The sequence below is a fragment of the Phlebotomus papatasi genome, chromosome 4, assembly GCF_024763615.1.
Source record: "Phlebotomus papatasi isolate M1 chromosome 4, Ppap_2.1, whole genome shotgun sequence".
Lineage (NCBI taxonomy): Eukaryota > Metazoa > Arthropoda > Insecta > Diptera > Psychodidae > Phlebotomus > Phlebotomus papatasi.
The window spans coordinates 4,878,881-4,950,969 of record NC_077225.1 but is presented as its reverse complement, the minus strand read 5'-3'; the positions used below and the strand labels follow the sequence as shown (position 1 = coordinate 4,950,969).

General features: G+C 39.7%; 5 protein-coding genes across 5 annotated transcripts; 4 read left to right on the top strand and 1 right to left on the bottom strand.

The window, feature by feature from the left end:
• Nucleotides 1–7,714: 7,714 nt before the first annotated feature.
• Nucleotides 7,715–10,537, top strand: LOC129808591 (uncharacterized). The gene has a single exon (XM_055858373.1). The coding sequence runs from the start codon at nucleotides 7,715–7,717 to the stop codon at nucleotides 10,535–10,537; it is 2,823 nt and encodes a 940-aa protein (XP_055714348.1).
• A 3,798-nt stretch (nucleotides 10,538–14,335) lies between these two features.
• LOC129808590 (uncharacterized) lies at nucleotides 14,336–17,158 on the top strand. Its single transcript, XM_055858372.1, has one exon. The coding sequence runs from the start codon at nucleotides 14,336–14,338 to the stop codon at nucleotides 17,156–17,158; it is 2,823 nt and encodes a 940-aa protein (XP_055714347.1).
• A 3,799-nt stretch (nucleotides 17,159–20,957) lies between these two features.
• Nucleotides 20,958–23,780, top strand: LOC129808589 (uncharacterized). The gene has a single exon (XM_055858371.1). The coding sequence runs from the start codon at nucleotides 20,958–20,960 to the stop codon at nucleotides 23,778–23,780; it is 2,823 nt and encodes a 940-aa protein (XP_055714346.1).
• A 17,812-nt stretch (nucleotides 23,781–41,592) lies between these two features.
• LOC129808588 (uncharacterized) lies at nucleotides 41,593–47,085 on the bottom strand. The gene is made up of 3 exons (XM_055858370.1): nucleotides 46,949–47,085; nucleotides 45,982–46,718; nucleotides 41,593–45,629 (listed from the first exon to the last, which is right to left on the bottom strand). Exons 1-3 carry the CDS (start codon nucleotides 47,083–47,085, stop codon nucleotides 41,593–41,595), a joined length of 4,911 nt encoding a protein of 1,636 aa, XP_055714345.1.
• LOC129808587 (uncharacterized protein K02A2.6-like) lies at nucleotides 47,084–58,034 on the top strand. Its single transcript, XM_055858369.1, has 4 exons — nucleotides 47,084–47,141; nucleotides 54,753–54,971; nucleotides 55,067–55,389; nucleotides 55,464–58,034. Exons 1-4 carry the CDS (start codon nucleotides 47,084–47,086, stop codon nucleotides 58,032–58,034), a joined length of 3,171 nt encoding a protein of 1,056 aa, XP_055714344.1.
• The last annotated feature ends 14,055 nt before the right edge of the window (nucleotides 58,035–72,089 follow it).

The following is a 72,089-nucleotide window of genomic DNA, read 5'->3' as shown; positions in this document are numbered from 1 at the left end:
CAATTGAACTCAGCAAACTTCTATACCCAAGGTTATGCTGATGACGTCTGCATTGTCATACAGGGTAAATTCCTATCTACACTGTGTGATCTTATGCAGAGAGCACTAAACATCGTTGAAAGATGGTGTGGTACCCGCGGTTTCAAGATTAATCCCGCAAAGACCGGCCTCACTGCTTTCACGAAGAGATACAAGCTGGAGGGGTATAAAGCACCCAAATTCTTTGGGAAAGATCTTACCCTTCAGAAAGAAGTAAAATACCTTGGTATTCTACTTGACCAGAGATTCACTTGGAAGAAACATTTGGATGGCCGTATTACTTCTGCCACTAGATCGTTCTTCTCTTGTCGACGTTTATTCGGCAGATCTTGAGGTCTATCGCCGAAAGTTACACTATGGATGTATCAAGCCATAGTTAGACCTCTGATCTCATGCTGAGCTGTGGTGTGGTGGCCTAGAGTCGAATTTAAAAATTCGGCGCAGGCTCTACAGCAGCTTCAGAGATTAGATTGTTTTGCAATCACAGGATCCATCCGGACAGCTCCTACGGCTGCACTGGAGATCTTATTAAACTTGCCTCCGCTTCCGCTTTTTATAAAGGCTGAGGCGGGTATGGCAGCATTCAGACTGCGATCAGCGGGTACATGGAAGGTCGGGTGTCATCCAGTAGGACATGTTAGGATCTTGGACGAACTGGTAAGAAGACACCCTGACCTTCTAATGAGGGACGATTTCCATCTCGAGGAAAGACAACCTCAAAAGAACCTAAAACCTATAATTCGCACGAGGGCTGAGTGGGGGAGCGCGTGGGGGACACTTTTGAATCCGACACGCTGGCTCTCTTCACTGACGGCTCAGGGCTGGACGGTTCCTCAGGGGCTGGATACCACTGTCCAGAGCTCGGAATTGACGAGTCGGTGCCCCTCGGTCGGTATACCACTGTATTCCAGGCCGAGGTCACGGCAATCATAATGGAGATTCGGCGTCTGACCGAACTTGAAGTCTCTGGCAGGAAAATCAACATATTCTCTGATAGCAGAGCGGCTATACTGCCCATATCAGGACACAACTCCCGCTCCTCGCTAGTGCTCGAGTGCCAGAAAATGTTAGAAATGGTCTCACTCAAATGTTATATCGCTCTACATTGGGTGCCTGGGCACAGCGGCATTGCGGGTAATGAGGAGGCTGACCGCCTCGCGGTGGCAGGAGCGACGGCTGAATTCATCGGCCCTGAGCCTGCCGTTGGAGTGTCCTCCAGAATGAGGAAAACCATCATTAAGGAGGACTTATTCACGCAAAACCAAACAGTCTGGACAGCTACAGATAACTGTCGAGTTTCCAAACTGTTCGTGCCACAAGTGGACAAGAAAAAGACGGAGTACCTTGTAGGTAGCAACCGTTGTAAAGCGCGGCAGGTAGCTAACCTTCTTACAGGACACTGTCTAAATAAACACCTCAACAGAATGGGTGTAGCCCAATCTGTAGAGGATGCAACAATGCTGAGGAAACAGTCCTACATAATGTTTGTGACTGTCCCAGCCTTTATAAGATCAGACGAGTACTGCTACTCTGAAAAAAATGTTTTGTAAAACGAACAAATGGATTTTGTTGAAATTTTGTCAAAAGGATGTTATTTACCAATTTGACAAAACTTTTTCTTGCATTTTATATGAAAAAACACCTTTTTGACAAACTTTTAACAAGATCCAGTTGGCCGTCGATTTGACAAAACTTTTCCATATTCTGTATGGAAGAACATCCTTTTTACAAACTTGTCTTGTTAATTTGACAAAACATTTTTTTCAGAGTAGGTAAGGCGGTTCTTGGCTGGAATGACCTACCAAAACTAAAGCCGGCCTGTCTAATGGAATTCGTCCGTAAGACCGGCTGGCTCGATACATAATACCCTTCAACAAGGGATAACCACGAAAAGGGATGCATAATGGGCCCAAACGAAGGCCTGGATGCAGCGGACGGATTGGTAAGGACGCAATACACGAGGAGGGTGGAGGCTGATGCGGAGGTTTAGGCTGTAGCCTGATACGGCTGCCGATGAAGTAGAGGCTGGAACCGAGAGAAGAGCTGAGAGTGCATGGATGGAGGCCACCGGCTGCCCTCGAGATCCATCTCTCTATCTATTTTAGCAAAAAAACTTATGTCTAATTTCAAGAAGAATGCCGATTTATAGTAATCTGACTAACGTAAATTAATTTCTTTAGTTATATTTATTTTCGTCTTATTTTATATATTTTGTTTTAATTTAAAAAAAAAATAGAAAAAAACAAAAATGTGAATTTTGGAAGCGAAAAGAATATCAAAAAAAATGCGTCTAATGTAAAAGAGGTAATAATTAACGAATTATGTTTTTTTGAGTTTACTCGATTGTCATTGTCATTGAAAACATTGTCTCATTACTTTTTAACAGTTCGAACTCTCATGGTCTCTACACATTAAAAGAAATTTCTTTAAAAAAATCATTTTTAAAGACAATCTCCCTTATCCCTTGTAGTGAGAAACGTCAAAATTATTCAAAGAAGACAATTTTTGACGAAAATTACTTCTAGTGTGTAGACGCCATAAGAGACAACAGTTTTCACAATTTTCACATATTAACAAAAACGCTGTTAGCAAATTAAGCAATAGGGAAGACCGGGGAGGTTTGGGACACTTTTTCACGTTTTGACTTTGAGACACTACTCCAAAAAGGGGTGGCAAAGCGTCCGAGTCTTTGCGAGCTGCTCGAACTCCCGAGAAAGAGCTCTGCCTTATATACCTTTTCGCAAGCATTCTGATGTATAGAAAATTATTGTCGAATTAAATTTCACTATAAATCACCACAAAACCATCTTGAAGTTGAAAATTGTTCAAGAAGAGGGCTTCACAAAATCATTAATGTTTTAATTAATTAATTGAACAAATCGGGTGAAAATTAAGCTTCAACCTTGAATAATTCAAGATGGCGATTTTTCCGGTGATAGGTGTCTAAGGACGAAATGTTCAGATGGACTACCTCCATAACATATCCAAAAATGAAGGAAATCGTCAGGGCCAATTTTTTTTTAAATTAGAAAAACCTCATTTTTTGCCTATTTTTGGGGGACAGGGAGCGCATGAAGGGGGAGGGGGTAAAACCAAAGAGATTACTTTCGAGATAATGTCATTTGAGATGGGGTCACCGAAGACCGGAAGTTGATATCTCTTACCGTTTAAATTTTATATGGGTCAAAAGACTAAAAAAGTGCGAAAAACAGTATTTTTAAAATAAATATATTACCGTTACTTTCCCGATCCATCACCGATTGTTACCGATGCAGTCGGGTTCAGAATTAAAAGATCTTTCAAAAATGTCCAAATTTGTCCAAATCCGTTGAAAATTAGGCCCTCTAGGGTAGTTGACCTTTGACCTTGAATAATTCAAGATGGCGATTTTTCCGGTGATAGGTGTCTAAGGACGAAATGTTCAGCTGGACTACCTCCATAACATATCCAAAAATGAAGGAAATCGTCAGGGCCAATTTTTTTTAAAATTAGAAAAACCTCATTTTTTGCTTATTTTTGGGGGATAGGGAGCGCATGAAGGGGGAGGGGGTAAAACCAAAGAGATTACTTTCGAGATAATGTCATTTGAGATGGGGTCACCGAAGACCGGAAGTTGATATCTCTTACCGTTTAAATTTTACATGGGTCAAAAGACTGAAAAAGTGCGAAAAACAGTATTTTTAAAATAAATATATTACCGTTACTTTCCCGATCCATCACCGGTTGTGACCGACGCAGTCGGGTTCAGAATTAAAAGATCTTTCAAAAATGTCCAAATTTGTCCAAATCCGTTAAAAATTAGGCCCTCTAGGGTAGTTGACCTTTGACCTTGAATAATTCAAGATGGCGATTTTTCCGGTGATAGGTGTTGTATAGAATTTCCATTCTATAAGACCTCTTAACAATAAGAGACAAAAGACGGTTGGATTTTGAACATGCATGGAGGGAGAGAGAAAGAGGAAAAAGTGGTGAATAGTATCAGCTGGAAAGAAAGTAGGGGAATGAGCGGGAACTTGTCAGGGCATTACGTAAGACTTGATTTTTGCAAAGAGACGTGAGGAGAGAAAATTAGAAGTTTATTTTGTGAATTATTATAAAAATATTAAATTAAAATACAGAAAAACGACAGTGACGTAGAGTTAAACTGTGTTCAGTCTAGTAGTGGAGAAATTGGTGGAAATAAATAATTGGTGAAGGTGATAATTGTGTTTCACTGCCTCAGTGGATTTGGTGAAGGGCATTTGGCGGTCTTTGAGGGAACATCTTCTGGAAAATCCAGCCGCCTACGTTCCGGATCACTGTTAAAGACATTTAGTAAAGGAATATATATTTCCAGGTACGTGAATATCACAAACGGTAGAAGGAAGCCCAAGAAACACACAGTCCCTGACAGATTTATAACACCACAATATATTTGTAGGTAAACTGGGCAGGAAGAAGAGGGTATTAAATATCACAGAATCCTATCACAGAGAAATTATTGTTTACCACAGGTAATTCTCCACATCAGTGGGCCTACGTTCCGGATCACTGTTAAAGACATTTAGTAAAGGAATATATATTTCCAGGTACGTGAATATCACAAACGGTAGAAGGAAGCCCAAGAAACACACAGTCCCTGACAGATTTATAACACCACAATATATTTATAGGTAAACTGGGCAGGAAGAAGAGGGTATTAAATATCACAGAATCCTATCACAGAGAAATTATTGTTTACCACAGGTAATTCTCCACATCAGTGGGCCTACGTTCCGGATCACTGTTAAAGACATTTAGTAAAGGAATATATATTTCCAGGTACGTGAATATCACAAACGGTAGAAGGAAGCCCAAGAAACACACAGTCCCTGACAGATTTATAACACCACAATATATTTATAGGTAAACTGGGCAGGAAGAAGAGGGTATTAAATATCACAGAATCCTATCACAGAGAAATTATTGTTTACCACAGGTAATTCTCCACATCAGTGGTCCTTCGAAGGAAAAGAGACCCCAACGAGGAGGCTTCAGTCACACGGCATCAGCCACGAGAACCTCGCAGTTTCGCCTGTTGACATTCGCACTCTGAAGACAATTGCCTTGTAGAAAAATCTTGGATATCTGCAGAAAATCTTTGGCCATTCACTGGGTATCCAGCAGAATTGAAAAGGAACTCCACGAAGAAGAGGACAAAGAAGCAGCTCCAAAGATGGCGAATATCAAGAGTCGAAGCGCATATAAAGGGCAACTTACCAGTGTAAAGACAGCCATATCCCGCTACCATGAAGATGAAAGTCTGTTGAGTAGAGACGGTGCTCGAGCGTACCTTGAGACGAATTTGGAGATTTGTGACAGAATCAGGGTTCGATACAATAGGGTACAGGATGAAATCATTAACCAAGCTGAATCAGAAGAAGAGCGCGAAAGGGAAATTGAGGAGCAAAATAATTTCCTATTGGAAATTGATGAAGCGGAAGAGAAACTGACTGAACTGATTGTCAACATCAAGGTCAATGAATCTGCAAAGAAAGATCTTTTCCATTCAACCGTCATTGAAGATGAACGAATTGACAAACTTCTCGATGGCTTCTCAAAACTCGTAGAGCGTATGGATGGTAGTGAGAATTCCAAGTATTCGAAACTCGAACCAGTGAAAATCCCCACATTCAGCGGAGAGCATGCGCAGTGGCGTTCATTCAAAGAGATGTTCATCAGTCTGGTGGACAGCAACAAGAAACTGTCAAAGACGCAAAAGCTGCACCATCTCAAGACGAAGTTGACAGGAAAGGCCTTTGATGCCATTGATCATCTCGATATGTGTGATGAAAGCTACGACATAGCGTGGGAAACCATCACAAACCGATTTGAGTGCAAGAAAAAGGTCATAAACGGTCACATCGAACGCATCAAGAGCCTACCTACTCTGAAGAATCCTATCGTCGATGATCTCAGGAATATCTACGATGTCTCCACGACGACTATCAACGCAATGGACGCTTTGAAGGTCAACACTCGAGATCCGTGGATCATCTACGAAGTCCTGAGCAAACTCGATCACGAGACACAGACGCTATGGTCGCAGGAGCAGTCAGACGTGCCAACATGGGACGAGTTTAAGGTATTTCTAAATAAACGTTGTAAAGCTTTAGATTTATGTCCATCCACGTACACTAGTAATGTAAATAGTTCAGGTTCAAAAGTTCAAATTCAGAAACAAAAAATTGTAAAGTCCCTCACGATCTCTAAAGAAAATTCAAGTCAAAAGCATGAGTCATGTAGCGTTTGCAAGAAATCCGCACATAAGTTGTGGAAATGCGGTAAATTCAAGTCATTTCCTGCAGCCAAAAGGCTCGAAACTGTTAACAATTTAAATCTTTGCATGAATTGTATATCAGAAAGTAGATCCCAGCATGCTGTAGACAAATGCCCTTATCCTCCTTGCAAGCATTGCAATAAGTCTCATAATTATTGGGTTCACGATGCTCTCTCCCACCCCCCGTCAAAGGTTACTCAAGACAATCCTCAATCAGTTTCCGAGGATCAGAAGAAGCCAGCCGTGCTGAGTAGCTTTCTTCCGTCAAACAAGAGTGCCAATGGTGAGATTCATCGCTCTATTTTGAAGACAGCATGTGTAAGAATTCTGGATTCCCAACAAAATGTCCATGTGTGTCGCGCCCTTTTGGATTTTGGATCCGAGATTTCTGTGATGACAACCGAATTGTGCCAGAGATTGAGATTGAAGTTGCAAAAGTCCCCTTACACTCAAGTTGAAGGATTTCAAGGACAAGTAAGCAGCCTCAAGCATCAAGTGAATGCAATCCTCATCCCTCAGGAAGGAACGCAAATTTCTTTGCAATGTCAGGTTTCACAAAAGATTTCCACCAATTTGCCTACATCTCAGATAAACCCTCGGGATGTAAGGGTTCCCACGGGATTCGTGCTCGCTGACTCAGAGTGGCATGTGTCTAGGCCAATTGACCTACTCATCGGAGCAGCACACGAAGACGAAATTATGCTGGACGAAGTTTACAAAATGGGCCCAGGAATTCCATCACTCAGAAATACCGTCTTCGGTTGGGTAGTTTGCGGAAAATGGCAGCCTAATGGCGCACAATCAGCAGACACTCCCCCCGTTTGCCACACAATATCCCTGAAAACCATCGATGAGACCCTCAGGAAATTCTGGGAACTCGAAGAACTCTCAGAAGAATGTCCACAAACGGTCGAGTATAGGGAAGTGGAAGAATTATATTCAAGTACGACAAAAAGATCGGAAAACGGTCAGTACAATGTTCGTCTACCTTTGAAGGGAAACTTCGGTGAACTCGGATCTAACCGAAAGCGAGCTTCAAGGCAACTGAACTTCCTAGAGAGAAGGCTCTCACAGAATCCTCAACTATACAAGGAGTACTCTAATATCTTTGAAGAGTATCTGAGTTTGGGAATCATAGAGAGAGTGCCTCTGATCGAGCTTCAAGCTAAGTCATATTACATGACACATCACTGTGTTGTTTGAGAAAACGCGTCATCTACCAAAGTCAGGATCGTTTTCAACTGCGGATCTGTTTCTGAGACCGGCATAAGTCTCAACGATGTTATCAAAGTGGGGCCTGTCGTTCAACCGGAGTTGATAGAGATCTTGTGGAGATTTAGACGATTCCCGATTGCACTATCCTGTGACATTGTCAAAATGTATTTGCAGGTACAACTCAATGAGGATCACAGAGATTTGCAACGTTTTCTTTGGCGAACATCACCAAGTGAACCAATCATGGACTACAGGTTCAAGACCTTGTGTTTTGGCAATGCTGCGTCACCCTATCTTGCCACAAAGACGTTGATCAAACTTGCAGAAGATGAAGGAGAAAATTACCCACGAGCAGCAGAAGTTCTTCGGAACAATTTTTACGTGGATGACTGTCTATTGTCAGTGGAGACCACAAAGGAAGCGATCGAGGTGCAGAAAGATCTCATTAGTCTTCTCGGCAAAGCTCAAATGAAGCTATCCAAGTGGCAATCCAACTCTCCGACAGTACTTCAAACATTGCAAGAAGGCAACACAGAGGCAAAGGAAGTCTCAATCTCTGATGGCTGCGTGAAAGCGCTAGGATTGATGTGGAATCCGTCAAACGACACCTTTTCATTTCAAGTCGATACAATGGTCGAGAATTTAGTTACAACCAAGAGAAATATCCTGAGAGTGGTGGCAAGGATTTATGATCCGCTAGGACTACTAGCCCCCATCACAATCAACGCGAAGTTAATCTTGCAGAATCTTTGGAAGAATGAGATTGACTGGGATACCGAGGTTGAGGGAGATATTTTGCGAGAGTGGAAAAAATTTATTGCCTCACTACAACACATTCCGTCTATGAGAATATCTCGATGGACATCGAAAAACGAAAATGTTTGTGAAGAGCAGCTCCACATGTTCTCGGATGCCTCCAACCTAGCCTACGGAGCCGCAGTGTACCATGTCACCAAGGATGTCTCAGGACGAATTTCAAGTCAGATGTTGACGGCGAAGTCGAAAGTTGCGCCAATCAAAACTAATACAATCCCGAAGCTAGAACTTTGTGCAGCAACACTTGGGGCCAAACTGTTAGCAAAGGTCGCAAAAAGTCTGAAAATCAACAAGGTTTATTGTTGGGTAGACGCCAAGGTAGTTCTTGCGCAAATTGCATCCGCTTCAAACAAACAAGACGTTTTTACCAAAAATAGAGTGACAACGATCAGAGAGTTGACAGCTGTTGAATGTTGGAGACACGTTCCCACAAAAGAAAACCCGGCAGACCTCATTTCAAGAGGAACCACAGCCATGGAGTTGGATAACTCATCATTGTATTGGGAAGGCCCTCATTGGTTAAAGGAGAGTGATTTAGCTTGGGAAAGCAAGGAAAGTGTTCCACCAGCAGTCGAGGAGTCACAAGACATTTCAGTCGCTACACTCACTGTCAACAAGTCAGAAGGAAATTACATTTTCACTATCCTCATGTCAAAAATAAGCAACTTATCCAGAATGAAGAGAGTTCTTTTGGTAATTTGCAAAGTTGGCCAACTCTTGAGATTCAGAGCATTGAGGACTAAAGGTCATGCAGGAGCTCATCCGAATCAACCCACAAGTCATAGTGCAGCAGACTTAGTCTGGGCAGAGAATCAGTTGATAAAATGGGACCAAGAATCTCATTTTCCGGAGCTCATTCAAGATCTCATGAACAACAAAGCAGTGACCATCAACAGCGCAGCAATGAAAAAGTTGCCCCCGTTTCTGGATGAGGAGAGAATTTTAAGGGTCGGTGGCAGATTGGGACATCTGGATGATGACTACAACACCAAATATCCAAAAATTCTCCCACGCAGTGATTTGACAAAGCTTATCATCCGAGAGATGCACTTATCACTATTGCACCCCGGGCCACAGCTATTGCTAGCTCATTGTCGAAAAAGGTACTGGCCAATAGGTGGACGTCATATCACAAGAAACGTTGTCCACATATGCAAGGCGTGCTTCGTGCACAAAACTTCTCGAGAAAACCAGATAATGGCAGACTTGCCTAAACACCGAATTTCGTTGGTAAGGGCATTTTCCAGCGTGGCCATTGATTGCTGCGGGCCATTCTTTATTAGAACAGGCGCCGAGTTCCGTGGACGCACTCAAAGGATCGACATAGTTGTCTTTGTATGCACCTCAACCAAGGCAGTCCACCTGGAAATTGTAAGCAGTTTGTCATCAGAAGCATTCATGAGCAGCTTCAGACGATTCACTTCACGTAGAGGAGTTTGCAAAGAAGTGTTCTCAGATAACGGAAGGAATTTCCTAGGAGCATCACGTGAACTTCAACGTCTGTTAGCAGAAGAAGCTCCAACCATTCAAGACCAAACAATCCACCAGAACATCACCTGGCACTTTCAACCGGCTCGTTCTCCGCACTTCAACGGATTAGTCGAAGCAGCAGTGAAGTCAGCAAAGACTCATCTCAAGAAAGTTATTGGCGAGCAACGACTAAATTATGAGGAATTTTATACAATTCTCACACAGGTCGAAGCCGTGTTGAATAGTAGGCCGATCACCATTCTGTCGGACGATCCCAGAGATCCACAACCATTGACTCCGGGTCATTTTTTGCTTTTGGCACCACCGACTCAGCTGCCTGATGAAAATCTTGCATCCGTGAGGATGAACCACTTGACAAGATGGCAATTGTGTCAGCGGATTGTACAAGATTTTGTGAGAAAGTGGAGGCTATCCTACTTGCACACACTTCAAGAGCGCTCAAAATGGCACACGGAGAAAGAGAACCTGAAGGTGGATGACATAGTGATCTTGCACGATGCTTCCATAGGAACCACCAAATGGACAACAGGAAGAGTTGTTGGAGTTCACACTGGAGGAGACGGGAAAGTGAGAGTCATCGACATAAAAACCCCGACAGGAACCTATACCAGGTCAGTGACTAAAGTCGCCAAACTTCCAACATGTCAGAGTCACAACCTCCCCCGGGAGCATGTATAGAATTTCCATTCTATAAGACCTCTTAACAATAAGAGACAAAAGACGGTTGGATTTTGAACATGCATGGAGGGAGAGAGAAAGAGGAAAAAGTGGTGAATAGTATCAGCTGAAAGAAAGTAGGGGAATGAGCGGGAACTTGTCAGGGCATTACGTAAGACTTGATTTTTGCAAAGAGACGTGAGGAGAGAAAATTAGAAGTTTATTTTGTGAATTATTATAAAAATATTAAATTAAAATACAGAAAAACGACAGTGACGTAGAGTTAAACTGTGTTCAGTCTAGTAGTGGAGAAATTGGTGGAAATAAATAATTGGTGAAGGTGATAATTGTGTTTCACTGCCTCAGTGGATTTGGTGAAGGGCATTTGGCGGTCTTTGAGGGAACATCTTCTGGAAAATCCAGCCGCCTACGTTCCGGATCACTGTTAAAGACATTTAGTAAAGGAATATATATTTCCAGGTACGTGAATATCACAAACGGTAGAAGGAAGCCCAAGAAACACACAGTCCCTGACAGATTTATAACACCACAATATATTTGTAGGTAAACTGGGCAGGAAGAAGAGGGTATTAAATATCACAGAATCCTATCACAGAGAAATTATTGTTTACCACAGGTAATTCTCCACATCAGTGGGCCTACGTTCCGGATCACTGTTAAAGACATTTAGTAAAGGAATATATATTTCCAGGTACGTGAATATCACAAACGGTAGAAGGAAGCCCAAGAAACACACAGTCCCTGACAGATTTATAACACCACAATATATTTATAGGTAAACTGGGCAGGAAGAAGAGGGTATTAAATATCACAGAATCCTATCACAGAGAAATTATTGTTTACCACAGGTAATTCTCCACATCAGTGGGCCTACGTTCCGGATCACTGTTAAAGACATTTAGTAAAGGAATATATATTTCCAGGTACGTGAATATCACAAACGGTAGAAGGAAGCCCAAGAAACACACAGTCCCTGACAGATTTATAACACCACAATATATTTATAGGTAAACTGGGCAGGAAGAAGAGGGTATTAAATATCACAGAATCCTATCACAGAGAAATTATTGTTTACCACAGGTAATTCTCCACATCAGTGGTCCTTCGAAGGAAAAGAGACCCCAACGAGGAGGCTTCAGTCACACGGCATCAGCCACGAGAACCTCGCAGTTTCGCCTGTTGACATTCGCACTCTGAAGACAATTGCCTTGTAGAAAAATCTTGGATATCTGCAGAAAATCTTTGGCCATTCACTGGGTATCCAGCAGAATTGAAAAGGAACTCCACGAAGAAGAGGACAAAGAAGCAGCTCCAAAGATGGCGAATATCAAGAGTCGAAGCGCATATAAAGGGCAACTTACCAGTGTAAAGACAGCCATATCCCGCTACCATGAAGATGAAAGTCTGTTGAGTAGAGACGGTGCTCGAGCGTACCTTGAGACGAATTTGGAGATTTGTGACAGAATCAGGGTTCGATACAATAGGGTACAGGATGAAATCATTAACCAAGCTGAATCAGAAGAAGAGCGCGAAAGGGAAATTGAGGAGCAAAATAATTTCCTATTGGAAATTGATGAAGCGGAAGAGAAACTGACTGAACTGATTGTCAACATCAAGGTCAATGAATCTGCAAAGAAAGATCTTTTCCATTCAACCGTCATTGAAGATGAACGAATTGACAAACTTCTCGATGGCTTCTCAAAACTCGTAGAGCGTATGGATGGTAGTGAGAATTCCAAGTATTCGAAACTCGAACCAGTGAAAATCCCCACATTCAGCGGAGAGCATGCGCAGTGGCGTTCATTCAAAGAGATGTTCATCAGTCTGGTGGACAGCAACAAGAAACTGTCAAAGACGCAAAAGCTGCACCATCTCAAGACGAAGTTGACAGGAAAGGCCTTTGATGCCATTGATCATCTCGATATGTGTGATGAAAGCTACGACATAGCGTGGGAAACCATCACAAACCGATTTGAGTGCAAGAAAAAGGTCATAAACGGTCACATCGAACGCATCAAGAGCCTACCTACTCTGAAGAATCCTATCGTCGATGATCTCAGGAATATCTACGATGTCTCCACGACGACTATCAACGCAATGGACGCTTTGAAGGTCAACACTCGAGATCCGTGGATCATCTACGAAGTCCTGAGCAAACTCGATCACGAGACACAGACGCTATGGTCGCAGGAGCAGTCAGACGTGCCAACATGGGACGAGTTTAAGGTATTTCTAAATAAACGTTGTAAAGCTTTAGATTTATGTCCATCCACGTACACTAGTAATGTAAATAGTTCAGGTTCAAAAGTTCAAATTCAGAAACAAAAAATTGTAAAGTCCCTCACGATCTCTAAAGAAAATTCAAGTCAAAAGCATGAGTCATGTAGCGTTTGCAAGAAATCCGCACATAAGTTGTGGAAATGCGGTAAATTCAAGTCATTTCCTGCAGCCAAAAGGCTCGAAACTGTTAACAATTTAAATCTTTGCATGAATTGTATATCAGAAAGTAGATCCCAGCATGCTGTAGACAAATGCCCTTATCCTCCTTGCAAGCATTGCAATAAGTCTCATAATTATTGGGTTCACGATGCTCTCTCCCACCCCCCGTCAAAGGTTACTCAAGACAATCCTCAATCAGTTTCCGAGGATCAGAAGAAGCCAGCCGTGCTGAGTAGCTTTCTTCCGTCAAACAAGAGTGCCAATGGTGAGATTCATCGCTCTATTTTGAAGACAGCATGTGTAAGAATTCTGGATTCCCAACAAAATGTCCATGTGTGTCGCGCCCTTTTGGATTTTGGATCCGAGATTTCTGTGATGACAACCGAATTGTGCCAGAGATTGAGATTGAAGTTGCAAAAGTCCCCTTACACTCAAGTTGAAGGATTTCAAGGACAAGTAAGCAGCCTCAAGCATCAAGTGAATGCAATCCTCATCCCTCAGGAAGGAACGCAAATTTCTTTGCAATGTCAGGTTTCACAAAAGATTTCCACCAATTTGCCTACATCTCAGATAAACCCTCGGGATGTAAGGGTTCCCACGGGATTCGTGCTCGCTGACTCAGAGTGGCATGTGTCTAGGCCAATTGACCTACTCATCGGAGCAGCACACGAAGACGAAATTATGCTGGACGAAGTTTACAAAATGGGCCCAGGAATTCCATCACTCAGAAATACCGTCTTCGGTTGGGTAGTTTGCGGAAAATGGCAGCCTAATGGCGCACAATCAGCAGACACTCCCCCCGTTTGCCACACAATATCCCTGAAAACCATCGATGAGACCCTCAGGAAATTCTGGGAACTCGAAGAACTCTCAGAAGAATGTCCACAAACGGTCGAGTATAGGGAAGTGGAAGAATTATATTCAAGTACGACAAAAAGATCGGAAAACGGTCAGTACAATGTTCGTCTACCTTTGAAGGGAAACTTCGGTGAACTCGGATCTAACCGAAAGCGAGCTTCAAGGCAACTGAACTTCCTAGAGAGAAGGCTCTCACAGAATCCTCAACTATACAAGGAGTACTCTAATATCTTTGAAGAGTATCTGAGTTTGGGAATCATAGAGAGAGTGCCTCTGATCGAGCTTCAAGCTAAGTCATATTACATGACACATCACTGTGTTGTTTGAGAAAACGCGTCATCTACCAAAGTCAGGATCGTTTTCAACTGCGGATCTGTTTCTGAGACCGGCATAAGTCTCAACGATGTTATCAAAGTGGGGCCTGTCGTTCAACCGGAGTTGATAGAGATCTTGTGGAGATTTAGACGATTCCCGATTGCACTATCCTGTGACATTGTCAAAATGTATTTGCAGGTACAACTCAATGAGGATCACAGAGATTTGCAACGTTTTCTTTGGCGAACATCACCAAGTGAACCAATCATGGACTACAGGTTCAAGACCTTGTGTTTTGGCAATGCTGCGTCACCCTATCTTGCCACAAAGACGTTGATCAAACTTGCAGAAGATGAAGGAGAAAATTACCCACGAGCAGCAGAAGTTCTTCGGAACAATTTTTACGTGGATGACTGTCTATTGTCAGTGGAGACCACAAAGGAAGCGATCGAGGTGCAGAAAGATCTCATTAGTCTTCTCGGCAAAGCTCAAATGAAGCTATCCAAGTGGCAATCCAACTCTCCGACAGTACTTCAAACATTGCAAGAAGGCAACACAGAGGCAAAGGAAGTCTCAATCTCTGATGGCTGCGTGAAAGCGCTAGGATTGATGTGGAATCCGTCAAACGACACCTTTTCATTTCAAGTCGATACAATGGTCGAGAATTTAGTTACAACCAAGAGAAATATCCTGAGAGTGGTGGCAAGGATTTATGATCCGCTAGGACTACTAGCCCCCATCACAATCAACGCGAAGTTAATCTTGCAGAATCTTTGGAAGAATGAGATTGACTGGGATACCGAGGTTGAGGGAGATATTTTGCGAGAGTGGAAAAAATTTATTGCCTCACTACAACACATTCCGTCTATGAGAATATCTCGATGGACATCGAAAAACGAAAATGTTTGTGAAGAGCAGCTCCACATGTTCTCGGATGCCTCCAACCTAGCCTACGGAGCCGCAGTGTACCATGTCACCAAGGATGTCTCAGGACGAATTTCAAGTCAGATGTTGACGGCGAAGTCGAAAGTTGCGCCAATCAAAACTAATACAATCCCGAAGCTAGAACTTTGTGCAGCAACACTTGGGGCCAAACTGTTAGCAAAGGTCGCAAAAAGTCTGAAAATCAACAAGGTTTATTGTTGGGTAGACGCCAAGGTAGTTCTTGCGCAAATTGCATCCGCTTCAAACAAACAAGACGTTTTTACCAAAAATAGAGTGACAACGATCAGAGAGTTGACAGCTGTTGAATGTTGGAGACACGTTCCCACAAAAGAAAACCCGGCAGACCTCATTTCAAGAGGAACCACAGCCATGGAGTTGGATAACTCATCATTGTATTGGGAAGGCCCTCATTGGTTAAAGGAGAGTGATTTAGCTTGGGAAAGCAAGGAAAGTGTTCCACCAGCAGTCGAGGAGTCACAAGACATTTCAGTCGCTACACTCACTGTCAACAAGTCAGAAGGAAATTACATTTTCACTATCCTCATGTCAAAAATAAGCAACTTATCCAGAATGAAGAGAGTTCTTTTGGTAATTTGCAAAGTTGGCCAACTCTTGAGATTCAGAGCATTGAGGACTAAAGGTCATGCAGGAGCTCATCCGAATCAACCCACAAGTCATAGTGCAGCAGACTTAGTCTGGGCAGAGAATCAGTTGATAAAATGGGACCAAGAATCTCATTTTCCGGAGCTCATTCAAGATCTCATGAACAACAAAGCAGTGACCATCAACAGCGCAGCAATGAAAAAGTTGCCCCCGTTTCTGGATGAGGAGAGAATTTTAAGGGTCGGTGGCAGATTGGGACATCTGGATGATGACTACAACACCAAATATCCAAAAATTCTCCCACGCAGTGATTTGACAAAGCTTATCATCCGAGAGATGCACTTATCACTATTGCACCCCGGGCCACAGCTATTGCTAGCTCATTGTCGAAAAAGGTACTGGCCAATAGGTGGACGTCATATCACAAGAAACGTTGTCCACATATGCAAGGCGTGCTTCGTGCACAAAACTTCTCGAGAAAACCAGATAATGGCAGACTTGCCTAAACACCGAATTTCGTTGGTAAGGGCATTTTCCAGCGTGGCCATTGATTGCTGCGGGCCATTCTTTATTAGAACAGGCGCCGAGTTCCGTGGACGCACTCAAAGGATCGACATAGTTGTCTTTGTATGCACCTCAACCAAGGCAGTCCACCTGGAAATTGTAAGCAGTTTGTCATCAGAAGCATTCATGAGCAGCTTCAGACGATTCACTTCACGTAGAGGAGTTTGCAAAGAAGTGTTCTCAGATAACGGAAGGAATTTCCTAGGAGCATCACGTGAACTTCAACGTCTGTTAGCAGAAGAAGCTCCAACCATTCAAGACCAAACAATCCACCAGAACATCACCTGGCACTTTCAACCGGCTCGTTCTCCGCACTTCAACGGATTAGTCGAAGCAGCAGTGAAGTCAGCAAAGACTCATCTCAAGAAAGTTATTGGCGAGCAACGACTAAATTATGAGGAATTTTATACAATTCTCACACAGGTCGAAGCCGTGTTGAATAGTAGGCCGATCACCATTCTGTCGGACGATCCCAGAGATCCACAACCATTGACTCCGGGTCATTTTTTGCTTTTGGCACCACCGACTCAGCTGCCTGATGAAAATCTTGCATCCGTGAGGATGAACCACTTGACAAGATGGCAATTGTGTCAGCGGATTGTACAAGATTTTGTGAGAAAGTGGAGGCTATCCTACTTGCACACACTTCAAGAGCGCTCAAAATGGCACACGGAGAAAGAGAACCTGAAGGTGGATGACATAGTGATCTTGCACGATGCTTCCATAGGAACCACCAAATGGACAACAGGAAGAGTTGTTGGAGTTCACACTGGAGGAGACGGGAAAGTGAGAGTCATCGACATAAAAACCCCGACAGGAACCTATACCAGGTCAGTGACTAAAGTCGCCAAACTTCCAACATGTCAGAGTCACAACCTCCCCCGGGAGCATGTATAGAATTTCCATTCTATAAGACCTCTTAACAATAAGAGACAAAAGACGGTTGGATTTTGAACATGCATGGAGGGAGAGAGAAAGAGGAAAAAGTGGTGAATAGTATCAGCTGGAAAGAAAGTAGGGGAATGAGCGGGAACTTGTCAGGGCATTACGTAAGACTTGATTTTTGCAAAGAGACGTGAGGAGAGAAAATTAGAAGTTTATTTTGTGAATTATTATAAAAATATTAAATTAAAATACAGAAAAACGACAGTGACGTAGAGTTAAACTGTGTTCAGTCTAGTAGTGGAGAAATTGGTGGAAATAAATAATTGGTGAAGGTGATAATTGTGTTTCACTGCCTCAGTGGATTTGGTGAAGGGCATTTGGCGGTCTTTGAGGGAACATCTTCTGGAAAATCCAGCCGCCTACGTTCCGGATCACTGTTAAAGACATTTAGTAAAGGAATATATATTTCCAGGTACGTGAATATCACAAACGGTAGAAGGAAGCCCAAGAAACACACAGTCCCTGACAGATTTATAACACCACAATATATTTGTAGGTAAACTGGGCAGGAAGAAGAGGGTATTAAATATCACAGAATCCTATCACAGAGAAATTATTGTTTACCACAGGTAATTCTCCACATCAGTGGGCCTACGTTCCGGATCACTGTTAAAGACATTTAGTAAAGGAATATATATTTCCAGGTACGTGAATATCACAAACGGTAGAAGGAAGCCCAAGAAACACACAGTCCCTGACAGATTTATAACACCACAATATATTTATAGGTAAACTGGGCAGGAAGAAGAGGGTATTAAATATCACAGAATCCTATCACAGAGAAATTATTGTTTACCACAGGTAATTCTCCACATCAGTGGGCCTACGTTCCGGATCACTGTTAAAGACATTTAGTAAAGGAATATATATTTCCAGGTACGTGAATATCACAAACGGTAGAAGGAAGCCCAAGAAACACACAGTCCCTGACAGATTTATAACACCACAATATATTTATAGGTAAACTGGGCAGGAAGAAGAGGGTATTAAATATCACAGAATCCTATCACAGAGAAATTATTGTTTACCACAGGTAATTCTCCACATCAGTGGTCCTTCGAAGGAAAAGAGACCCCAACGAGGAGGCTTCAGTCACACGGCATCAGCCACGAGAACCTCGCAGTTTCGCCTGTTGACATTCGCACTCTGAAGACAATTGCCTTGTAGAAAAATCTTGGATATCTGCAGAAAATCTTTGGCCATTCACTGGGTATCCAGCAGAATTGAAAAGGAACTCCACGAAGAAGAGGACAAAGAAGCAGCTCCAAAGATGGCGAATATCAAGAGTCGAAGCGCATATAAAGGGCAACTTACCAGTGTAAAGACAGCCATATCCCGCTACCATGAAGATGAAAGTCTGTTGAGTAGAGACGGTGCTCGAGCGTACCTTGAGACGAATTTGGAGATTTGTGACAGAATCAGGGTTCGATACAATAGGGTACAGGATGAAATCATTAACCAAGCTGAATCAGAAGAAGAGCGCGAAAGGGAAATTGAGGAGCAAAATAATTTCCTATTGGAAATTGATGAAGCGGAAGAGAAACTGACTGAACTGATTGTCAACATCAAGGTCAATGAATCTGCAAAGAAAGATCTTTTCCATTCAACCGTCATTGAAGATGAACGAATTGACAAACTTCTCGATGGCTTCTCAAAACTCGTAGAGCGTATGGATGGTAGTGAGAATTCCAAGTATTCGAAACTCGAACCAGTGAAAATCCCCACATTCAGCGGAGAGCATGCGCAGTGGCGTTCATTCAAAGAGATGTTCATCAGTCTGGTGGACAGCAACAAGAAACTGTCAAAGACGCAAAAGCTGCACCATCTCAAGACGAAGTTGACAGGAAAGGCCTTTGATGCCATTGATCATCTCGATATGTGTGATGAAAGCTACGACATAGCGTGGGAAACCATCACAAACCGATTTGAGTGCAAGAAAAAGGTCATAAACGGTCACATCGAACGCATCAAGAGCCTACCTACTCTGAAGAATCCTATCGTCGATGATCTCAGGAATATCTACGATGTCTCCACGACGACTATCAACGCAATGGACGCTTTGAAGGTCAACACTCGAGATCCGTGGATCATCTACGAAGTCCTGAGCAAACTCGATCACGAGACACAGACGCTATGGTCGCAGGAGCAGTCAGACGTGCCAACATGGGACGAGTTTAAGGTATTTCTAAATAAACGTTGTAAAGCTTTAGATTTATGTCCATCCACGTACACTAGTAATGTAAATAGTTCAGGTTCAAAAGTTCAAATTCAGAAACAAAAAATTGTAAAGTCCCTCACGATCTCTAAAGAAAATTCAAGTCAAAAGCATGAGTCATGTAGCGTTTGCAAGAAATCCGCACATAAGTTGTGGAAATGCGGTAAATTCAAGTCATTTCCTGCAGCCAAAAGGCTCGAAACTGTTAACAATTTAAATCTTTGCATGAATTGTATATCAGAAAGTAGATCCCAGCATGCTGTAGACAAATGCCCTTATCCTCCTTGCAAGCATTGCAATAAGTCTCATAATTATTGGGTTCACGATGCTCTCTCCCACCCCCCGTCAAAGGTTACTCAAGACAATCCTCAATCAGTTTCCGAGGATCAGAAGAAGCCAGCCGTGCTGAGTAGCTTTCTTCCGTCAAACAAGAGTGCCAATGGTGAGATTCATCGCTCTATTTTGAAGACAGCATGTGTAAGAATTCTGGATTCCCAACAAAATGTCCATGTGTGTCGCGCCCTTTTGGATTTTGGATCCGAGATTTCTGTGATGACAACCGAATTGTGCCAGAGATTGAGATTGAAGTTGCAAAAGTCCCCTTACACTCAAGTTGAAGGATTTCAAGGACAAGTAAGCAGCCTCAAGCATCAAGTGAATGCAATCCTCATCCCTCAGGAAGGAACGCAAATTTCTTTGCAATGTCAGGTTTCACAAAAGATTTCCACCAATTTGCCTACATCTCAGATAAACCCTCGGGATGTAAGGGTTCCCACGGGATTCGTGCTCGCTGACTCAGAGTGGCATGTGTCTAGGCCAATTGACCTACTCATCGGAGCAGCACACGAAGACGAAATTATGCTGGACGAAGTTTACAAAATGGGCCCAGGAATTCCATCACTCAGAAATACCGTCTTCGGTTGGGTAGTTTGCGGAAAATGGCAGCCTAATGGCGCACAATCAGCAGACACTCCCCCCGTTTGCCACACAATATCCCTGAAAACCATCGATGAGACCCTCAGGAAATTCTGGGAACTCGAAGAACTCTCAGAAGAATGTCCACAAACGGTCGAGTATAGGGAAGTGGAAGAATTATATTCAAGTACGACAAAAAGATCGGAAAACGGTCAGTACAATGTTCGTCTACCTTTGAAGGGAAACTTCGGTGAACTCGGATCTAACCGAAAGCGAGCTTCAAGGCAACTGAACTTCCTAGAGAGAAGGCTCTCACAGAATCCTCAACTATACAAGGAGTACTCTAATATCTTTGAAGAGTATCTGAGTTTGGGAATCATAGAGAGAGTGCCTCTGATCGAGCTTCAAGCTAAGTCATATTACATGACACATCACTGTGTTGTTTGAGAAAACGCGTCATCTACCAAAGTCAGGATCGTTTTCAACTGCGGATCTGTTTCTGAGACCGGCATAAGTCTCAACGATGTTATCAAAGTGGGGCCTGTCGTTCAACCGGAGTTGATAGAGATCTTGTGGAGATTTAGACGATTCCCGATTGCACTATCCTGTGACATTGTCAAAATGTATTTGCAGGTACAACTCAATGAGGATCACAGAGATTTGCAACGTTTTCTTTGGCGAACATCACCAAGTGAACCAATCATGGACTACAGGTTCAAGACCTTGTGTTTTGGCAATGCTGCGTCACCCTATCTTGCCACAAAGACGTTGATCAAACTTGCAGAAGATGAAGGAGAAAATTACCCACGAGCAGCAGAAGTTCTTCGGAACAATTTTTACGTGGATGACTGTCTATTGTCAGTGGAGACCACAAAGGAAGCGATCGAGGTGCAGAAAGATCTCATTAGTCTTCTCGGCAAAGCTCAAATGAAGCTATCCAAGTGGCAATCCAACTCTCCGACAGTACTTCAAACATTGCAAGAAGGCAACACAGAGGCAAAGGAAGTCTCAATCTCTGATGGCTGCGTGAAAGCGCTAGGATTGATGTGGAATCCGTCAAACGACACCTTTTCATTTCAAGTCGATACAATGGTCGAGAATTTAGTTACAACCAAGAGAAATATCCTGAGAGTGGTGGCAAGGATTTATGATCCGCTAGGACTACTAGCCCCCATCACAATCAACGCGAAGTTAATCTTGCAGAATCTTTGGAAGAATGAGATTGACTGGGATACCGAGGTTGAGGGAGATATTTTGCGAGAGTGGAAAAAATTTATTGCCTCACTACAACACATTCCGTCTATGAGAATATCTCGATGGACATCGAAAAACGAAAATGTTTGTGAAGAGCAGCTCCACATGTTCTCGGATGCCTCCAACCTAGCCTACGGAGCCGCAGTGTACCATGTCACCAAGGATGTCTCAGGACGAATTTCAAGTCAGATGTTGACGGCGAAGTCGAAAGTTGCGCCAATCAAAACTAATACAATCCCGAAGCTAGAACTTTGTGCAGCAACACTTGGGGCCAAACTGTTAGCAAAGGTCGCAAAAAGTCTGAAAATCAACAAGGTTTATTGTTGGGTAGACGCCAAGGTAGTTCTTGCGCAAATTGCATCCGCTTCAAACAAACAAGACGTTTTTACCAAAAATAGAGTGACAACGATCAGAGAGTTGACAGCTGTTGAATGTTGGAGACACGTTCCCACAAAAGAAAACCCGGCAGACCTCATTTCAAGAGGAACCACAGCCATGGAGTTGGATAACTCATCATTGTATTGGGAAGGCCCTCATTGGTTAAAGGAGAGTGATTTAGCTTGGGAAAGCAAGGAAAGTGTTCCACCAGCAGTCGAGGAGTCACAAGACATTTCAGTCGCTACACTCACTGTCAACAAGTCAGAAGGAAATTACATTTTCACTATCCTCATGTCAAAAATAAGCAACTTATCCAGAATGAAGAGAGTTCTTTTGGTAATTTGCAAAGTTGGCCAACTCTTGAGATTCAGAGCATTGAGGACTAAAGGTCATGCAGGAGCTCATCCGAATCAACCCACAAGTCATAGTGCAGCAGACTTAGTCTGGGCAGAGAATCAGTTGATAAAATGGGACCAAGAATCTCATTTTCCGGAGCTCATTCAAGATCTCATGAACAACAAAGCAGTGACCATCAACAGCGCAGCAATGAAAAAGTTGCCCCCGTTTCTGGATGAGGAGAGAATTTTAAGGGTCGGTGGCAGATTGGGACATCTGGATGATGACTACAACACCAAATATCCAAAAATTCTCCCACGCAGTGATTTGACAAAGCTTATCATCCGAGAGATGCACTTATCACTATTGCACCCCGGGCCACAGCTATTGCTAGCTCATTGTCGAAAAAGGTACTGGCCAATAGGTGGACGTCATATCACAAGAAACGTTGTCCACATATGCAAGGCGTGCTTCGTGCACAAAACTTCTCGAGAAAACCAGATAATGGCAGACTTGCCTAAACACCGAATTTCGTTGGTAAGGGCATTTTCCAGCGTGGCCATTGATTGCTGCGGGCCATTCTTTATTAGAACAGGCGCCGAGTTCCGTGGACGCACTCAAAGGATCGACATAGTTGTCTTTGTATGCACCTCAACCAAGGCAGTCCACCTGGAAATTGTAAGCAGTTTGTCATCAGAAGCATTCATGAGCAGCTTCAGACGATTCACTTCACGTAGAGGAGTTTGCAAAGAAGTGTTCTCAGATAACGGAAGGAATTTCCTAGGAGCATCACGTGAACTTCAACGTCTGTTAGCAGAAGAAGCTCCAACCATTCAAGACCAAACAATCCACCAGAACATCACCTGGCACTTTCAACCGGCTCGTTCTCCGCACTTCAACGGATTAGTCGAAGCAGCAGTGAAGTCAGCAAAGACTCATCTCAAGAAAGTTATTGGCGAGCAACGACTAAATTATGAGGAATTTTATACAATTCTCACACAGGTCGAAGCCGTGTTGAATAGTAGGCCGATCACCATTCTGTCGGACGATCCCAGAGATCCACAACCATTGACTCCGGGTCATTTTTTGCTTTTGGCACCACCGACTCAGCTGCCTGATGAAAATCTTGCATCCGTGAGGATGAACCACTTGACAAGATGGCAATTGTGTCAGCGGATTGTACAAGATTTTGTGAGAAAGTGGAGGCTATCCTACTTGCACACACTTCAAGAGCGCTCAAAATGGCACACGGAGAAAGAGAACCTGAAGGTGGATGACATAGTGATCTTGCACGATGCTTCCATAGGAACCACCAAATGGACAACAGGAAGAGTTGTTGGAGTTCACACTGGAGGAGACGGGAAAGTGAGAGTCATCGACATAAAAACCCCGACAGGAACCTATACCAGGTCAGTGACTAAAGTCGCCAAACTTCCAACATGTCAGAGTCACAACCTCCCCCGGGAGCATGTATAGAATTTCCATTCTATAAGACCTCTTAACAATAAGAGACAAAAGACGGTTGGATTTTGAACATGCATGGAGGGAGAGAGAAAGAGGAAAAAGTGGTGAATAGTATCAGCTGGAAAGAAAGTAGGGGAATGAGCGGGAACTTGTCAGGGCATTACGTAAGACTTGATTTTTGCAAAGAGACGTGAGGAGAGAAAATTAGAAGTTTATTTTGTGAATTATTATAAAAATATTAAATTAAAATACAGAAAAACGACAGTGACGTAGAGTTAAACTGTGTTCAGTCTAGTAGTGGAGAAATTGGTGGAAATAAATAATTGGTGAAGGTGATAATTGTGTTTCACTGCCTCAGTGGATTTGGTGAAGGGCATTTGGCGGTCTTTGAGGGAACATCTTCTGGAAAATCCAGCCGCCTACGTTCCGGATCACTGTTAAAGACATTTAGTAAAGGAATATATATTTCCAGGTACGTGAATATCACAAACGGTAGAAGGAAGCCCAAGAAACACACAGTCCCTGACAGATTTATAACACCACAATATATTTATAGGTAAACTGGGCAGGAAGAAGAGGGTATTAAATATCACAGAATCCTATCACAGAGAAATTATTGTTTACCACAGGTAATTCTCCACAGGTGTCTAAGGACGAAATGTTCAGCTGGACTACCTCCATAACATATCCAAAAATGAAGGAAATCGTCAGGGCCAATTTTTTTTTAAAATTAGTAAAACCTCATTTTTTGCCTATTTTTGGGGGATAGAGAGCGTATGAAGGGGGAGGGGTGAAAACAAAAAAAAAATACGTTCGAGGTAATGTCATTTGAGGTGGGGTCTCCGAAGACCGGAAGTTGATATCTCTTACCGTTGATTTTTTAAATGGGTCAAAAGACTGAAGATTGCGAAAAACAGTTTTTTTTAAATAGGACTATTACCGTTACTTTCCTGATCCATCACCGGTTGTGACCAATGCAGTCGGGTTCAGAATTAAAAGATCTTTCAAAAATATCCAAATTTGTCCAAATCCGTTGAAAATTAGGCCCTCTAGGGTAGTTGACCTTTGACCTTGAATAATTCAAAATGGCGGTTTTTCCGGTGATAGGTGTCTAAGGACGAAATGTTCAGCTGGACTACCTCCATAACGTATCCAAAAATGAAGGAAATCGTCAGGGCTAATTATTTTTAAAATTAGAAAAACAATTTTTTTTGCCTATTTTTGGGGGATAGGGAGCGCATGAAGGGGTGGGGGGTAATTTGGGGAAGTTAGTTCGATAGAAGGTATTGACATTGTGGGGGGTCACCGAAGACCGGAAGTCAATATCTCTTACCGTTTAGCAGCTAGAGTTTTGTAAAGTTGAAAAAAAAGTCGATTGTGAAAACTGCTCTCTCTTGGAGTTCGAGCAGTTAAAATCGCGATAGCGTAACATAATTTTATGCGGTCTATAGGATACTTATGGGTATTGATTTTATAAAAAGTACTCGATAGAACTTGGAAAACGAATTAGTTTTCTTGGAGAAGATAAAACATTTAACTTGACGCTTTGTCCCAAACCTCCCCGATATGGGGCAGTATGGGACGCATTTTTTCTCGCATAATTTGCATTATTGGAGCACGTTAATTAATTTTAAATACTAGATTGAAAATATTTCTGATAGAAATAAAAGTATTTCATCTTTTATTTCATACTTAGAAATTAATATCAATTTTATTTGTACAGTAGAGTCATTTATTGTCAATCAATTATTTAAAGCATTTTCTTCTTATTTTCCATCTACCTTTTTTTTATTCTAAATATTTTGCAATCATGATTATCAAATTCCTCAGACGAGTAGATTTTCTTGCACCTCCTAGTTTTGAACTCATTGATGGGTTCCTGTTTGATTTTACGACAATTGCATTGTAGTAAAAACCGGATTGTGGCTTTGCCGAGTGCAGACGTGCTTTTAGCAAGCTCCTAATTTCTCTTACATTTTTCTGATTAAAAGTGCGGAAATCTTTAAGTACTTAAGTAGTGAAGTTAAGAACATTTATTTTACCTAAAAACTTTTCAAAAAAAGTGAAAATTTCCTTTACTTAAGTGAAAATTGAACAATTTTCTATTGTGAGTGAAGAGACAAAGGGAAAAAGGGGAAGTGCAAGTGAGATGGGGGATTCGGAGAATCCCCCTGGAGTGGGAAAAAAACAAAAACTTGACGAATTTTTGAGATCACTGAAAGAAGGGGACGAGATGGACATGAGTGAAATAGTGGTTCCTGATGAACGAGATGCACTGATAAGAGAGAGCGAGTCAAGCCAGATATTGAAAAGAAAGAGTGAAACAAATACAGCAATCTCCAGCTCCACAATAAATGTGACAACGGGATTGAATGAAGGGCAAAGTTCAACAGGAGAGAAGCTTCAAAGCGAGCAGAAGAGTGAAGCAGCATCGGGAAGCTCAGAAGAGACAAAGAAGGAAGACGAAATGACTCTCTACAGCAAACGTGATCATGGACCTTATGTAGTTTATTTCACGTACGAAGATGAACAATGGAACGATATCAAACTGGGAAAGCTTTTGCAGGATAACAACAGGCGATTTGAGAGCATCTACAAAATCAATAAAAAGAAAGCCAGAGTCACTTTCTTGAGTGTCACTGATGCAAACAATGTGATCAAAATGTCTGCTCTGAGACTGAATAACATAAAGGCAATGATCCCTCGATTTTTCGCTGAAAAAATCGGTGTGATATATGATGTACCGTTGGACATGACAAATGAGACTATTTCAAAAGTCATCTCATCGTCAGTTGAAATCAAAGCAATTGAGAGAATGAAGAGATTTTCTGGAAATATCAATGGAAAGGATACTTTCACGTACACGACTTCCATCAAAATCAGATTTTTGGGTGATAGACTTCCAGAATCAGTGAGAATTCATGGTGCTTGTCGTAGAGTTAAAAAGATGAGAGAAGGCGTACTACAATGCTACAAATGTTACAAATTTGGACATAGCAAGACAAATTGTGGATAACAGCAACAAATTTGTCGTTCCTGCGCCCAGGAGCTTCTGGAAGATCACAATTGTGGAGAGAAGAAATGTGGAAACTGTGGATCCAGCCATGATATGACTAACAGAAACTGTCCAGAATACAAGAAGCAAGCAGTCATCAAAGAACTTGTCACGGAGAAGCGAGTTTCCTTTTGGGAAGCTGCAGAAATGGTGAAAGATACAGTCCCACCGAAGGATTTCAATCTTGATCTCAACGATGTGGGGGAATTTCCTCAATTGGGTGGTTATAAAACCAGAGAAAGAGCAAAGCCGAAATCGTTTGTCAACGTGGAGGAAATCAGGAAAAATGCTGCCAAGCAACAGTCTCAATGGAATGCGTTGAGCCAGAACCCACAAATTCCTTGGACTCCGATTGGTGATAATCCTCATAAAGTAAATGATTTTGAGAAAGTGACATATTTTTTGTCAGAAATTATGAAAATTATCAAGATCTGGGGCTTCTCTGTGGATGACGTAAATCATTCAGAGAGAGGAGATTCATTGGCCTGCAATGCAGGAGAATTCGTTTTGAGCGAAACTCAGAACACCATGCAAAACTAAAATTTCTGCAGTTCGGCGAGATTTTGTGGGCGTGGTGGGATCTCGGCCTTTCTCTTATCCCTGATTATATTGGAGATCTGATGGGGCTGGGATCCTTCCACGCCTGCACAGGTTTGTCGAACTGTGTGATATAAAAAATAATTGTAAATATATTTATTTATTTACAATATCAATATGGTTAAGTTAGTTCAAACTAATATAAGAAGTATGAATAAAAACAAAGATGAATTGGTGAACTTAATGAACAAAGAATGTTGTGATATTGGAATAATAAGTGAAACGTTTACTAAAAGAGAAATAATGAAGTTGACAAATTATAAAATGATAAATTTATTTAGAGACGTAAAAAGGGGAGGAGGCGTAGGAATTGTTTTAAGAAAAGGAATCAAATTAATTGAAATAATTAAAGAAAATTTCAGCATAGTTGAAGCTATTGCTGCAAAAGTAGAAATAGATAATTTAATTTTACATATAGTATCAATATATATTCCACCAAAGGGAGCGAATTCTATGATTAAATCTGAATTTAAATCGTTAATAAATAAATATGAAGCATTTGATAATGTAATAATTGGTGGAGATTTTAATTGTCAATGGGAAGCCTGGTCTAATGTCGAAAATATAAGTAAAACTCATTTAGACAGAGCAAATATTCTTCTTGAAAGTATAAATGAATCAAATTTCTTAATTTTAAATTCTGGTGATTGTACATATCTATCGGATTCAAGTGGTAATTCCAGTGCCCTTGATGTAACATTAGTCAAAAGCAATAATTACTTATACTTTGAATGGAGTGTTCTTAAGAAGGAAAACATATCTGATCATAGTCCTATAATCATTTCAACTGAATTCATAAGGAAAGTCAAGTCTGATATGAAAACTATTAAAAAGTTAAATTACCAAAAATTTATAGAAAATCTAAATTTATCAATTTGTGATAATATAGAAGAAGTTGAAAAAGCAATCAGAATTAGTAGGGAATGTAACACAAAAACTTATAAAATAGATATGAATCATAAGCATAATTCTTGGTGGAATGATGATATTAAACGATTGTACAGATTGAAGAAAGCAGCTTTAGCTAAGTATAACAAGACTAAATCAATAGAAGATTTCATTGAATTTAAGAAAAGACGGGCAAAATTGAAATTAGAAATTAAGAAAGAGAAGAAGAAAAAATGGAATAAGTTTGTGGAAAGTATTCGTCCTGATACTCCGATCGTAGAAATTTGGCAGAAAGTTAAAATACTTAAGGGTATAAATGCTGAAATAGTTGAAAATGACAACTTCTTGCGAAACGATGAAAATATGATAAGAAATTTTTTAGAAAAAAATTTTGATAACTCTAATACTAAACTCATTAAGTCTATTAAAGTACAAAAACCTATAACTTTTTGGGAAAGAAATTTTGAAATTGATGAACATACACGAATAGTTCATTTTGAAAAATCCACCAGTCCGGGGCATGATGGAATTACATACGATATTTTGAAAAAGCTTGATCCTGAAAATCAAGAGAAGTTGTTAGAAATTTTAAATCAGGAATGGGAAGGTGGAAAAGTACGAAATGAATGGAAGAAGATAATAATAGTCGCAATAAATAAACCTGGAAAAGATCCGTTGGATATAAACAATTACCGTCCTATTGCTTTAATATCAGTTCTGGTCAAAACTATTAATACTATGTTACTTAATAGAATTCATGAATTTTCTGAAGATAACAATATACTTCCAAATACAACTTATGGATTTAGAAAAGGGTATTCAACTTTGACCTGTATGAATGAATTATCTCATTTAATTATTGAAGGTCGTGAGAAAAAGAAGAGAATAGTTATTACTTTTCTATATATTAAAAAAGCATATGATAATGTAAATATTAAAAAATTAAAAAACATTTTAATAAGATCAGAATTTCCTCCAAAAATTATCAATTGGATAATTGATTATTTGACAAATAGAGAACTTATAATGAAATGCGATTCACATCAAATAAGCATTCAAAGTTCGAAAGGTCTCCCACAAGGTGATCCTTTGAGTCCTACACTTTTCAATTTGTATACCTCACATATACATAATTTAGAAAATGAAAATCTGAAATTATTGCAATATGCAGATGATTTAGTATTAATAAGCAGGGAAGACTCTATTGAAGAAGCTGCTGAAACGATGCAATTAGGACTTAATTATATTACCAAAGAGCTTAAGAAACTTGATTTAGAAGTCAGCTCCGAAAAATCGACAGTTATGACACCTTTCTATCGAGGGAAATTTAAAGTAGATTTAAAAATAAAAAGACATCTTTTAAATTTAGTAACTGATCATAAGTTCTTAGGCGTAATATTTGATAAAAATCTTAACTTTAAAAAACATTGCGAATCTGTTAATGTATAGAATTTCCATTGATTGGAGATCTCTTAAAAATAAGAGACAAAAGACGGTTGGATTTTGAATATGCATGGAGGGAGAGAGAAGGAGGAAAAAGTGGTGAATAGGATCAGCTGGAAAGAAAGTAGGGGAATGAGCGGGAACCAGTCTGAGCATTATGTAAGACTTGATTTTTGCAAAGAGACGTGAGGAGAGAAAGTTATAAGTTTATTTTGTGAATTATAAATTAAATATTAGTTCAAACTACAGAAAAATTTACGTGACGTAGAGTTAAACGTGTTCAGTGAAATCTAGTAGTGGAGAAATTGGTGTAAATAAATAATTGGTGAAGGGAATAATTGTGTTTCACTGCCTCAGTGGATTTGGTGAAGGGCATTTGGCGGTCATCGAGGAAACGTCTTCTGGAAAAGCCAGCCGCCTACGTTCCGGATCACTGTTGAAGACATTTACTAAAGGAATATATATTTCCAGGTATTTGAATATCACAGACGGTAGAAGAAAGCCCAAGAAGCACACAGTCCCTGACATATTTATAACACCACAATATATTTATAGGTAAACTGGGCAGGAAGAAGAGGGTATTAAATATCACAGAATCCTATCACAGAGAAATTATTGTTTACCACAGGTAATTCTCCACATCAGTGGTCCTTCGAAGGAAAAGAGACCCCAACGAGGAGGCTTCAGTCACACGGCATCAGCCACGAGAACCTCGCAGTTTCGCCTGTTGACATTCGCACTCTGAAGACAATTGCCTTGTAGAAAAATCTTGGATATCTGCAGAAAATCTTTGGCCATTCACTGGGTATCCAGCAGAATTGAAAAGGAACTCCACGAAGAAGAGGACAAAGAAGCAGCTCCAAAGATGGCGAATATCAAGAGTCGAAGCGCATATAAAGGGCAACTTACCAGTGTAAAGACAGCCATATCCCGCTACCATGAAGATGAAAGTCTGTTGAGTAGAGACGGTGCTCGAGCGTACCTTGAGACGAATTTGGAGATTTGTGACAGAATCAGGGTTCGATACAATAGGGTACAGGATGAAATCATTAACCAAGCTGAATCAGAAGAAGAGCGCGAAAGGGAAATTGAGGAGCAAAATAATTTCCTATTGGAAATTGATGAAGCGGAAGAGAAACTGACTGAACTGATTGTCAATATCAAAGTCAATGAATCTGCAAAGAAAGATCTTTTCCATTCAACCGTCATTGAAGATGAACGAATTGACAAACTTCTCGATGGCTTCTCAAAACTCGTAGAGCGTATGGATGGTAGTGAGAATTCCAAGTATTCGAAACTCGAACCAGTGAAAATCCCCACATTCAACGGAGAGCATGCGCAGTGGCGTTCATTCAAAGAGATGTTCATCAATCTGGTGGACAGCAACAAGAAACTGTCAAAGACGCAAAAGCTGCACCATCTCAAGACGAAATTGACCGGAAAGGCCTTTGACGCCATTGATCATCTCGACATGTGTGATGAAAACTACGACATAGCGTGGGAAACCATCACAAACCGATTTGAGTGCAAGAAAAAGGTCATAAACGGTCACATCGAACGCATCAAGAGCCTACCTACTCTGAAGAATCCTATCGTCGATGATCTCAGGAATATCTACGATGTCTCCACGACGACTATCAACGCAATGGACGCTTTGAAGGTCAACACTCGAGATCCGTGGATCATCTACGAAGTCCTGAGCAAACTCGATCACGAGACACAGATGCTATGGTCGCAGGAGCAGTCAGACGTGCCAACATGGGACGAGTTTAAGGTATTTCTAAATAAACGTTGTAAAGCTTTAGATTTATGTCCATCCACGTAAACTAGTAATGTAAACAGTTCAGGTTCAAAAGTTCAAATTCAGAAACAAAAAATTGTAAAGTCCCTCACGATCTCTAAAGAAAATTCAAGTCAAAAGCATGAGTCATGTATCGTTTGCAAGAAATCCGCACATAAGTTGTGGAAATGCGGTAAATTCAAGACATTTCCTGCAGCCAAAAGGCTAGAAACTGTTAACAATTTAAATCTTTGCATGAATTGTATATCAGAAAGTAGATCCCAGCATGCTGTAGACAAATGCCCTTATCCTCCTTGCAAGCATTGCAATAAGTCTCATAATTATTGGGTTCACGATGCTCTCTCCAACCCCCCGTCAAAGGTTACTCAAGACAATCCTCAATCAGTTTCCGAGGATCAGAAGAAGCCAGCCGTGCTGAGTAGCTTTCTTCCGTCAAACAAGAGTGCCAATGGTGAGATTCATCGCTCTATTTTGAAGACAGCATGTGTAAGAATTCTGGATTCCCAACAAAATGTCCATGTGTGTCGCGCCCTTTTGGATTTTGGATCCGAGATTTCTGTGATGACAACCGAATTGTGCCAGAGATTGAGATTGAAGTTGCAAAAGTCCCCTTACACTCAAGTTGAAGGATTTCAAGGACAAGTAAGCAGCCTCAAGCATCAAGTGAATGCAATCCTCATCCCTCAGGAAGGAACGCAAATTTCTTTGCAATGTCAGGTTTCACAAAAGATTTCCACCAATTTGCCTACATCTCAGATAAACCCCCGGGATGTAAGGGTTCCCACGGGATTCGTGCTCGCTGACTCAGAGTGGCATGTGTCTAGGCCAATTGACCTACTCATCGGAGCAGCACACGAAGACGAAATTATGCTGGACGAAGTTTACAAAATGGGCCCAGGAATTCCATCACTCAGAAATACCGTCTTCGGTTGGGTAGTTTGCGGAAAATGGCAGCCTAATGGCGCACAATCAGCAGACACTCCCCCCGTTTGCCACACAATATCCCTGAAAACCATCGATGAGACCCTCAGGAAATTCTGGGAATTCGAAGAACTCTCAGAAGAATGTCCACAAACGGTCGAGTATAGGGAAGTGGAAGAATTATATTCAAGTACGACAAAAAGATCGGAAAACGGTCAGTACAATGTTCGTCTACCGTTGAAGGGAAACTTCGGTGAACTCGGATCTAACCGAAAGCGAGCTTCAAGGCAACTGAACTTCCTAGAGAGAAGGCTCTCACAGAATCCTCAACTATACAAGGAGTACTCTAATATCTTTGAAGAGTATCTGAGTTTGGGAATCATAGAGAGAGTGCCTCTGATCGAGCTTCAAGCTAAGTCATATTACATGACACATCACTGTGTTGTTCGAGAAAACGCGTCATCTACCAAAGTCAGGATCGTTTTCAACTGCGGATCTGTTTCTGAGACCGGCATAAGTCTCAACGATGTTATCAAAGTGGGGCCTGTCGTTCAACCGGAGTTGATAGAGATCTTGTGGAGATTTAGACGATTCCCGATTGCACTATCCTGTGACATTGTCAAAATGTATTTGCAGGTACAACTCAATGAGGATCACAGAGATTTGCAACGTTTTCTTTGGCGAACATCACCAAGTGAACCAATCATGGACTACAGGTTCAAGACCTTGTGTTTTGGCAATGCTGCGTCACCCTATCTTGCCACAAAGACGTTGATCAAACTTGCAGAAGATGAAGGAGAAAGTTACCCACGAGCAGCAGAAGTTCTTCGGAAGAATTTTTACGTGGATGACTGTCTATTGTCAGTGGAGACCACAAAGGAAGCGATCGAGGTGCAGAAAGATCTCATTAGTCTTCTCGGCAAAGCTCAAATGAAGCTATCCAAGTGGCAATCCAACTCTCCGACAGTACTTCAAACATTGCAAGAAGGCAACACAGAGGCAAAGGAAGTCTCAATCTCTGATGGCTGCGTGAAAGCGCTAGGATTGATGTGGAATCCGTCAAACGACACCTTTTCATTTCAAGTCGATACAATGGTCGAGAATTTAGTTACAACCAAGAGAAATATCCTGAGAGTGGTGGCAAGGATTTATGATCCGCTAGGACTACTAGCCCCCATCACAATCAACGCGAAGTTAATCTTGCAGAATCTTTGGAAGAATGAGATTGACTGGGATACCGAGGTTGAGGGAGATATTTTGCGAGAGTGGAAAAAATTTATTGCCTCACTACAACACATTCCGTCTATGAGAATATCTCGATGGACATCGAAAAACGAAAATGTTTGTGAAGAGCAGCTCCACATGTTCTCGGATGCCTCCAACCTAGCCTACGGAGCCGCAGTGTACCATGTCACCAAGGATGTCTCAGGACGAATTTCAAGTCAGATGTTGACGGCGAAGTCGAAAGTTGCGCTAATCAAAACTAAGACAATCCCGAAGCTAGAACTTTGTGCAGCAACACTTGGGGCCAAACTGTTAGCAAAGGTCGCAAAAAGTCTGAAAATCAACAAGGTTTATTGTTGGGTAGACGCCAAGGTAGTTCTTGCGCAAATTACATCCGCTTCAAACAAACAAGACGTTTTTACCAAAAATAGAGTGACAACGATCAGAGAGTTGACAGCTGTTGAATGTTGGAGACACGTTCCCACAAAAGAAAACCCGGCAGACCTCATTTCAAGAGGAACCACAGCCATGGAGTTGAATAACTCATCATTGTATTGGGAAGGCCCTCATTGGTTAAAGGAGAGTGATTTAGCTTGGGAAAGCAAGGAAAGTGTTCCACCAGCAGTCGAGGAGTCACAAGACATTTCAGTCGCTACACTCACTGTCAACAAATCAGAAGCTCAAACCATTCAAGACCAAACAATCCACCAGAACATTACCTGGCACTTTCAACCGGCTCGTTCTCCGCACTTCAACGGATTAGTCGAAGCAGTAGTGAAGTCAGCAAAGACTCATCTCAAGAAAGTTATTGGCGAGCAACGACTAAATTATGAGGAATTTTATACAATTCTCACACAGGTCGAAGCCGTGTTGAATAGTAGGCCGATCACCATTCTGTCGGACGATCCCAGAGATCCACAACCATTGACTCCGGGTCATTTTTTGCTTTTGGCACCACCGACTCAGTTGCCTGATGAAAATCTTGCATCCGTGAGGATGAACCACTTGACAAGATGGCAATTGTGTCAGCGGATTGTACAAGATTTTGTGAGAAAGTGGAGGCTATCCTACTTGCACACACTTCAAGAGCGTTCGAAATGGCACACGGAGAAAGTGAACCTGAAGGTGGACGACATTGTGATTCTGCACGATGCTTCCATAGGAAACACCAAATGGACGACAGGAAGAGTTGTTGGAGTTCACACTGGAGGAGACGGGAAGGTGAGAGTCATCGACATAAAAACCCCGACAGGAACCTATACCAGGTCAGTGACTAAAGTTGCCAAATTTCCAACATGTGAGAGTCACAATCTCCCCCGGGAGCATGTATAGAATTTCCATTGATTGGAGATCTCTTAAAAATAAGAGACAAAAGACGGTTGGATTTTGAATATGCATGGAGGGAGAGAGAAGGAGGAAAAAGTGGTGAATAGGATCAGCTGGAAAGAAAGTAGGGGAATGAGCGGGAATCAGTCTGAGCATTACGTAAGACTTGATTTTTGCAAAGAGACGTGAGGAGAGAAAGTTATAAGTTTATTTTGTGAATTATAAATTAAATATTAGTTCAAACTACAGAAAAATTTACGTGACGTAGAGTTAAACGTGTTCAGTGAAATCTAGTAGTGGAGAAATTGGTGTAAATAAATAATTGGTGAAGGGAATAATTGTGTTTCACTGCCTCAGTGGATTTGGTGAAGGGCATTTGGCGGTCATCGAGGAAACGTCTTCTGGAAAAGCCAGCCGCCTACGTTCCGGATCACTGTTGAAGACATTTACTAAAGGAATATATATTTCCAGGTATTTGAATATCACAGACGGTAGAAGAAAGCCCAAGAAGCACACAGTCCCTGACATATTTATAACACCACAATATATTTATAGGTAAACTGGGCAGGAAGAAGAGGGTATTAAATATTACAGAATCCTATCACAGAGAAATTATTGTTTACCACAGGTAATTCTCTACAGTTAAAAATGTTTGTATGACCAGAATCAATATTATTAAAATGTTATCAAGCATTAATTTTGGGGGACATCCAAAAACTTTGTTACACATTTTTAGGGCTTTAATAAGATCAAAAGTTGAATACGGATTTACTATTTATAACAATGGCCTAAAATCTTCCATTGCCAAAATGGTTGTCACGTGTAATATTGCAATTAGAAAGTGTCTAGGAGCTTTAAATTTAACACCATTCCATATTATACATCAAGAAGCAAGTGAATTACCATTAGAATATAGAAATGAGATGAGAACTGTCTTACAAAAGATCAAAGTAAACAGAAATGAAATTGAGAATAATTGGGTGAAAAATGAATCAGTTCCAACTTAATTGCGAAATTTTCTGAAGATATTCATAAAATTAAAGAAATTGACCAAGATATAAAATCAGAACGTAAAAATCAAATGGCCCATGAAACAACTCCTAGAATTGTAGAACTTATAAGTATGAGACATTCAATAATTAAAAATATTAGAGAAACAATTAGAAACAAATGGAAGAATGAATACACAAATTTATCACAACATTCAGGAATTTTCCACTTCAAAATTTGTAACGAAATTAAAGACAAACCATGGTTCTTCAAACAAAAATTATCAAATAGTCACGTTAAAAAGATTAATAGAATTAGAATGGGATATACGATGTCAAATAGTACAAAATATATTTATAAACTTTCAAACTCAGAAAATTGTGAAACTTGTAACGTTAAAGATAACACAGAACATCAATTAATATATTGTACGAAATATAGTAGTTTAAGACAAAAATTATTAGGAAAAAATGATATTGAAATCTTTTATACTTTAAGAAATCCTAAATTGTATTCAAAAATTACCGAATTTATCGAAAAAACTGGAATTACCATATAAATATGTAAATAAAATTGTAAAAAACTGTGATATAGGATCGTCCACACGATGCTGAAATGGATGCGAGAGCGTCTGAAGTATGTGTGGCGACCCTTAAATAAAAAATAATAATAATAATTGCATTGTACCTGTTTTTTCCCTTTTTCCATTGAATTAGCTCTCGCCTTGCCTTTTCTGGAGAACTTGTAAAAATTGTAGAGGATATTGTTCGAGAAATTCTCGAGAAAATAGTTTTTAACGTGATTGGGCAAAGATCGAATATCCTGTGAGAAGGAATTTTTGATTCCCAAGACATTGATGGTTTAATTGTCCCTGTAGTTTGGCAAATCTGCTCCACTGATAAACTTCGCACAAGAGGGAGAATTCCAGTAGAAACTGGGCATTACTTTTCATTTTGACAATAAACAATCGCATGCTACCTACAATCTTGTCGAAAATCAACGTCCCATTCATCCCCTTTCAGGTGTCCCAAACATCCCCTCGTGTAGTTTTGGTATTTAAAACCTTTATGTAAAAAACAGGAGCGTATAATCTCTGAAACTTTTGTAGAAATATGTTCCCAGATTACACTGCTACCTAATGTGATATAAAAGTTTATATTATATATCACTGATATAAAATACAAAGAGGAAAACTGAGACGTCAAAATATGCAATTTTTATCAATTTTTAAAAAAGTGTTCATAAAATTAAAACAATAAAACTGAGGATATACATTCTTTTAGTCAAGATACATCTTAATATTGTCTACGATTGAGTAGTGGCTAAATCCCATTTATTTAAAAGAAATAATGAAAGAATCGCCTTGTCCCACACTACCCCTGTCCCAAACATCCCCGGTCTCCCCTAATAAAAAAAATCGATACGTTTCAGCTTGCATTTCGGGAAACCGGCTTAATATTTATTTTCTTAATTATTTTCAGAATTACGTGATATACTTTGGCAGGAAAAACGAAAAGTACGCCAAGCATTAATGGAATCAGAACCCAAACTTAACAGAGAAATAGAACTGAGAGAATCTCAGCTTATGGGCAATGGTAGGCTTTTCTATAAATTTATGTATTTATTTATTTTAATAATCTTTTTTTTTCAGAGACTCGTGAATTGAATATAAAATTAATGACGTTTTGAAATTTCTTCGTGAACTAAAGGACTATCCCCATGGTGAACTGGGCTCCCATTCCAGAAATTACGGCCACTTCTCATACACAATTAGGGGCTCTTTCACAAGAGCAAGAGGAGCTCGTGGAAGCTATAGGGGATATGGGGGACGTAGAGGTCATGGTGGCCGTGGTGGAAGAGGTCGCTAATGATTTAGATGTGATTCTTACAGTAGGCTCTCGCTTATCCGCGTATTTGGGATCAATATATCACTCGACTTACGAGTTTTCTACTACATTAATAAAACAAAATATATGAGTTATATAGTTGTGAATTATATATGATAAAAAAATATCTGAAATAAATAATAAAAATAAAGTGAAATAAATCAAATAATGCAAATTTTTGAATGTATTTGGGACATAATTTAGGTGAACATTTGCATATTCGTCTGATAATCTCAACTTATTTATTGATTGAACTTTGAGTAGTATATACAGTCTGCTTTTTTCCCAATTTCTCACTAATAATAGTAATTAAAAACACGAAAAGTCTATTATGATTTCCCTACAAGTCAACGTTCTCTAGCCCATCCAGAAGTTTTCATCCCCTTCAAAAACATGTTTTTGTTTAACTCAATCTCTACTCTGTTGTATTTATTTATTTTTTAAAGCTAAATGTGACAATTTTTCAAATAGTTTTTCAGTGTTATATAGGTATATACAAGTTTCCTTACGTTCAAAACTCAATAATTTCCTTTTCTTCGATTTCAGAGTAAAATAACAAAATAATGTTTTTCAATTGAAAGTATTCAAAGAAAGGTTTCCAGAAAACAATTAAACAAATAAAAAAAAGTTATGTTTTAATATAACAAAGCCTGAAAATTGATTAATTTTTTTTATTATTTTGAAGATTCAAATGTGGTCACTGAAAACTGTTATGTTCTAAATAACTTTACATTTCGCGAAAATTATCACATACAGTCATCGAGATTATATCCTATCAATTATATTTTGGACATCTAATATCTCGGGTCAATAGTGTTGGATGAAGATAAGTTTTTTCTTGTCTCAAGGCTAAACTGTAATTGAATACTAATATTTAAACACAACGTATGATTATATAAGTTCGTTAAGTTCAAGAGATAATTATTTTTTAACTGCTCGAACTCCAAGAGAGAGCAGTTTTCACAATCGACTTTTTTTTCAACTTTTCACCATCCTAGCTGCTATACGGTAAGAGATATTGACTTACGGTTTTCGGTGACCCCCCCAGAAGTCAATACATTCTATATAACTAACTTACTCAAATTACCCCCCACCCCTTCTAACCACTCCAAAAAAAACATGTTTTATGACCTTGTAAAAATTGGCCCTGACGATTTCCTTCATTTTTGGATATGTTATGGAGGAAGTCCAGCTGAACATTTCGTCTTTAGACACCTTAGTCACCAGAAAATTCGCCATCTTGAATTATTCAAGGTCAGAGGTCAACCAAGGAGGGCCTAAACGGACTTGTACAAATTTGGACATTTTTGAAAAATCTTTTAATTCTGAACCCGACTGCATCGGTCACAATCGGTGATGGATCGGAAAAGTAACGGTAATAGTCCTATTTTTTAAAAATACTGTTTTTCGCACTTTTTTAGTCTTTTGACCCATATAAAAAATCAACGGTAAGAGATATCAACTTCCGGTCTTCGGTGACCCCTCCTCAAATGACATTATCTCGAAAGTAATCTCTTTGTTTTTATCCCCTCCCCCTTCATGCGTTCCCTATCCCCCAAAAATAGGTCAAAAATGAGGTTTTTCTAATTTTGCAAAAAATTGGCCCTGACGATTGCCTTTATTTTTGGATACGTTTTGGAGATAGTCCAGCTGAACATTTCGTCGTGTGACATCTATCACCGGAAAATTCTCCACCTTGAATTATTCAAGGTTAAAGCTTAATTTTCACTCGATTTGTTCAATTAATTAATTAAAAGATTAATGATTTTGTGAAGCCCTCTTCTTGAACATTATTCAACTTCAAGATGGTTTTGTGGTGATTTATAGACAAATTTAATTCGACAATAATTTTCCATTCATCAAAATGCTTGCGATAAGGTGTATAAGGCAGAGCTCTTTCTCGGGAGTTCGAGTAGCTCGCAAAGCCTCGGACGCTTTGCCACCCATTTTAAATTCAAATTAATTTTCAGATGAATTGTTCCTATGAGTTCTTTTACACTGAAAGTCAATACAATTTTAGATTTTAACCTATTTATTGATATAAATTAATATATGAACTACAAAATCATGTTTAAACATACCAAATAGCATAAATGTAGTTGCTCAAATTCATTTGATTTTTGCAACTTGTTTAAATTGCTTATTAATTTCAATTTTATTGCAGTTAAACAAGTAGTTCTTTAAACCAAATTGTTCTTATTAAATTTATTTACTCGTATTTAATTACTATTTGTCGCCACAAAATAAGATAAGTACAGTGATTTAGTGATAAACTTGTACGGAATTGAATCTTCAGTATCGGGAGTAATGTCCTAAGTTCTTCCAAAGCCATTTATTGGAAATTATTGTGCCCATAAATCTCCACTTTGTACGACTTCATACAGATTTTCAACAAGACTGTATGAGAGTCACTTCATGAGCACCCTTGCCAACAACCCTTTCTTCTGGCTTTTTGAATCCTTCTGCATAACATATAAATGATTTATGAGTCATTTTAAGTACTATTAAATATTTTCCGGAGTCATTCCCAATCAAAAATCTCTGTGAATTTTTTTTCAAGTGATTAATATTATTACTAATATAATATTATTAATATTAATTACTTACTTTGATTACTTACCTATGTCTTCTGAATCTTATAATTCTCAAAACTGCAAAAATAAAATAGAAGGAACTCAACCAAAACTGGATTTAGACAATGAAAAGTGGAATCAATTAAAAGATAATAAAATTAAAATTAATTAGTATAATTACAAATAAAATACAGAATAGAAAATTACATAAAATGAATCAGAAATAGAAGTAATAGAAAAGAAAAAATTGAAATGGTATAAAAAAATTACATATTAAAATGAAAAGGAAAAAACTTATTTTAGAAACTGGCTCTTCCTGCGTTGTTGGACATGAACAGCCTGAAAATACAAAGTAAAACAAATTTGTATATAATAACTGGTGAGGATTTACCTGAGAATTAGACAAAGAACTCCTGAGTTCCAAAGCCCTGACTTTTCCCCAAATAATTGTGGTAATTGTACCTGAGAATTAGACAAAGAACTCCTGAGTTCCAAAGCCCTGACTTTTCCCCAAATAATTGTGGTAATTGTACCTGTTGAGGAAAGAAATACAAGCCTGGTTATCCTGGCGAAGGAGGATCAATAAAAATTTTCCTCCTCAATGTTCTGCTGCGCAGCTTTGCCTCGAAAGACTTCCACTCGTTGGGCTGGATTCCACGAGGTTCACTCACAGTCTTTTTCTTTCACTTTGTTCTCGTGAAATGGCACTTTTGGATCACCACTCAGGACTACTCTCACTCACGCACGACAATAAAACACTTTGGTGCAGTCGCGAAAGATATTTATTACTTTAAATTGAGAATATTTTAAGTTTTGTGGCAGAGCGATAAAATTATTACACTTGACTTGAACTTGCAGAGAAAGGAAGAGAAGAAAGAGGAAAAAAAAAGTCCGTTATGGAGAGGGGAAAAAATCAATTGACATTTTAGACGAGTCACCCAATAAATAATCATGGGTGGAAGTTTCCATGGACAAATTTAGGATATGTCTTTTTCCGCGTGAACATACTCCCCCTCTTGAGCGACTGCAAATATTGAACTTAATTGAATTTACAATATTTAATTCATGTTTGCAAAGCTAAACTTAGAACTAGAATAAGTTCTCACAATAATAAATGGATTCAATCATCCTTTAATTCCGAAAGTAAAGGGACTAGTTTAGTAATGGGCCTTTTATATTCACCCTTGGCAGTTTTCACTGTAGCCACCCTTACCAATCCGTCAACCCCCGGATGAACTTCCCTCACAACACCAAGTGGCCAATGAGTTGTGGCACTATCGGTTTCAATTAAAAGCACAACGTGTCCAACCTTTAAATTTTTGTGCTTTTTATCCCACTTGCTGCGGATTTGCAGTGTTGAAAGGTATTCTTTCTTCCAGCGAGCAGCAAAATCTTGCTGGATGCGTTGGCATAATTGCCATCTACTCAATTTATTCATGGCCAAGTGGCCTACAGAAGGATCAGGCAGTTGTAAAGGAGGAATTCCAATTAAGAAATTGCCTGGTGTCAAAATGACAGGATCTTCACTGTCTTCGGAAATACTTACGAGAGGCCGACTGTTCAAAATGGCCTCAATTTGAGCCAAGACCGTTACCATCTCTTCATAAGTAAGCAGAGCTTGCCCGACCGTGCGACGAAAGTGGTGTTTGAAAGAATGAACGGCGGATTCCCATAATCCTCCATGAGAAGGAGCAGCAGGGGCATTGAAATGCCACTGAATAGACAAGGATGAAGCAAAGTTTGTAATTCGTTCTTGGGATGCATGGTGACTGAGTAGGGTCTTTAGCTCTTTATCTGAGCCAACAAAATTTGTCCCATTATCGCTGAACATTTGATTGGGAATTCCGCGACGGGCTACGAACCTTCTCAGTACCGCAATAAATGACTCTGTTGACAATGATGTCACCAATTCTAAGTGTACGGCCTTTACACTCAGGCATACGAATACTACTACGTACGCTTTTTCCAAGGACTTGCCTCTGGGCAAACGTCTAATCATTATGTGGCCCGTGAAGTCCACCCCAGTGGCCACAAAGGGTCGGATATGAGATACTCTACATGCGGGAAGCTCCCCCATGAGCTGTTCGCAAGACGGAGGTTTGACCTTTTTGCAAACAACGCATTCACGGAAAACCCTTCGGACGAGGTTTCGACCACGAATTGGCCAGTATTTTTGGCGTAAATGGGAAAGGACAAGTTGCGGACCTGCGTGCATCAGAGTGACATGCTCTCTAACGGCAATGAGATGGGAAATTTTTGCATTTGGCAAAATTTTGGGATGCCTTACATTGTAGGGTTCATTAGAATAATGAAGTCTTCCCCCCACCCTCAATACCCCATCAGAATCTAGAAATGGACGGAGTTTTCTGATGTATTTCAATTTGTTGTTAGAGTCGAGGGTGTTTTTAGCCACTGCATTTACCACTTCAGGCATTTCCTCGTGCTGTGCCCATTTGATGAGCAAAGTCTCAGCCTTGCAAATTTCACTAACTGTTAGTGGTGATTGTTGCGCTATCTTAAGAGATCGTGTCACACGTCGATGAGACTTGAAGAAATCAGAAGCTCTGATGCACCACGCAAGCGTCCGGACCATACGCGTGAATGTTCCAATACGACAAACTAAATGTTCGTAAATTGAACGAAATTTTTGTGTTTCTGTTTCTCCCCCTTTGGGAATGGAACTTTCCACAAAGCATAACGCTTGAGGAGAACGCATGTGAAATGACGAAATAGAGAACACTGGGGGCCAGTTTTCCCTCTTAAGGCACAACCACTTGGGTCCAGACCACCATAAGTCGCTCGATAATAAATCTTTGGCGCTTGTGCCTCGCGAGATGAGGTCTGCCGGGTTCTCATGCGTTGACACATAATTCCATTGGTGGGTTTTTGAATGTGACAAAATGATTTTGGTCTGGTTGCGGACGAATACGTCTTGTTTAGGTTTGGGTTGATGGATCTGACACAAAACTACAGCTGAATCAGTCCAGAAATTGCAATTCTCAATTTCCAGTGACTGTGAAATTGAGATCATGAGATCCACAGCCAAAACTGCAGCACAAAGCTCAGCCTTTGGGATAGTGAGTTTAGGCATGGAATTTTTCTTTTTGTCAAGTGGAGAGATTCGAGACTTTGACGAAACAAGTCTAGAAAATCTTTCTCCTAACTCGTTGATTGTTACGAGAAAAACCACCGCACCATACGCGACCCCACTGACATCCGAGAACGCATGGAGTTCTCTGCCAACCACCCGGTCAAATTTGGAATACCACCGTGGGATTTTCAGTTCTTCAATGTTTGGCAGATCAGAAATGAATTCCCCCCACCTTTCCCTCACACTCTGGGATACTTCGTCCCTCCAGTCGAGCTCTTCAATCCATGTTGCTTGCATTATTAATTTTGCTCTGGTCAGAATGGGACCAACAAAGCCACATGGGTCATAAATACGCGCAATAGTGGATAGAATGTGGCGTTTAGTTGGGAGAGCTTGATCAGCCAAATTGGAAACACGAAACTGAAAACAGTCTTGACTTGGTAGCCAAACAATTCCAAGGGTTTTGGTTTCGAAACTCAAATTGACTTCCTCATTAGTAGAAGAGGAAACCTCCGATTCCATCACAGCAGAGCTGTTGGATTGAAATTTGGACAATTCCATGCCTGCCAAGAGAAATAGGGACTTCAATTCTTCTTTAATTTTCAAAACCTCATCAACGGTGGGTGCTGACAACAAACAGTCATCAACATAGGTATTCTCGCGAATGACTTTAGCTGCAGCTGGGTATCGATTACCTTCGCCTTCTGCCAACTGCATGAGAACCCTAGTTGCCAGAAATGGAGAGCTGGCAACCCCAAAACAAACCCGTGTAAATCGAAAATCTTCGATTTCATTGTCGAGTCTGATCACGAATCTTTGCAGGTCTCTATGGGAAGGGTGAAGCTCAACTTGCAAATACATTTTAACAATGTCGCAAGTTAATGCATATTTATGCATCCTAAATCTCCAAAGGATTGAAATCAGAAGGGGCTGAACGATAGGTCCCACATGCAAGCAGTCATTGAGATTCACACCTGACGCTGTGACGGAACTTGCATTAAATACTGGTCTAACTTTGGTGGACAACGCATTTTCCCTAATCACGCAGTGATGTGGCATATAGTATTTTGGTATTGAAGGAGCAAACAATTGGTTTGCAGGGACCCGTTCAATAATTCCCAACTGTAAATACTCACGAAATACAGTTAAGTATAATTCTTTGAGAGTCAAGTTCTTATCAAGTCGGCGTTCAAGGTGCGAAAATTGACGCAATGCTTGATTTCGATTGGAATGTAAGACCTGAATGTTCTCATTGAGAGGAAGTTGAACTTGATATCTCCCTTCTTTAGTTCGAGTGACAGTTGTGTCAAAGGATTTCTCCGCCTCAGCTTTCTCAAACGATTTGACGTCCTCTTTGGGGATATCTTCGATTTCCCAGAACTGTTTCATGGTTTTATCGAGTGAAGCTAAGGTGGTGACGTTGCACGAGACGGGTTGAGGTGGTGAGACCTTAAAACAAGGACCTACTACTAACCATCCGAAAACGCTATTGAGCAGACGCGGTTGGCCCTCTCCCAATTCATACTTGTCGACACCGAAATAATCCCAAGAATTTGCCCCACCTATCAAAAGATCTATACGTTGGCAGTGGTTCCAATGGGGATCTGCTAACTTAAGATGAGATGGGATCTTGATCTTGGCATCATTGACCTCCCAATTGGGGTGGTCTGTAGTCACACGTGGCATGACTAGACAGTCAAGAGACTGGCTCATGAGAATATTGTTAATCTCATATTCAAGTTTGACTTGAGTCTCTTGTTTGCACAATTGTGTGCTGTCATTTATTCCATTGATGGAAAAACGAGAAATCTTACATGGGAGCTTCAACAGTTGGCACAAATTGGTGCTAATGATATTAACCTGTGAAGCTGGATCCAAAAGAACTCGACAGAAATGTTTCTGATTGTTTTGACCTAACACCGTTACCACAGCAGTGGCAAAAAGCACGTTGGATTGAACTCCCCCGTTAGTAGTTAAACACGTGGGTGTTGTGGAGGAAGTTAACTTATACGAAGAATGAATCGTGGGATTCAAAGCCAACTGACTCGACATGGAGGCGACAGTGTCTGGGATCGAATTTTGAGTTGTAACGCAAAGGGCGGATCCTGATTGGTCAGAATCACCGGAAGATGCTGAAGGCTTGAATGCTTCGTGCAACAACTTATTGTGAGGCTTATTACAAGTTTTACAAAATGGGTAACTACACTGATCAATAGGATGAGAATCAGAAAGACAATTTTGGCAAATATTTAGCTGACGAACTACTTCCAATCTTTTTTTTCCATGTGCGACTCAAAAAAAGTTTGCACCGATACAATTTATGGGGAGATTCTTTACAATAAGAACAATTGGTTTGAATCCCTGATACCAGTGTAGATGCTTTCTTTTTGGGTGGAAACTGAGGTTTTTGTGACTTACTCGGACCTGGTTCAGGAGTGTCCTCAGAGGGTCCTGTGTGCTCTAATGCGCGACATCTTTTGTTCAGGAACCGGTCGAAATCTTCCCATGTGGAGGTGGAGATATCGTGATTCTCTTGCGCCCAAAGCCACTTCGTGTCTCTGTCAAATTTCCTCAGCATCCAATGGATGAGCCATGGATCTCGTTGAGCAATGTTCATCCCTTCCAATGCGTCAATTGCTGATGAAGTGTTAGATTGGATGCGCCTGATACTTGCAACATTGGGCTGAGTAATTGACGGCTGGTCCAAAAACTGATCCATCAGCGCGCACATTATGGAAAGTTTGTCATCGTACCTCTCTTTGAGACGATTCCAAGCTCTTGCGTAATTGTCATCTGAGATGCTGAATTTGCTGATGAGTTGCTCAGCCTCTCCCTTGACAGCATTTTTGAGGTAGTTCATCTTCTGCGCTTTAGTCAACGATGGATTGCTGTCGACTATGGATATGAACATATCATGGAATGTTCTCCATGAAGCATAAGATCCCGAAAATTCAGGGACCTTAATTGGCTCCAATTTTGCAGAAGATTGTGTCGCAAAACTTGTTTCATTTTCTAGTGAAGCATTCAGAAGTTCTTGTCTGGATTGTTCCAAATAAGAACGGAAATTATTGTTCTGAGCTTCCAGAATTTCTTTCAGCTTCCTTTCCTCTGAAGTTCTTTGGAGTTTTTGCTCCTCCAACTGACTTGCCATGAGGCTAAGAAGTCTATTTAGGGAAGAGGAATCTCCATTCAATTGTGGCGTCAAATGTTCTTTAGAATCCTCAATTGTGGTTATGAGAACCGAGATCCTTTCATAAGTTTGCATGCATTCTTCCAAAAATGCCAAGAGTTCTAAATTCTCAGCTTCAATTTGTTCAACTGTAGAGCACTCTTGAATAATTGAATGCTGCACTTCTTGGAACTTTTGTCGATTCTGTCTACCAACTCTCTTTGAGTTTTCAGCTCCGATTTAGCTTTAGGCTCAGTTAACAGCTGCGGATCATTCTCATACCTCTCAATGTTCCTCTTGAGGGTTGTCAATTGACCTTTGTACGAGGCACGAGATGACGTTTTGTGCGGCATGTCGCTGGCTGAAGTTCCACTGACTCCAACGGTGCTCGGCAGGACCAATAAAAGTGGTGAGGATTTACCTGAGAATTAGACAAAGAACTCCTGAGTTCCAAAGCCCTGACTTTTCCCCAAATAATTGTGGTAATTGTACCTGTTGAGGAAAGAAATACAAGCCTGGTTATCCTGGCGAAGGAGGATCAATAAAAATTTTCCTCCTCAATGTTCTGCTGCGCAGCTTTGCCTCGAAAGACTTCCACTCGTTGGGCTGGATTCCACGAGGTTCACTCACAGTCTTTTTCTTTCACTTTGTTCTCGTGAAATGGCACTTTTGGATCACCACTCAGGACTACTCTCACTCACGCACGACAATAAAACACTTTGGTGCAGTCGCGAAAGATATTTATTACTTTAAATTGAGAATATTTTAATTTTTGTGGCAGAGCGATAAAATTATTACACTTGACTTGAACTTGCAGAGAAAGGAAGAGAAGAAAGAGGAAAAAAAAGTCCGTTATGGAGAGGGGAAAAAATCAATTGACATTTTAGACGAGTCAACCAATAAATAATCATGGGTGGAAGTTTCCATGGACAAATTTAGGATATGTCTTTTTCCGCGTGAACAATAACTAACATATTCCTCTCCATATAAAAAGGGACAGATAATCCTAACCGGCTTATGTAGGTGAGATTCTTAACGTGAGCTAACTCGGAGTGCATGCAAATTCGATTTAGAGCTGAAGTTGGGAGACGCCATTCAGTTATCTTGAATCAAATTCGTGAAATTATACAAATTTTGTATTTAAACCAAAATATCAAAGATTTGGATGAACTGACAGAAAAGTGTTATATGGGTGAAATGTAGACCAGAATGTACTCTATAATTTTCCTATAGAACATGATCTCATCGATTACTCAGAAGCCAAGATAAGCGAGGTTTTTTGTTTCTTAACTCGTTTTTTCATCCAGAGTTCCCCAAGTAGTCATTTGTTGAACTTCAACTATATCAAGGAATTGTATTTTGTGGGACTTTCCATTTAAAACCCTATTTTAAGTGTCTTGGTGGAGTAGAGGCAGTCAAATTGGCATCTGAGTGATTTCAAAGCGTTATTATGGGAAAAATCAATTTTTTCACACTTAAACGGCAAAATCGAAGTGATAGCGTGATCTGAGCGGAAAATGATGTATGGACGAAATGTAGAGACAAATGTCCTCTACAATTATGTCGAAGTAATCATCAAAATCGGTTCAGCGACAGTCGAGATAATTGAGGTTATGTGATATTGAAATTGGTTTTTCGACTGTGGCGCCCCTGGTGTTGGTCCCACGAAGTTCAAATATTCTAGAAAGTTGTAGCATTTGGTGAGATCTTTCGTTTAAGCCCTCATTCATCAAAATCGGTCACATAGAACCGGAGATATGATTTTTTGAATCTTGTGAATTTTGACCCCTCATATCTCCGGTTCTATTGAAACCACAGCGCACATACGCACCATTTTGGAAACGTCCTAGACTGGACTACAACATACTAAAATTTCATTAACTTGCACAATGCCGTTTTTGAGAAAAGTGACTTTGAATTTCGATGAATTTTGACGCTATCACAGCGCCACCTGTGGTGACTTTTTGAACTTCCATCTGAAAGTGCTCATCGAGACGAAACCAAAAAGGTAAAATTTAGGTCGCTATGTTAGTTAGAACCGCAGATAGAGGCCGGTCAATGTTCGAACTTTGACCCCTTATAGCTCGGGTCAGGGGTTATGGATCGACTTAAGGTTTTTTTTGTTTGATAGGTATAATCAACGGCTACAACATACTAAAATTTCAGCCCGATGCACAATGGACTTTTTGAGTTATTTAACTTATAAGATTTAAAAATTTTCTTTTTAATAATAGCGCCCCTAGCGGTGGTTTTATGAACTTGCGATGTTAGAAGGGGAAGTGGCATTTCACGAGAGCTTTCCAAAAAGTCCTCACTTTTTAAATTCTGACAATTAGAACCGGAGTTATGGCCATTTTAAGAAATTTTTTTTGGACCCTTATAGCTCGGGTCTGGGGGGTCAGGGGACCTTAAGTTTGGTATTGATGGAAAGCTCTAAGGCCCAGCTATAACATACTAAAATTTGAGCCCGCTCGATGCCATAGGGGCGGAGCTATTGAGAAAACAAAAAAGGGGTGGTCTTCAAAATGTCGGAAGGAAGGGTGGGGGGTGGGGGGTCAATGCACCAAGTTGCAATTTTCACCCGATATATAACCTTTGCCGAAAACCGCAAGTCGATATCTTTTTTAGTTTAGGAGCTATTAAGCTCCAAAGAGCGGCCGGCCGGCCGGCCGGGAACGTAAATTAGCCACATGTATATTCGTGATCAGGAAGTGCTGAAACACATTTTGGCCAAATTTGAGGTCGATCAGACGACATGAAATTTTGTTAGGATTATAGTAGGTGAGATTGTTAAGAATCTCACCTAATATTACACAAATTGGAGAATTTTAATTAATATGAAATTTTCTTAATCTAAAATATTTCTTTTACCTTTTCACCTTAAGGAATTCGCATACTGCATCCCTCCAGAACACCACTTTCTGGTAGATAATACTTCTGAAATTAAATAAAAAAATAGTTACTACAAAGTATATCACAGAAATGTTAGAACCTAGAAGTATGTTCTATACATATAAAAATAGTACAAAAATATTCTCACCTTATGGAAAGTATATCCTCTTGTAGTGAAGTCGGGATGTTGCGTTGCAGATTGGACATCGACGCGTCCGTTCTGTGCATTCCTCGCAGGCTACAACATGCCCGCATGGCATAGAAACGCATTCTATTAATTATCGCAGCACAGTCTGCAATGTAATGGATGTAACCGGGGTTGGGCTGACGCTTCCTCCTGTTGAGCTGGTGGAGGTTCTTGGGGGGTTTCGTCATCAGGTCGAAACAATATTTCGCACAATCCCCCAAGCGTCTGCTCCGCGTTTACCACTGCTGCGAGTATGTTGAGAAGTATCTGTTGCTTCTCAATTCGCGACAGCTGTAGCCCATTTTGGAAAAATACCTCCAGTCTTCCCACTATCACGGACTGAAGATTCACGATCTCACAACCACGTAATAATTCTATTATCTGGGTATGCGTTTTACCATTCACAATTAAATTAATAAGTTCCTCTTCGGTCTTCCGTTTGCGAAGAGGCGGGCTAGACGATAGTGAACCGAAACCATCATTACCTTCAACACAGAATCACTAATAAAACTTCAATTAATTACTGACACACGGAGGTGAAGAACAGGACTGACTATTCTCCCACTGCACTGTTCAAATGGTTTAAGTACTTAGGATGTCTATGCTTATACATAGTTGGTAATTTGACTTGGACTATATGGAAAAGAGTTGGATGTCCATTTATTTTTCATTGAAGTAAATAGATGAGAAATATAACTTCTCAAGTGTCATTCACAACATATTCACAGATTCCCTGTGTGAAAATTTAAACATAATCCGATTCAATTCTTGACTTAAATCAAATTCATTGATCTTTTAATATGGTTTATGCACTTTCCTTCTATGTATTCTTATTCAATTTTGCTTCAGTGAAAATAATTCGTATTCGTAAATTAATGATCTGATAAAAAATGCTGTAATTCTTTTAATTTAAAAGCAGTTTACAATTCCTATGAAGTTGACTTCTTTTGGATTTTTATGTAAAAGATAACAAAATCCGTTGTGTGTCTATTTATTGAAGTGTGATTAAATTGAGACTTATCATCTGGTTGCTAAAAAACATATTCTTTCCGTATTAACACTTGTAAACTCAAATACTATATTCAGTGTAGATTCATTTTCTTTTTCTTCATATGGAGTAAAAATAATCAGCGGCGCATTTTGCTCATTTGCCGACTCAGAGTTAAGAATGTAATTCAAATCTTTCTCTTCACACCACCGGGTAGATATTGATGGTGTTAGTGTTTTTTTTACCACCTGTAGCATAAGAATGTATTGTATTGTATATGTGTGGTGACCGGCCACTCGATGGCGTGATGAGTAGAGAGAGAGAGAGAGAGAGAGTTGAAAGGGGGTAGTAGTAGAGTGATATGGTGGTGAGCGGATGGAAGATCAAGCAGGAAAAATAAAGTGAATTAAATAATAAGAATTTCGTGTATTTTCTTAAACCAAAGTCACCACAACTGGCGACGGAGGTAAAAGAAGTTCGGATAGTGTGCAAGAAAGTGATAAAAGTGAAGAAAATTATCAGAAAAGAGGAATTATCCTGGGCAATGTTTTATGCTCTATTTTTATCATTTTGTACTCGAACTCATAGACAGAGCAACATAAATTTCAATATTATTTGGGGCATTGATAAAGGGAAAAGTTGATTAGAAAGGCAGATTTTTTTTATGACTGGTAACAGTAATATGGGGAGATGAAAGAACAATAGGGATTTAAAGAAAAAGTACACACTGGGTCAAATATATTGGCACAAAAAAGTGGATATTAGAAATATTTGTGTGGTTTATTATCTGAATATGCAAAGAAAAGGACAGATAATCCTAACCGGCTTATGTAGGTGAGATTCTTAACGTGAGCTAACTCGGAGTGCATGCAAATTCGATTTGGAGCTGAAGTTGGGAGACGCCATTCAGTTATCTTGAATCAAATTCGTGAAATTATACAAATTTTGTATTTAAACCAAAATATCAAGGATTTGGATGAACTGACAGAAAAGTGTTATATGGGTGAAATGTAGACCAGAATGTTCTCTATAATTTTTCCATAGAACATGATCTCATCGATTACTCAGAAGTCAAGATAAGCGAGGTTTTTTGTTTCTTAACTCGTTTTTTCATCCAGAGTGCCCCAAGTAGTCATTTGTTGAACTTCAACTATATCAAAGAATTGTTGTATTTTGTAAGACTTTCCATTTAAACCCCTATTTTAAGTGTCTTGGTGGAATAGAGGCAGTCAAATTGGCATCTGAGTGATTTCAAAGCGTTATTATTGGAAAAATCAATTTTTTCACACTTAAACGGCAAAATCGGAATGATAGCGTAGTCTGAGCGGAAAATGATGTATGGACTAAATGTAGAAACAAATGTCCTCTATAATTATGTCGAAGTAATCATCAAAATCGGTTCAGCGACAGTCGAGATAATTGAGGTTATGTGATATTGAAATTGGTTTTTCGACTGTGGCGCCCCTGGTGTTGGTCCCACGAAGTTCAAATGTTCTAGAAAGTTGTAGCATTTGGTGAGATCTTTCGTTTAAGCCCTCATTCATCAAAATCGGTCACATAGAACCGAAGATATGATTTTTTGAATTTTGTGAACTTTGACCCCTCATATCTCCGGTTCTGTTTTAACCACAGCGCGCATTTGCACCATTTTGGAAACGTCCTAGACTGGACCACAACATACTAAAATTTCATTAACTTGCACAATGCCGTTTTTGAGAAAAGTGACTTTGAATTTCGATGAATTTTGACGCTATCACAGCGCCACCTGTGGTGACTTTTTGAACTTCCATCTGAAAGTGCTCATCGAGACGAAACCAAAAAGGTAAAATTTAGGTCGCTATGTTAGTTAGAACCGGAGATAGAGGCCGGTCAATGTTCGAACTTTGACCCCTTATAGCTCGGGTCAGGGGTTATAGATCGACTTAAGGTTTTTTTTGTTTGATAGGTATAATCAACGGTTACAACATACTAAATTTTCAGTCCGATGCACAATGGAATTTTTGAGTTATTTAACTTATAAGATTTAAAAATTTTCTTTTTAATAATAGCGCCCCTAGCGGTAGTTTTATGAACTTGCGATGTTAGAAGGGGAAGTGGCATTTCACGAGAGCTTTCCAAAAAGCCCTCACTTTTTAAATTCTGACAATTAGAACCGGAGTTATGACCATTTTAAGAAATTTTTTTTGGACCCTTATAGCTCGGGTCAGGGGGGTCGGGGGACCTTAAGTTTGGTATTGATGGAAAGCTCTAAGGCCCAGCTATAACATACTAAAATTTGAGCCCGCTCGATGCTATAGGGGCGGAGCTATTGAGAAAACAAAAAAAGGGTGGTATTCAAAATGGCGGAAGGAGGGGTGGGGGGTGGGGGGTCAATGCACCAAGTTGCAATTTTCACCCGATATATAACCTTTGCCGAAAACCGCAAGTCGATATCTTTTATAGTTTAGGAGCTATTAAGCTCCAAAGAGCGGCCGGCCGGCCGGGAACGTAAATTAGCCACATATATATTCGTGATCAGGAAGTGCTGAAACACATTTTGGCCAAGTTTGAGGTCGATCGGACGACATGAAATTTTGTTAGGATTATAGTAGGTGAGATTGTTAAGAATCTCACCTAATATTAGACAGGGTTCTTAAATGAATGGAAAAAATGAGACTGTCTAGATATTAAAAAAAAAAATAATAATAATAAAATAAAAAAAAAGTAATGACAGGGTTCTTAAATGAACGTAAAAAAAAATGTGACTGTTATTATTAATTGAAAAGGCAGGGTTCTTAAATGAACGTGAAAAATGAGACTGTCTAAATGATGAAAAAAAAACAATGACAGGGTTCTTAAATGAACGGAAAAAATGAGACTGTCTGAATTAAAAAAAAAAAAAATTGACAGGGTTCTTAAATGAACGGAAAAAATGAGACTGTCTGGAAAAAACTAAACTAGAGAAAAGAAGGACAATGTTCCTAATAATTAAATTTTTGAAAGCATTGCAAATTTGTAAAATAAATTAAATTTTTAAAATGGTTTTTAAGAAACGATTGAAAATGTTTTTAAAGAAATTTACATACAATAATTCAATGAATTGCTGAAATACAATGATTTTAATAAATTTTACAGAATTATTTCGTTGAATTTTGGACAAGTTTCAAATGAAAAAATGGAAAAACAGTGGAACTTACCGCCATTCGAATGCGAGTCATTGACACCCAATGAAACACGTATTAAATGGGAAGAATGGAAATCAGCCTTTGAATTTGTTGCAAAAGCATCTGGAGAAAAGGACAATACCAAGTTGAAATGTCTTTTGATTGCATATGGCGGATTTCAATTGCAAAAGATTTTCCGGAAAATTCCAGGGGCTGATGTAGAAGCTGATGTTGAGAAAAATATTGATCCATATGAAGTTGCGATCAAGAAATTGGATGAATATTTTATTCCCAAGCGACATGACACATATGAAAGAAACGCATTCTGGTCTCTCAAACGCGGTTCTGATGAATCAATGCGGAACTTCATATTACGCGCTCAAAATCAGTCTGAAAAATGCGAATTTGGATCTTCATCAGAAGAAGCGAGGTCCTACTGTCTGACTGATATCATAATCTTGCAATCGTCTCCAGAATTAAGAGAAAAGCTTCTCGGAAAAGGCGATATGAAACTTGATGACTTGATTAGATACATTTGCGCATTTGAATCAGCCAAAGAACAGGCGAAAGAGATGAGTAAGTCTCAATCGCAACCAATCACATCTGGTTTAAACAATAATCCAGGGATCGAAAAGGGAGACTTGAATGCTATCCAAGGTCAGAAGAAGGGATTTAATTCTCATAAGAAAAGACCAGATAATAAGTCTAAGGACTTTATTGAGTGTTACCGTTGTGGGAAAAATGGTCATTCAGGGAGAGACTCTAGATGTCCAGGCTGGAACATTATCTGTTCAAAATGTAATATAAAAGGCCATTTTGCTGCTAAATGCCGAACACGGAACAATCGGAAGCGACCAAACACTGATGATGCACATGTGAAGCCTAAGACCGAGAAAATACGATGTATTCGAGAGGATGATGATGATGATGCTACATCATCTTCAAACTTCATCTTCAACATTGGTGATGGAGATGATCTTATTTGGTGTAAGATTGGAGGCATCCTTACTGAGATGCTTATTGACTCAGGTATGGTGTTTTATATAAAAAAAAGTAAATAAATTATTTAATTTAAAAAAAAGGAAAAAAGCAAATTAAAATTTTAATTGTAATTCAATAATTAGGTTCAGCTCACAATATAATTGATGAACACTCTTGGGAATACCTCAAAAAGAGTGGGATAAAAGTTCGGAACATGAACAAGACAGTTCACCGAGAGCTCCGTGCTTATGCACAAACTAAACCTTTGGAGATCATTGGCTCTTTTGAGGCTGATATTCTTATTGCGGATGTGGATAAGGATCTGGTGGCTCAAGCAAAATTTTATGTCATCAGAGGAGGCACTCAGCCACTTCTAGGAAAAATCACGGCTAAATTACTCGGGGTGCTAGTTCTAGGACTGCCTAGCACCAGACAAAATCAAGTCAATCAACTGGAGGACAATCCTGCAATCACACCCTTTCCTAAGTTGAAAGGCATTAGATTGCTGATTCCCATTGACAAGGATGTGACTCCTGTTAGTCAGCATGCCAGACGCCCCCCATCGCTCTCCTCAGCAAAGTTGAGGAAAAGCTCGATGAATTACTGAAGGCAGATATTATTGACCCGGTGAGAGGACACAGTGATTGGGTGTCTCCGATTGTCGTTATTGCCAAAGACAACGGTGATATAAGACTATGTGTTGATATGCGACAAGTCAACAAGGCGGTAAAAAGGGAGAACCATTTGATGCCAATGTTTGAAGACTTTTTGCCCAGGTTGAGATCAGCTAAAATATTCTCACGCCTTGATGTGAAGAATGCGTTCCATCAGATTGAACTTGATCCCTCATGTCGGCATATAACGACATTCATCACTCATAAAGGAATGTATAGATATAAAAGATTGATGTTCGGCATCTCTTGCGCTCCAGAAATTTTCCAAAAGACTATGGAGCAGATATTATCAAAATGTGTGAATGCTCTCAATTACATTGATGACATTGTAGTGTTTGGGGCCACGATTGAGGAACATGATGATGCTCTACGAGGTGTCATTAAAGCATTCAAGGAATATGATGTCTTACTCAACCAAGGAAAGTGTCACTTCAGAGTCAAACAACTTGAATTTTTGGGACATATGATTTCTGAGAAAGGAATTAGGCCAACGGAGAGTAAGATAGAAGCTGTTCAAAAATTCCGCGCTCCGCAATCAAAAGAAGAAGTTCGCAGTTTCTTGGGGTTAGTAACATACGTTAGTCGATTCTTGCCAGACTGCGCTACAATTACTTTCCCTCTTCGGGAATTGTGTTGTAGCAAGGAGGTTTTCAAATGGGAAAAGAATCACGAAGAGGCCTTCAAGACTTTAAAAGCTATGATTGCGGACTCTCAAACACTGAGTTATTTCAATAATAATCGCGTAACCCAAGTCGTAGCTGATGCTTCGCCAGTAGCATTAGGGGCTGTTCTGGTTCAGTTTGAAGGTGAAGATAGGGAGCATCCTTATGTAATCAGTTACGCCAGTAAGAGTTTGTCGGAGACTGAGCGCCGTTATTGCCAAACGGAAAAGGAAGCTCTGGCACTCGTATGGGCAGTAGAGAGGTTCAGTGTCTATCCTATCGGACGTGTTTTTGAATTAGTGACTGATCATAAGCCACTGGAGGTGATTTTCAAGCCTTCTGCGAAACCATGTGCAAGAATCGAAAGATGGCTTTTAAGGCTGCAGTCGTTCACTTACAAAGTTGTTTATAAAAAGGGATCTCTGAATGTGGCAGATTCTCTCTCCAGATTGCCAGAGGTAGAAGTGGCAAAAGATTTTGATAAGGACAGTGAGATTTTTGTAAGGGCAGTTATGGAGTCAGCAGCAGTCGATGTTTCCGAAATTGAAGAGTGTTCGAAGAATGATAAGGAGCTCAAAATTGTTCGAGAGTGCTTGGAATCAGGCAATTGGAATCGTCCAGAGGTCAAGAAATATCAGCCTTTTGTGATGGAACTTGGTCAAGTTGGAGATATTGTTGTCAGAGGCAATAAGTTCGTGGTGCCATTTGATTTGAGGCAGAGGATGCTGGAACTTGCTCATGAAGGACATCCCGGGGAAACAACCATGAAGCGGAGATTGAGAGATCGCGTATGGTGGCCAGGAATGGATTCGGAAGCAGTCAAGGTGGTACAAAGTTGCGAAGGTTGCCGTCTAGTGGCAGGACCCTCCAAACCGGAACCGATGTTGAGGAAGACTTTACCAGAGGGACCATGGATCGACATTGCAATAGACTTCATGGGACCACTGCCTAGTGGAGAGTATCTGCTTGTGATAGTCGATTATTACAGCAGATACAAGGAGGTGGAAGTCATGACTAAGATTTCTGCAAGAGATACAATCAATCGCCTAGACAAGATCTTCATTCGACTCGGATATCCCAGAACTATCACATTGGACAATGCGAAACAATTTGTGAGTGGAGAACTGGATGAGTATAGCAAACAGAAGGGCATTGTACTGAATCATACAATTCCATATTGGCCGCAACAGAACGGTGAGGTTGAACGCCAGAACCGGTCCTTGTTGAAGAGAATTAAGATAAGTCATGCACTAAATCGTGACTGGAAGCAAGACTTGAAGGATTACCTTCTTATGTATTATACAACTCCGCATTCAACCACTGGAAAGACGCCTACAGAGTTATGCTATGGAAGGACAATAAGAGGGAAGATTCCAGCCCTTGGAGACATTGCCACTGCCCCACCGAGTTCAGAATTCAGAGATCGTGATCGCAGACTGAAAGAGAAAGGAAAGGAGAGAGAAGATGAACGACGCGGTGCTAAGTCTTCATCTGTTATAGAAAAGGGAGATTCCGTGTTGCTTAAGAATTTACCAGGAAATAAACTTGAAACTAATTTCGGGCGTACAGAGTATGAGGTCATCGAGAAATCTGGACCAGCAGTCACGGTGGTAGACAAAGATTCTGGGAAGATATATGAACGTAACAGCGCTCATGTGAGGAAAGTATTAAAGCTAGAAAGCATTCATCAGGATGGAGACAATGCAGAGGAAACAGTGCGGCGATCTCTAAGGCAGCGAAAGGTACCAAGGAAGCTTGAGGGATTCAATACTTAAAGGAAAACATGCGGGGAAAAGAAGGAGGATGTGGTGACCGGCCACTCGATGGCGTGATGAGTAGAGAGAGAGAGAGAGAGAGAGAGAGTTGAAAGGGGGTAGTAGTAGAGTGATATGGTGGTGAGCGGATGGAAGATCAAGCAGGAAAAATAAAGTGAATTAAATAATAAGAATTTCGTGTATTTTCTTAAACCAAAGTCACCACAATATGTATTGTATAATTATGCATAACTGCATTGTATGTTCAATGTTCACCTAATAAATCAGTCTTGATCGAACCCTCATCAAATGTGGACTTTACATGGCGATCGTGTAAAAAGAAAGTGTTAAAAGTTTTCATAAGTGAAAAAAAAATCTTAATGAAAGTTATAAAAAAGTAAAGACCGGATGGAAGGACGAGAAGAGCCGCTAGCAGACCTTAGGGAAATTTTACTCCACTTCTTTGGAATAGTGCTCACAGTTTTTCTACTCCTGGGAGTAATCACAATCGTGATCTTCAAGTGCATAGATCGATTCTCAAGAAAGCAGTGATCCTTTAATATCCAAAAATGGGTGGCAGCGATTCAAAGGAAGAGGTTATTATAACCCAAGCTACCAGTGGAGATGCGACAAGCACTCATCGCACTCAAGATGATGCGTTCATCTCTAAGAAAGACATCTTCATCATCATGGTTGCAGTTACTCTAAACTTCCTGCTGCAGTATCTCTACAAAAAGTGTATGTCCCGCATTGAAGGAAAGGTGAAAAAGCAGATAATCATCCAGACTCTTGGAAAGAGTATCGACAACGTGGCTAATGCACAAGTCTAGAAGTCAACAGCCCCAGCGGTCATCACTTCGCAGAACAAAGTCTACCTGACAACATTATGCTGACATCAGAAATTTCGGAACACCGCGAATGCAGTTCACCGGAGTTCATCACCGCGCGTCACCGTTTGCTGCGCTACAAGAAAAATGCTGAGCAGCAATTCGACATTATTTTGCGTAAGACGAGAAATGTATAATTAGGTCAGAAATAATTGGGTCAATTTAGGTGTTGAGTAAGATAAACAAAATATTTCGATTTCACAATAAATAACAAACATTAATTTTTCATGGGGGACGAAATTGATACTGCAATAGAAACTTTTAATAGAACTTATAGTCAAATAAAACAAGAATTAGTCAATTTCTCTAAACATAATTCAAATAGAAATTATGCACCTGATTATGCTAATAATAAAAGAACAGAATTGCAAACACTACATAATCAGTTTTTAACAGCAAAATTAATAGTATTGCCATCTATAAAATCAGAATTATTGAATGATTTTAAGGTACGTGTCGACAAGGAAGAAAAAGTATATAACGAGACATTACAATTCCTTGATAAAATTCAAGCGAAAATTGATGCAGTAAAACTCCAATCTAATAATACACTGACAATTCCTCCTACTCTAGAACAAAATAACCAAACAGACATGCCATCATTCGATATTAAAACCGCAACTCAAATAATTCCAGATTTTTCTGGTGACCAAGACAAGGTCCTTGATTTTCTATCTGCAGTCAAATATTATTATGACACTCTTGATGAACCAAACAAGATTCTTCTACTTAACTTTGTCTTGAATATAAGATTAAAAGGTAAAGCGAAGAATGCGTCTGCTTATACTACCGTATCGAACTATACAGAATTAAACAAACTAATTTTTGATAGATTCGGAATTTAAAAAACAGTATCTACGCTGACACAGGAACTGGCTCAAGCAAAGCAGGGTAACAGTTCTGTACAAGACTTCGCGGAAAAAATTGATAAAATAATTTTTGAATTGTCTAACGTTCAAATTACGGTGCAAAATGGACAAAATGCTACTATTATTCGTACCATAAACGATACCGCCGCAGCAAATGCATTTAAACATGGATTAAAAGACGAAATAAAATCTGTTGTTATTGCATCTAGAGTTGAAACTTTTGCTGAAGTCGTATCAATTGCCAACGAGGTAGAAGCCTCACTTCCTAAAAATTCGAATCAAATAAACTTCGTAAAAACCAAGGGACAAAGAGGTAAAAATGCCCGTGGGTTTAAAGGAGGCAGAAATGGCAATCAAGGACGTGGAAATTATCAAGGTCGCGGAAATGGACAGTCAGGCAATAATTCCTCGAACAATTGTCGTAATTATAGAGGCAATTCCCAAAATAGAGGGAATTACTCTCGAGGACACCGAGGTCGTAGTAATTTTCGCGGTCATAATAATACAAATCAAAATGATCATCGTGTTTTCGCGATTCAAGGATCCCAAAGTACTCCTCAAATACAATGTCCATACGGCTGTTGTAACCATGTGGGAAACGCTGTGGCCCCTGGCCCAGCAATACAGCAGCCGGGGGCAGTGAATCGAGAACATCGATATATTCAATAAATCTCGCCTTGTCAAATTTTGTCAAAATCTATGTAAAGGAAAGTGAATCAATTTGCACCTTTTTAGTAGATTCAGGCGCGGATATATCTCTATTTAAACTAGAAAAACTAAAAAATTGCGTTACTCGAAATCCTCACGATGTAGTAGATTTTGTAGGAGTCGGTAAAGAAAATTTCAAATTCCTAGGGACGTGCAATATCAGACTAAATATAGCATCAGGATGTGATATTCACTATAAGTTTCACTTGATTGGTGATAACTTTTCCATTCCTTTCGATGGGATCCTGGGAAGAGATTTTCTGAAGTCCTTTCAATGCAACATAGACTATTACAGTTATTTATTACATCTATCGTTTCAGAGTGAAACTATATCTATACCCCTGCATGATAGAGTTGAAAAAAATACTATTATTCTACCGCCAAGATGCGAAGTCGTGAGAAGAGTAGATGCGGTATTATCAGAAGATTCTATCATTTTGGGAGAAGAATTAAAGCAAGGTGTATTTGCGTCGAGTACCATAGTTAGCAATAACCCGTTAGTATCATTCTTGAATACAACAGAAAAGGAAGTCATTTTGGAAAATTATAATCCCAAAATTATGCCTCTACGTTTGTTTCATATTTTGGAACACGATAAAGAAAATTTAAATAAAGACAGAATTAACAGATTATTTACCGAAATTAATTTTGAGAATATACCAGCATATGCATTAGATTCAATACAAGAAATTTGAGTAAATTTCAACGATATATTTTGCCTAAAAGGAGATAAAATTACATTTAATAATTTTTATGATCAATCAATAAAGTACACTGAAAATGAACCGGTTTATGTTAAAAATTATCGAACTCCTCATTCTCAAACAGATGAGATCAAAAATCAAGTCACAACATTGCTTAATGATGGGATTATTGAACCATCAATCTCCCCTTATAATTCACCAATTTTACTGGTACCCAAAAAAGCCGAAAACGATCAAAAGAAATGGCGTTTGGTTATAGACTATAGAAAAGTTAATAAAGCCATAGTAGCTGATAAATATCCTTTGCCGCGAATAGATGAAATTTTGGATCAGCTTGGAAGAGCTAAGTACTTTAGTGTATTAGATCTCCAAGCCGGATTCCATCAAGTTCAAATTAATCCACATGACAGTTCGCGAGAAATAACAGCTTTTACGGCTTGTGGGGGTCATTTTCAATTCACCCGGTTACCTTTCGGACTAAAAATAAGTCCTAATTCATTTCAACGAATGATGACTCTTGCCATGTCAGGCCTAACACCTGAATCAACTTTTCTATATATCGATGATTTAGTTGTATTTGGAGCCAGCTTGGCCCACCATAACTCTAATCTTACAAAGGTTTTCAGACGTCTACGAGATTGTAATCTTAAACTCAATCCAAGTAAATGCAAATTTTTGCAGAACGAAGTAACATACTTAGGACATAGGTTGACTCCCGATGGAGTTCTCCCTGATCCTTCAAAATTCCTTGTTGTTCAACATTACCCAACCCCTCAAAATCCTGATGAAGTTCGTCGATTTGTAGCGTTTGCTAATTATTATAGAAAATTCATTAAAAATTTTGCAGAAAAAGCTACACCGTTGAACAAATTACTTCGTAAAAATATTAAATTCGTATGGGATGATAAATGCCAAAATGCCTTTGAAAAATTGAAAAGAGACTTAATAAGCCCAAAAATTTTGCAGTACCCGGATTTTAGCAAACCCTTTATTTTAACAACAGATGCTTCAGACGTCGCTGCATCTGCTGTTTTATCACAAGGAGTTATTGGCAATGATTTACAAATAGCTTATGCAAGCAAAGCGTTTACTAAAGGAGAAAAGAATAAGTCCACTATTGAAAAAGAACTTACTGCAATTCATTTGGGTGTTAAGTATTTTCGACCATACTTATATGGCAAGAAATTTCTGATAGTGACTGACCATAAACCCCTCATCTATTTGTTCAATCTCAAAAATCCATCATCAAAACTCATGAGAAATAGACTTGATCTCGAGGAATATGATTTCGAAATTATTCATAAACCAGGAAAAGAAAATACCAATGCTGATGCATTAAGCAGAATTAGCATTGATTCTAATCTTTTAAAATCTGTTTTAATTTTACCAGTTCAAACTAGGGCAATGATACAAAAAGAAAATGAACTATCTTTGAAGAAAAATACTGAAAGGATAGAGTGTTCAAACAATTCTAAGCCTGATCAACTTAGAACGTATGAAGCTATTAGCCTTTCAGGAGTATCTAAAATCCCAGAATTAATCTTTTACGATGATTTAAACCCTGCTCCATCAGTTGGTGTAAAATGCGCGCATAAAAAATCAAAGTATACAATTAAAATTTCAGACAATTACAAAGAATTTGCATTAGAGCAAGATCTCATTATTGTCGAACAGAAATGTATAAGTTTGCAAATTAGAGAGCTCTCACTATCATTAAAGAATATTATTTTTCAGCACATAAGTGTTGAAAATTTTAAAATTATTGCAAACAAAGTGCTGCAGCACATCAATATTCTACTGTATACACCACCAACTATTGTTTCTGATAAAAATATTATACAGAACATCTTAAATCAATACCATGTGAATCCTTTAGGAGGACACATTGGTCAAAGTAGACTCCTGAAAAAATTAAAAGAGATCTACAGATGGGGAGGCATGGGAAAAGATATTGCTCAATTTGTGAAGAATTGTGATTTATGTCAACGCAATAAAAGTAGTATTCCTACCAAGGAACCTATGATACTCACACAAACACCTCAAAATAGTTTTGACGTAGTATCCATTGACACAATTGGACCATTTATAAGATCTTTAAATGGCAATCGTTATGCTCTGTCGCTGCAATGTGACTTAACTAAGTATATTTGTTTAATTCCGATGGAAGACAAAGAAGCAAATACGATAGGTAGAGCCATTGTAGAAAAATTCATTCTAAAATACGGTTTAATGAAAAGTATAAAGAGTGATATGGGTACAGAATATATCAATGAAATTTTTCAGAATATTTGCGATTATTTGAAAATAAATCATGTGCATTCAACTCCGTATCATCACCAAAGCCTTGGTGGCATAGAGCGAAATCACCGAACCCTTAATGAATTTTTAAGAATGTATATCAATCAACATGGTGATAATTGAGATGCTTGGCTTCCGTATTTCGAATTTTGTTATAATACCACGCCAACCATTCACAATTATACAACTTTTCAATTATTATATGGAAGAAAAGTTAACTTACCCCAAGAAATAATTGATAATCAAACAGTACAGCCAATATACAACTATGAATCATATTATAACGAGCTTAAATTTAAGTTGCAGAAAACTTTAGAATTTGTTAGAAATAAGATAGACAAAGAAAAACTTATAAATAAGAAATATTATGATAAAAACACTAATGAAAAATAATTTTTAATTAGTGATTTAGTATTATTAAAAACTTTTAACTACAAAAAATTAGAAGCAATATTTAGGGGACCATTCAAAATTATTGACAGGTTAGGAGTGAATAGTAAAATTGTTCACGCGAAAAAAGACATATCCTAAATTTGTCCATGGAAACTTCCACCCATGATTGTTTATTGGGTGACTCGTCTAATGTCAATTGATTTTTTCCCCTCTCCATAACGGACTTTTTTTTCTTCTCTTCTTCCTTCCTTTCTGCAAGTTCAAATGATTGTGTGTAATTTTCGCTCTGCCACAAATTTCTTTAATTTATTGAATAAAATAAACAAAAGGTGATCTTTCGCGACTGCATAAGTTGTTTAACTTAACCCTCATCGAGTGAGGCCCCAAGTGTTTCCCTGAAAGTGTCTTGTGTTGAAGAAAAGTGGAGAATTCTGCAGCCTCGTGCAGCCAGCCCAACGAGCGTGCGCTCTTCCAGGAAAAATTCTGCGCACAAGAACACGGAGGAAAATTTTTATTGATCCTCCTTCGCCAGGATAAACAGGCGTGTGTTCTCTCCATTTCAGGTATCATTACCAAGGATTGTTGGGGAGAATTTGTCTTGGATAATCAGGAGGTTTTTTACGTTTTATTCAGGTATCATTACCAAGGATTGTTGGGGAGAATTTGTCTTGGATAATCAGGAGGTTTTTTACGTTTTATTCAGGTAAATCCTCACCACTTTTATTGATCCTCCTTCGCCAGGATAAACAGGCGTGTGTTCTCCCCATTTCAGGTATCATTACCAAGGATTGTTGGGGAGAATTTGTCTTGGATAATCAGGAGGTTTTTCACGTTTTATTCAGGTAAATCCTCACCACTTTTATTGGTCCTGCCGAGCACCGTTGGAGTCAGTGGAACTTCAGCCAGCGACATGCCGCACAAAACGTCATCTCGTGCCTCGTACAAAGGTCAATTGACAACCCTCAAGAGGAACATTGAGAGGTATGAGAATGATCCGCAGCTGTTAACTGAGCCTAAAGCTAAATCGGAGCTGAAAACTCAAAGAGAGTTGGTAGACAGAATCGAGAAAAAGTTCCAAGAAGTGTAGCATTCAATTATTCAAGAGTGCTCTACAGCTGAACAAATTGAAGCTGAGAATTTAGAACTCTTGGCATTTTTGGAAGAATGCATGCAAACTTATGAAAGGATCTCGGTTCTCATAACCACAATTGAGGATTCTAAAGAACATTTGACGCCACAATTGGATGGAGATTCCTCTTCCCTAAATAGACTTCTTAGCCTCATGGCAAGTCAGTTGGAGGAGCAAAAACTCCAAAGAACTTCAGAGGAAAGGAAGCTGAAAGAAATTCTGGAAGATCAGAACAATAATTTCCGTTTGTGAGAATCATTCCGGGTACTGGGTGAAAACACCTTTTTCTCAAATGCCGGTGATCTTTCCGCCAATTTCCTCTCCGAAAATAAAGATCTCCTTGGATGTTCCTTGACAAACCAACCTCCCTTCTTTACCTGCAAACCTCCACCCAACACTTCTCCATCCCCCACCAACCGGTTCCCCTCAGACATTCGATTCCCCAGAGACTTTTCTCCATCTTCTCCCACTTGCCCCCTTTTCATCAGACTTCCCTCCACCAGCCTTGATCACTTAAATATCCACAGAGGAAAAACCCTATTTTTGGCCCATATAAACTTGCTATATTATCGATTTTCCGTAAACACATATAACACAAAATACTTAGGGTTTCTTATGCGTGAAGCGCTGGCACAACTGATGACAAATAGCCGATACTTTTCCGCATAATTCATGTCCGGATGTGAGGCACTCCAAAGATCACGTCTAAGTAGGCATCTAATAAGATTCCGGATTCCTCTTTTCATTTTTTCTGGGCAAGGGTGCTTCCAGAGGCGGTCCGATTGAAGTCTCCGATGAAAACATTACTCCCTGAAGCGATAGTCCGATAGTGAGCTCCGTAGGATACCGGAGGGGCAATTTATGATGATGAATGATTAGACACCAGGTTGCTTCCACAATCGGAAGATTGTTGTTCCCCCAAAGCACCAAGATAGTCCCCACAAATTCCGTCCCTCTGCTGACCTTCCTCTGTGGAAAGTACTCCTCCATCCAGGCGGGAAATGAGATTCCTTGGTAAGGAATCTCCGATATTCCTGAAGACCCTCCAGATGGTCGCCAAGGGGACCATGCTGCGATGAAACAGGAAAGGGCTCTTCTTTCTCTATTCGTGGGGCCCTCTTCTCCGCCGGCACCACTGCACACACTTCTCACAGAACTCCCTGAGGAGGAAAAAACTTTCACTCCCTTTCACCTCTGATCTCCAACCCAGACTGCTCTCCTCACAGTTGGAGGGGACAATTATACTCCCGGTGACGACACACAACCGACACACTCACACCACAAAACATCGAACTTTGCTGATCTGAGCGGAAATTGTTATAAAATTTGCTAAGTTTCATATTTTAAATTTTGGTAACCGAAAACGACCGTAATATCTCCTCTTTCTTATAAAAAAAGAAAACGAAAAAAAGAAAAAAGTGTTTTATGGTGTCTGGAAAAAAAAAGAAAGATAATGAAGTAGAAAACTGTAATTAATCGGAAATAATTGGGCTAGCTTAATAACCGAATTGAGTATTAAATAGAAACAGAAATTCGCTGAAGTAAGAATTACCATCCGATGATATAGATTTACCGATGTCCCCAAAAACACACTAATCCCCATCCAAGGAAATACCAGATTATTATATAAGAAGAATTGAACATCGAGTCCTCCGTATCCGAATAAAAGGTGTTAGGAAAATTTTCCAAAATTTTCTGATGCTCTCCTTCTTCCCCCCACCCAACGGAACCGATCCATATCTCCCTAGGATAATTTCAGGAGGAGTAGGAAGGAGTTTTATGGAACTGTTCAAGTTCACAGAGCACTGGGCTCTTAGATAAGTTCTCTCAAAACCGTTAGCTGCTCAACCAATAACAAGAAAAATTTCTGTTTTACAATTAAATTTAGTGTCTCATTTAATACTGAATATCTAAGAACTCTAATTGCACCTTATTCAGGTACAGGACCAGCACCTTATTCAGGTACCACCGGAAAATACCCATATCCGTCATTCCCGAGCACTGAAGAGAATATTCAGAGAATGAAAGTGGGTAAAAAAAACAATATAAGAACCTTGCTGTGGTCGGAATTAAATTATGACTTTAGCGAGCGTCCAAATCCCCTAAATGAGTCCCCCAAATTCCGTCTTCGACTCCATAAGCCTTCAAGCAAAAGGTGCCTATCGGTGACTTGAGAGGCCAAAAAGATACGCGGAGAAGGAAAGAATACGCGAATGAGAAGGCGATCGGTTTGCTTCAGCGCTACTTTCTTTTTTTTTATATAGATATTTTTTTTTTGGTTTCTTTTTTTCATGTGTTTTTTTTTTTTTTTTTTTTAGCTCAATTTTGAATTATCCTTATGGAAGGATTTTATATAAATATGATATATCATTGATAAGAGCTTGGAAGTATCTATATCCATTACCTCGGACTGGATGAGCATTGCGTTCTCTTAATTTTTCGAAGGTCGGTCAGGCACCCTTTTTCCCTACTGGACCAACGGGAAATTTCCTAAGAGGCCAAAGTCATCCTCATTAGTATGGGATTCAAGCCTACTCGGCTATCCCTCCATAAGGCGTCCTCCGGAACTTGAAGGGTCAGGATAATAGATTAGGCGACGAAAATTCTTGCTTTTTTTCTTTTACTTTCATTTATTGATTTATTCTTCTTTTATTTTTATTTTATTTATTTATTTATTTATTTATTTTTTTAGTAGTGCAAAGAAAAACCGAAATGCCTATTAATATATGATGTTAGGGGAGCTACGTGGTCTCTCCGATCATCGACCTACACTGATCCGCTCGGAAGCATTATGCAATATTCAGAACCAACCTAGTGATCACAAGCAGGAACATCTGGAACGCTCTTTTAATTCAACAATTCCTAAAAATTCGCAAGCCCGACCGGTAAATTTAAATCAATACAATCCGTCATATCTAACAGCAAAGATCTTAATCTTCAATAATAGTAAATAAAAAAATAATAATCCGATACTCAGGACATGGAAGAAAAATTAAAACTTTTAAGAAAGAAATATCGAGATGAAATTCAAACTATTGAGACTTATGCTGCAGGTTCTTTTAAAAAAAAATTAGGGAAATCCGGTATAGGAAAGGATAGGTAGAGATAAAATAGGAGAAAGAAATTCTCCCGGGAGGGAACAGTGCCCACTCCCATCCGAACACCGAAATGAAATCCGAAAATAAATCAACCGAACCAACCCGAGCCACCGTATCGACTTATGCAGCACTTCCCTTGCGGAATTTAATATGGCTGCAAAAGAGACAGGGGTCCCGAAATCAATTCATCCGAAACCGATTTATATTTCCGAAGTCAATCCGATCCGAGCACACCTAAGAGACCGTCGACAAGTCTACGAAGGGTGAAAACCGAAAACTGATATCAGACGATATCACCGAAGGGGTCCTCGAAAGGCATAGCCAGAACTTCAATAAGAAGTAGTCCGAGGAAAGTTTATCTGAAAAGGTTAGGGCACCTTGAAGGCTTTAGCCGAAGCTTCTAAACAAAGCAGTCCAAGGTAAAATATATCCGGTAGGGAAAACGGAAAAACGGATAAACTCAAAGTTCCATTAAAGTATAATCTTCTCTCTCAACGAAAACCGAAAAGTTAAGAGGAAAATTTAAATCTGGTTTTACTTTCCTTCAGACATAGAGATCCGTGTTATCCGAACAGACATCAGCAAAAAAAGGGCGCAACCGACATAAAAACTTCCGCAAAATCCCCTTCCGATCAAATCCGATTCAGATCCGAAATTGTAAATAGAAAAATATAAAAATAATCCGCATAAATCCACCCCCCTCCCACCGTTGAGAAAGAGGAAGATAAACCGTGGATTCCAAAGACTAATAAATCTAAGAAAAAAAAATTTTAAAAGAAATTATTTTATAGTAAATGCCCGAAACTCCGAGTAAACGAAAAGAAATCAGCAAGCAGTACGGATCAGGGCGCCAGATGAATCTCTTCTATGCTCCTCAATATAGGGAGAGCTTATACCCCATTTTCCATCCATCAACCAATCCCCCCAACACCAGTCCCAAAAACCTCTACCCGATCAAGGTTTGGCATCTCCGAGATACTGCGTTCTTTCCCGGATAGATCCATTGCACCGCTTAATTTGACCGATAACGCAGAGTACTGGCCAGCATTTAAATTCCCGGGACTAGAAATCGATTAAGGCTTGGCTACGGAATTTTCTCCATAAAAAGGTTTAGAAGGCACAAAAGAAATCATCAAATTTATAAGACCCGCCGCTTACTTTTTCCCAAGGAATACATTTTAATATTTAATAAATTAAACTAAAGAGAAACAATTTTAAAGTTAAATACGAAAGAATTTGAGAGGAAATTTAAGAATATTGAAAAATCGTATGGCTCATTCAAAGAGTTTTATGCTGTTGAGGAAATGTTTATCCGGTATGGGTTCGTTTGAAATTTATATGATAATATAAAATATTAAATCTGACATAGCCGAAAATTTTTATCATCATCAGGACCGATTGAATGTTCAAAGATCAGACAAAATTCGATTTAATTGAACAAAACAGCTATATGGGATAAAGAATCTTTAGATAGGGCGAATGCAAAACTGTTATCAAAATCGATTACAATTGGGAACTCATCAAAAATCGTTTAATATTAAAGCTTTATAAATTTAAATTCAATAGGTCAAATAATCTCTAGCACAAAAGAGTTAGTGGCAACGAGCTAATCCGAACTAACCAACTGTACTCCCTTTGTACTTCCACTGGCTGTGGTCTTTGTGACTCATGCAAAGTGAGGCACTTCAAACAATTTTTCGCAACTCCAATTCAGCTGAGATTGAATAATCTTTCTAGATTCTATCCGATAGAAATAATTAGCCCCTCGAAAGTTCTTCATCCCACGATACATGGACAACACAGAACTTAGAGACAAGAATATGAGCTTTACCCTAGGAATTATAATTTCTCTTGTTGAATAACCCACCATATGCCCGGGTAGCGAAGAACGCTCATAGATAAAATCTTGGCACAAGGTGCTTCCCATTTCACCCAAAAACTCAATGTTTGGTGAAAACTCATCCCCAGGAAAACCCAATATTCCCTTAAAACTATGAAAATAGGCCGACTAAATTACACAACGTAAAACACTCAATCAAACGGCATGAGACGATCACAAGTCTAGGTTAAAAGAGCCAATAGTTGGGCGCCAAATGTGAGAATCATTCCGGGTACTGGGTGAAAACACCTTTTTCTCAAATGCCGGTGATCTTTCCGCCAATTTCCTCTCCGAAAATAAAGATCTCCTTGGATATTCCTTGACAAACCAACCTCCCTTCCTTACCTGCAAACCTCCACCCAACACTTCTCCATCCCCCACCAACCGGTTCCCCTCAGACATTCGATTCCCCAGAGACTTTTCTCCATCTTCTCCCACTTGCCCCCTTTTCATCAGACTTCCCTCCACCAGCCTTGATCACTTAAATATCCACAGAGGAAAAACCCTATTTTTGGCCCATATAAACTTGCTATATTATCGATTTTCCGTAAACACATATAACACAAAATACTTAGGGTTTCTTATGCGTGAAGCGCTGGCACAACTGATGACAAATAGCCGATACTTTTCCGCATAATTCATGTCCGGATGTGAGGCACTCCAAAGATCACGTCTAAGTAGGCATCTAATAAGATTCCGGATTCCTCTTTTCATTTTTTCTGGGCAAGGGTGCTTCCAGAGGCGGTCCGATTGAAGTCTCCGATGAAAACATTACTCCCTGAAGCGATAGTCCGATAGTGAGCTCCGTAGGATACCGGAGGGGCAATTTATGATGATGAATGATTAGACACCAGGTTGCTTCCACAATCGGAAGATTGTTGTTCCCCCAAAGCACCAAGATAGTCCCCACAAATTCCGTTCCTCTGCTGACCTTCCTCTGTGGAAAGTACTCCTCCATCCAGGCGGGAAATGAGATTCCTTGGTAAGGAATCTCCGATATTCCTGAAGACCCTCCAGATGGTCGCCAAGGGGACCATGCTGCGATGAGACAGGAAAGGGCTCTTCTTTCTCTATTCGTGGGGCCCTCTTATCCGCCGGCACCACTGCACACACTTCTCACAGAACTCCCTGAGGAGGAAAAAACTTTCACTCCCTTTCACCTCTGATCTCCAACCCAGACTGCTCTCCTCACAGTTGGAGGGGACAATTATACTCCCGGTGACGACACACAACCGACACACTCACACCACAAAACATCGAACTTTGCTGATCTGAGCGGAAATTGTTATAAAATTTGCTAAGTTTCATATTTTAAATTTTGGTAACCGAAAACGACCGTAATACGTTCTTATTTGGAACAATCCAGACAAGAACTTCTGAATGCTTCACTAGAAAATGAAACAAGTTTTGCGACGCAATCTTCTGCAAAATTGGAGCCAATTAAGGTCCCTGAATTTTCGGGATCTTATGCTTCATGGAGAACATTCCATGATATGTTCATATCCATAGTCGACAGCAATCCATCGTTGACTAAAGCGCAGAAGATGAACTACCTCAAAAATGCTGTCAAGGGAGAGGCTGAGCAACTCATCAGCAAATTCAGCATCTCAGATGACAATTACGCAAGAGCTTGGAATCGTCTCAAAGAGAGGTACGATGACAAACTTTCCATAATGTGCGCGCTGATGGATCAGTTTTTGGACCAGTCGTCAATTACTCAGCCCAATGTTGCAAGTATCAGGCGCATCCAATCTAACACTTCATCAGCAATTGACGCATTGGAAGGGATGAACATTACTCAACGAGATCCATGGCTCATCCATTGGATGCTGAGGAAATTTGACAGAGAAACGAAGTGGCTTTGGGCGCAAGAGAATCACGATATCTCCACCTCCACATGGGAAGATTTCGACCGGTTCCTGAACAAAAGATGTCGCGCATTAGAGCACACAGGACCCTCTGAGGACACTCCTGAACCAGGTCCGAGTAAGTCACAAAAACCTCAGTTTCCACCCAAAAAGAAAGCATCTACACTGGTATCAGGGATTCAAACCAATTGTTCTTATTGTAAAGAATCTCCCCATAAATTGTATCGGTGCAAACTTTTTTTG

What these genes read in the sequence shown, in the direction of transcription:
- LOC129808591 (XM_055858373.1), top strand. Translation starts at nt 7,715, where the DNA reads ATGTATTTGCAGGTACAACTCAATGAGGATCACAGAGATTTGCAACGT.
- LOC129808587 (XM_055858369.1), top strand. Translation starts at nt 47,084, where the DNA reads ATGTCGCTGGCTGAAGTTCCACTGACTCCAACGGTGCTCGGCAGGACC. An exon ending in TGAGATGCTTATTGACTCAG is followed by an intron (nt 54,972 to 55,066) that starts GTATGGTGTTTT and finishes TTCAATAATTAG; the next exon opens with GTTCAGCTCACAATATAATT. An exon ending in ATCAACTGGAGGACAATCCT is followed by an intron (nt 55,390 to 55,463) that starts GCAATCACACCC and finishes GACTCCTGTTAG; the next exon opens with TCAGCATGCCAGACGCCCCC.
- LOC129808589 (XM_055858371.1), top strand. Translation starts at nt 20,958, where the DNA reads ATGTATTTGCAGGTACAACTCAATGAGGATCACAGAGATTTGCAACGT.
- LOC129808588 (XM_055858370.1), bottom strand. Translation starts at nt 47,085, where the DNA reads ATGCCGCACAAAACGTCATCTCGTGCCTCGTACAAAGGTCAATTGACA. An exon ending in GAGCTGAAAACTCAAAGAGA is followed by an intron (nt 46,719 to 46,948) that starts GTTGGTAGACAG and finishes TAGACTTCTTAG; the next exon opens with CCTCATGGCAAGTCAGTTGG. An exon ending in CACTCCTGAACCAGGTCCGA is followed by an intron (nt 45,630 to 45,981) that starts GTAAGTCACAAA and finishes ATTCGATCCCAG; the next exon opens with ACACTGTCGCCTCCATGTCG.
- LOC129808590 (XM_055858372.1), top strand. Translation starts at nt 14,336, where the DNA reads ATGTATTTGCAGGTACAACTCAATGAGGATCACAGAGATTTGCAACGT.